Consider the following 72,089-nt stretch of genomic DNA (forward strand, 5'->3'; position numbering starts at 1 on the left):
GTTGGGACGTACAATGTGCTCATTTGAACACTATGTGAGCTATGAGCTAGCGCGTTCCGACTTTTCTTTCAATGTTATATCTCGTTTGCTTATTCTTTTTGTTTCTTTTTTTAGGAGGCCTATCTTTGCTATGTATTGTGTGCCTAAGTGAGAAGAAGTAGCGGGAATCACCCACGATGCCAACGTCTTCTACACACATATTTATTAAATACTACTACTACTACTCTAGTGCGAAACTTGCATGGTTTATTCAAAGGTAGATGAAAGAAAATGAGAAGAGTGGGAAGTGATTAAAAGTACATTACGGAGCCCTTTAAATAGGCTCTCTACAATCGTGGGCGAAATCTTGCATCCGTCGATGTCACGTGACTGGCACAGAAAGAAGGCCCCTCCTCCTCTGGTTATACCGAGCCTGCTGAAAGGAATTGTAGACGCCTGTCCGCCTCTTCTACGAGTTGCGGGTTCGTGGAAGTTCCCTGCTAGGTCCAATTCGAGGAAAGGGCCTCTCTAAACTCGCACACACACACAAAAGAGGCTGTACACTGCGGGGCTTCCGGCAGACAGGCACACTCGAAATGGTCATGGCGAATTAGAAAGTCACGCTTCATTTCGACGAGGCCTGGTAAAAGGTCCGGTGAGAGAAAGTTCTTTCTGCACGTGGATCAGGACGCCCACAATAGCTGGCGAAGTCACGCCTCATTTCGACGAGGCAGGGTGAGAGGGTCGGTTGAAATTCCTTTCGCCACGTGGTCTCAGACGCCAACCCTAACAACGGGCGCTGTAAGCGATAAAAATGCAGATGTAACGACTCGCCCAGCTAGCTACCGAACTACATGCATGATGAGCATTCAAAAACAAAGTAGAGAGAGAGAAGAGAGAGAAAAGAACATGCGTCATCACGACCCGCTTTACCACCTAGGCCAAGTTGACTTGACTCCAATGATAAGGAAGCCAGGAGTCAGGAAGCTGCGGAGAGCACGACTGTTGATTCTTGACGCATACGCGCCCTGGGAGCAATCTATCCTCTGACTCGCAATGCACAGCAAAATCATGGAACAGCAAATCAGCTCCCGATGAATTGACGGAGCAAGACCGGCAGGTTATCGTCATGCTTCAGTGCTTGGTTGACGCGCTCCTCCCATTTATATATATATATATATATATATATATATATATATATATATATATATATATATATATATATATATATATATATATATATATATATATATATGTTTTACTAAGTTACGGACACCGGCAGTTCGAGGCAGGTTACAAGTATACTGAACGTACGCTCTGCATCCAGTGCTTGCATGCCTTCTGTAGGCATAATTGCTCACTCGTGTCATGCTTTTGAACAGATGTAAGTTTTTCGACAGTATAGGGGGTTCCAGCAAGTACAGAGGCGAGCACAGGAAAAAGAAACGCACAGCTAGGACAACGCTGGACTTGTAGTTCCAGTGTTATCCTGTGCGTTTTTTTTTCTTGTGCTTTTTTTATTTCTGTGTGTATTTGGCAATAAAAACATATTTCTCTTGTAAAACTCACAGGCACCCTACAACACAGTACGCGAGGCAGTACACGTCTACTCACATAGCATCTTTCTCACGAACGTTGCCTTTCTTGATTCCACCAATGATAAAACTAATAAAAAAAAAAGAGAAATACCAGTATCTCACATACATGACAGAACTGCGTTGGAGACAGTTGCGGATTCGCAAACCGCGAAGAGTAGCTCATGTGAGAGCACCGCGACTGCTGCTTCGCGCACTGTCTATGTTGCGTGAACACCTCACCTGCTATACTGTCATCAGCATACAACACGCGCTGACGCATGCACCTTCGTAAGCGTCTCATACTCTACAAATCCCGCACAATCTGCGACGCGTCGAAGTTGCGAGATGGTTCGCACCGGCTCCCGAACGAACATTGCCAGAGTGTCGCGGTTTCTAATCCTAGTTGCGGCGACGGGAAAGGATTCCTCTTCGCCGTGCGGAGCCCATTCGCACGCACGTCCTACGCGCAGCGCTTCAGCGCGCCTACACATGAAGAAAGAGGTGGAGAGCTGCGACCTTACAGTGTGCTACGAAATACACTGACGTTCCATTTAACAGTTTCGCAAAATCGTGTGTTTGTAACAGGTACAGAGGCAACCTTAACGTGAACGCCGAGGCAGCTCTTAGCAAATTTTGGTTACGCATGTCTGGAAACTGGTGCTATACTCTTAGGATTTCTGCTAAACAGACGTGCCTTCGCTATTCCTCGGCTTCAATTTCGCAATGACAACAGGTACTTAAAAGTCACCAATGAAAAAGATAATGGGTACATTTCAGACAATTAGCGAAATTATTGCTAAAAATGTTCTTGCTGCTAACGCCCAGCTATACATGTGAGCCTATCTGCAGTAATAGCAATGGCCCAGATATGACAGTTTGATTTTTAAAAAGGTGTTCCGCCCAAGAAACGAACACAGGGTATAAAGCTAATGCATTTTTTTTCTTGTTATTTCTCTTCTTTTTATCCGGATCGAATGCGGATACGATTCAGAGATGAGGGCCAGGTTCAGGATATTGAAATTGTAAAGTCGAACTGACGCCCAGACATTCGAGCGGCGGGCATGTTCAACACTGATGACTACCAGCAGCCGCCGTTGAGGCAACTTCCAGACCTCGAGCCGTAACGCATTGCGTATTTGCGCCGCGACGCGTCTTCTCTCGCTGTACACACGGCTGGGCGTACACAGTTCCCTGTGCCATGGGGAGCGAACGCCCTGCTCTTCCATCGCGGTTGCATGCACAATTTCTGTACTGCCGAGTTGTAGGCTTCGCACACCGAGATGTCTATATGGGGTGTCGTATTTCACAGGAGATAGAGTCGCTCTATCACAGAGGGACAAAAACAGAAGGCGCATTGCTTCAGCGAAGAGCGTCACCGAGTGGCTTACCGCGGCATAATGAGACACTGGCTCTCTTCGTGTTTACGCTTTGGGCCGCGCCAAGCTGCCCGAGGTGTAAAATAGTCAGCCGCAGTACACTTAAGTCGCCGGCATGAACGTCCCTTCTGAAAGTGCTAACGCTACATAAAGGAGTTTGGCCTTGGGCACGGAGCCTTCGTTATGGGTCGTAAGAGCACATTTGTTCGAAAATATTATTCCTGTACGCCTACCCCCCCCCCCCCCCCTTTTTCTTGTCCCTCTCCCTTCGGAACGGTGCACCGAGGGGTTTACATCTTGCTCTGCTGCTGAAACTCAGATTGCGTTGCAACAAGTTTTTCTATTCCTTATTCGGGTGACTGTAAAAATGTATTTACTTGTCTCCGCACAAATGTAATCAGGCTTTCCCTTTTAGTGATCCGTTATATACGTGTGTTTTGGAATGTTAAGTACTACACGCTAAGGTTTATCACGCTCAGGGTTTGTCATTAAAAGCTGTATACGTAATTAGAGCGCTCTGTTACTCCAGGGCAATGTGCCCATAACCACAGCTATATGTCATCAGCCACAGAGTCGCAGACCTCAAAACCTTCACTGCTTAACCTTCCGTGTGGCCGATGGAACAAATGGAACGATATATAAATATCTCTACAATAGGTCGTTCCCCCCTTGTATGAACCTGCCATGTAGCCGCACTTAGCATGCGTGACGGCTGCCAGATGCCTTGTCTCGATCTCGCGCGTGTTTGTTTGAACTTGTTTTCCAACCCGGCCGTACAGCCAAAGAAGCGTGGGCGCCGTTATATTTCAAGGGCAGCCGAGAGGCAGCGTATCTCGCGTGACATCTTTGTTTGACTCGTTTCAACTCGAGAGACAGCGATGCAGATCCGGCTAGGGAAACGAATTGCTTTTTCTTTTTGCGAATATTCAAGATTTTGAATGGCTGATTGAATATTATCGATTAGAATAGCAGCCCTATCCTCGAGAATATGATAGCTATTTTTTTACACAGCCGATCTATTATGGACTATTATATAATATATTTGTGTCTGTTCTATAGAAAGTTACCACGATCAAACAGGAGTTTAGAAGATAGTCGTGGTTGCGATGGCTTCAAATGCCTAATGCTGGGCCAATTCGGAAGGCTCAGCTATTTGTTGATGCAGAGGGAATGCGGCGCCCAAGCTATCATGTGGAGTAAATAATTGGTATCTCTGTCTTTCTTGGCTACTTTTATAAATATTAATTTGAGCAATGACCAGCGAAGCTGACTTCCCTATATATGCTCCGGCACTGCCATCAGGTTGATTGTTTTGATTAATGCAGTTTGGCTGGCTTTGTGAAGCTCGCTCATGTTTGTGACACTGACGCAACTTAGGGCCGAGTGTCCAATCGAAACTTTATTTTTCGTTCCGGGTCAGAACAAGCGGTTCATTATCGGTTCGATTCCGATGCCAAAAATAGTGATTGAAACCGGCTTGAACCAGTTAGAACTAGCTTATGTTGGTTTGCATAACCTCAGGTAGCTACGGGAAGAGAAGAGGCATTTATTGTGTGCGAAAACTCGAAAGTGCTACTCAGCAGCAGCGAAATATCCCCCACCCCCCGCCCAGAAAAAAGAAAGAAAGAAAGAGAATAAGGAAGAAAGTTACGCGTGCTGTTCATCAAGTAGTTAAAAAGTCATGTTGTGGAAGTACACCCTGCAATCATTTCAGGTGAGGCTCAAGTTTAGATACCAATGTAAAAAAAAAAAAGAATGACGAGCTAGCTACGAAGCGCTTTTCTTTCTTTTTTTTTATTGCAATGATTATGTACAGGTCTTCCACCCACGTGACCCTTTATAGTTTTCCAGTTTATCCTCCTGCATACACGCAGTGTTCACTCTCTCCCTTTTTACCTTCTTCTATTCACCCTTTCTCTTACCTCCAGTGTAGGGTAGCACACCGGAAGCTCGTCTGGTTGACCTCCCTTGATTTCCACTCCCTTGCCTTCTCTCTCACTCTCTCTACAGGTGTACCACTACCGAAAAACTATTTGACGTTCAGGAATTTCAGACCCTTACGAGTGTATCATAAACATGCCCACCTCCCGACGACCCACGCTGAAAACAGAAATAATGGTGCTGCCGCTACTGAAATGACAGCAAGCCCGTATGGATATACGAACGAGATAGCACGGTTAAGCCACCAGTGCAGACCATGCTTGGTTAAAAAGCTCCAAGGCAGTCAGCCTGAGCCAGCGGAAACCATGTTTCTTTCTTTCCTGTTTGCTACCGCGTTCTGCTTAAATTGCAGTTAGCGCAAAAAAAAAATAAACTTCTGCTTTTTCCCTGTGTTCTGCTCAGCTTTAAGGTTCGACACCTCGATTGTGGCTGCTGCAGTTATACTGGTTTGATAACTGATTTGTCTCCGAGAACAATTTTTCGGCGTTGAGATTTCGACTTGGTTTAACATCACGAAGGCTTTTCGGTCTCGCGCGACTAGTACATCGGCGCAGGGAAAGAACAAGAGTGGGCATAAAAAAAAATGGGAGGGCTGTGGGATTGAATTCAGGCACGGTATGAATGCATGCTGCCCAGGCCATGCTGTCGGCCCTGGATGAAATTTCGTTATATTTCCGAAAGCGGGTTTTTCTTTTTTTGTTTCCACAGGGCATCGAACCGGTAGATGCATCGCGTTACAATCTCACGGCAGTCCAGTTCACTCGTCTCATCCTCGGGCCTCGCGAGCAATTTTCACGCCGCGCGCAGTCCATGCATGCCACGCAGCTATATAGGGTGTAACAGAAGCGCGCGTGGTAACAGGCATTTTTTTTTTGTTGTTTTCAGCGCTTGTTTGTTTCTTTTTTCTTCTGCCCTCCTCGGCGACACAGCGAAGCGCGGAGAGCCGACCTTCTTGAAGACAGCCTAGCCGTACTTTTTTTTTCTTTTTTTTCTGGCTCTTTCTCGTTAAGCTACGCCGGTAATCTGGCTGGAAGCTGGGGCAAGGGAGCCACGGCCGAAAATCGGTCGGCCTTGTTTTATGTCCCCGTTGTTTTCGAGGGCAGTTGAGCGCTTCTTTTTTTCCGGCTACCCTGAGAATGCGGCGATGCCACCGCCGCCGCCGCCGCCGCTGCTGCTGCTGCTGCGGGTTGTGGAGGAAGCGTGCTTCAAGAAAGCGATGAACCGACTTTGGCATTCCCAAACTCCGCCGAGATGTGCGCGAGGCCATCGCGACAAGCGGAGTCCCGACGGACGTTGTGTGTTCGCTTGTTTGAGAGTTTCTTTTTTTCATAATGCCTCCGTTGACTCCGTTTTCTTGCAGTTCCGCGCTTCTCGTGTCCGCTCGGCATTAGCCCCATTCGGACGTGCCACCGCTCGTCCGCAGCTGGACGAACGGCATCACGCATTATATAGTCTCGCTCCTGCCTCCACATCTGGTTCTTCGAGAACATTTTTTTTTCTATTTCCCGTTGGCTCTTACTGTACGTTGCGTGCAGTCGGACTTGTGTGTGTGGTAAGTATGCGCGTCCGCTCCTGTTATGTCTCTGCGCGCGCTCATTTGATGGTGTGCTTGACTCGCGCATGTGTTCCCGTGTCTTTGCATTTGCGCTTGCGTGCGAGTGTTAATTCGTTCATTCGTTTGTTCGTTTAGCCGGCGTCGAACGTGTACCTGTACGTTAATATTATTATTTCTTTAATAATGGGGTTTTACGTGCCAAAACCACTTTCTGATTATGAGGCACGCCGTAGTGGGGGACTCCGGAAATTTCGACCACCTGGGGTTCTTTAACGTGTACCTAAATCTAAGATACACGGGTGTTTTCGCATTTCGCCCCCATCGAAATGCAGCCGCCGGGGCCGGGATTCGATCCCGCGACCTCGGGCTCAGCAGCCCAACACCATAGCCACTGAGCAACCACGGCGAATGTACTTTTACGTTGAACGTGGATTTCGTTTATGTTCGTCTATTCGATTTCCTCCGCTCTAAATACTTGCCGGCAGCGGCGAGTCTTGAACGCTGTGCAGTGGTACTTAATTAGTGCAAGGCCACACAAAACCGCGACGTCTTTCTCACCTAGACAATTTGACCTTCGGGAATCGGCAGACTCCGTCCGAGTCTGAGCTATTTTCTGGCATTGACAAACCACCGTTACGAGGACGGGCTCTTGCAGTCATGAGGCGGGTATGTCTGGTGAAGAGGATAACAGAGGCTGCAGCTAAAATATAAGTCGCGGGAATAACGCGCTGCAGCAGCTTAAGTGGCTATGGCACTGACTTGCGGTGCACGAGGACGCGGGTTTGATACCCGGGAGCGGCGCGGCCCCATTCCGATGGAGATAGAACGAGAAAAAAAAAAAACATGCTGGCGCTTCTTGCATTGGGTGCACGTTAGAGATCGCCAGCGGTGTAAAAATCAATCTAGAGACCTTTTAATTATTCTGGTGTTCTTTGCCATCAGTTCATTAATTTCCTGTGGTACGTGGTGACTTATGCTTTTTCCGTGCCTTTTTCAATATGACAACAATGTTAAGTCCCCATCGTAATGCTGTCTGATGAGTTTACGTGGACTTTCGGAAACGATAGAAGAAACTCCATCGTGCACAAGATAGCGCAGGCACTGCAGAAAACTACGGTGCCTACCTAGAAAACTTGTTGGAGTTCAGAGTGGCGTATTAAACGTCAGCACCGCACTCCGAAGCCTGTGTGCTGTGTTTTGCTCTTTTTTTTTTCTAGACAAGTGCGACATCAGCTTTACGCTTTCAAAAGTAAGATGGTTAAACGTTCTGCATTATGTGATCAATCAATCTCTCTTCGTTAACTTTCATTCTTTGTTTATTTGTTCCTTTTTTTCCTGTGGCGCAGAAGGCCACTTTTGAAAACTGGGAACACGAAGCCACAGCCCTAACAAAAGGCTTTCAATAAGAAGTGGCGACCTTCCTATGGCAGGATGCGTTTGTTCGCTGTAATTGCAGTGGACAAGAGAGAGAGAGAGAGAAGGGAAGGAAGAAAGGCAGGGAGGTTAACCAGCTTGAGCCCAGTTAACTACCCTACATGTGGGGAATGGAATGGGGCGTGAGAGAGAGAGAGAGAGAGAAAACATGAGTCTATACCGCACTTTCACATGCACTAAGTTGAGTGCAGGAGTCGGGCACTCAAGTCTGTTGCCTTCAGGTAGTGAAAAATTGCAGTGGACAAATGCATCATATGTCAAGGCAACCTGCTTCGCGGTAATTACGGAGCGAAGCTGTTAGTTCGATTAGAAGAATTGAAAACTTTGCATGCTAGTTTTACGGCGTTCTAAAGTGAAAAAAAGAAAGAGAAAAACAATCCTAGGACTTTCACGTATGTTACATTTTGGGGAAATACTAGAAATGTTTAGGTTGTTGGCTGCAGGCGGATCTAGACTTGCTGACTTGCTGGCAATTGCTCCGCCTCAGAGCCGGCTTTCAGCCAAGTTTAAGGAACCTGTAATCTATACGTACATGATTCAGTGCACTCTCATTGAAAGCGCATGCGCAAGACGGGCAATCCTCAATAACGTGGTTCCACCGGAGCCCGACAAATGGCGACTACGCACAATCACATAGGCATCATCATCATCATCATCATCATCATCATCATCATCATCGTCGTCGTCGTCGTCGTCGTCGTCGTTGTCATCATCATCATCATCATTCCTGTCATCGTCGTCGTGGCGAATAGCTGTTGTGTTGGGCCTTTCTTTCCCCTAGTCTGATTTCTTGCACTGTTATAAATATATTAAGTCAATAACGTGTGAATTATTACTTCTACGCGTATACACTTTCAAACCACCGATGTTGAGGATGGTACAGGACCCTTTTCATGGATATCTTAGAGAAGGAAGGAAGGAAGGAAAAAGTGGAGAAGGAAGGCAGGGAGGTTAACCAGTTTCGCTTAACCGGTTTGCTACCCTACACATGGGAGCGGGATGGGGGAGATGAAAGATGGGAGAGAGAGAGAGAGAGAGAGAGCACATAACACAGCGAACAAATCGTCAGTTACAGTCCGTCACTCTTGCGCAGTACGCGATATCACTGTCACAGCCGCTTGTCCAAGCCCGTATCCTTCATAAACCGAAGTAGTCCCTTCGTCGCCTTCAGCTGCGATGTCTTCTGTCGGGATATCTTAGAGAAGTTATTCAGTGTAGAAAAGGCTTCTGCGTTAGCAGAGGCGACCACCACGACGCGCTCTATTACCTTCCCAGTCACAAGATGCTGCCACTTTGTCTTACGGTTGTCAAGTACGTTCTTTATTTCGGGAAATCTTCGGCGCACGCACTCACACGCATGCAGTCTGCGTTCCGTCCAGCCGCATCGCACGCGGCTTGCTCCGCCGATTACTTCACTCAGTTCGTTGTCGCGCGCTCCCCGCATGCCGACAGCGCGCACACGTCTTCCATGTTCTGTCCCTGCCCGCCACACACACCGTTGCCTTACGTCTCGTGCCTGCGGCTCTACGCCAGTACCCTCACATGGCTTTCATTGACATAACTGCACACGCAGGCAGTGGCACAAGGGAATGAGGTCGAGCACTATACTTGTCAGCAAAGAAAATTATGAATATATCACTAATGCTCACAAATAATTAACTAAATGTAGTATTGTGACAAAAGGTTGTTTAGAAACAACAGACAACGGACAGAACATCCCAACAAACAAAAAGAAGCCCGCAATAAAACGCCACAAACACGCAATGTGCAAAAGAAAAAAGGAATGGGATACAATTAATATCACAACTTCCAAAAAGAAAAAAATGACCAGGCTTAGCTTGATTAAGCCAAGAATGCGTTGCATATTGTGCGAGTTGGGGCCCAGCTTTTCCTCCGGCTGTCGTGACGTCACGTCACGTGGTTGCGCTAAAGGTCAATGGTGGCTGCCCGGCCGCGCCCAAGGGCTGAACTGAGTGATTGCAATATGCAACGCATAAAAATAGAAGTAACTTAATAACAAACATAGCAAACGTAAAAGAGAATAGACCCACATATGAGACGCGCAGCAATGAACAATGGCTCATACCCTCAATGGTTGCTGCCCGGCCGCGCCCAAGGGCTGAATTGAGTGATTGCAATATGCAACGCATAATAAATAATCGCGATATACAACGTTATTCTGACCGAATTAAGAGAACTGTTAGATCCTTTTCTATACTAATACTATAGTTGACAATATCTGGCGTCCAAAATCAAAATCTTTTGGAGCAACAAGTGAACGTTATTGAGGAATATTAGTTGGCCGTGGGCAAAACGTCTTTCTTATGCTCATATTTACTTTATTGAACCGATTGATCGTGCTTTGGGCGTTCTCATATAATTTGCCGCATTCGTAGGGGTTTTCAGCATGATCAATACGACATACCAACTGCATCGTGTATATAGCATACCAAGTAAAAAAGGAAACGATGCACGTTTCCACATATGTCTGTTAAGTTCTTTCAGTATATGGGATTCAATGAGGCCAATGTAAGATAGATTAGAAGTTCTAAAGTTTTCCTCTAATCCCGTTTGTATTTCATGCCCTCTTCGTTGCTCTGCGGTGTTAAAGCTCCGTGAATAAATTACTAAAACAGCTTTTATATAGCTGCCGTGCAACCGCTTATAGCCAGCGCGTAGACGGCATGGACGCGACTGCACCGGAATAGCGAATGGCCTGACATCAAACGTTATGCGGTTATGAAGCCGCAAGTCCAACTTCGTTGTTAGAGATAGCATCATCTCTTAAATGTTGACGCGTGACAACGGCAGATTATAGTGAGGCATCACTTGGTGCCGTTCTTCAGCTGTCACCGCAGTGTTATGCGACGTTTCCGGGGAATATCGCTTTTAAAGAAATGCTACGCAGCGCAAATCATTGGGCGAAGGAAGCTTGTTGCCCGAGAATGAGTACAACGCCTTTAATGATGTCGAAAGAGTCTAGACTACAGGATCCCCGGGAGCCACAAGAGGGCTAAAACAAATCAAGAAATAAACCGAATACAGGTCGGCACAAATTATTCATGCGGGTGGCAATACCCGATATTTACACCTGAATAAACGTTTATATTTGCGTACATTCGTCTGATATTGAGGGCTGAAGAAGCACGTGCTATTTTGTCAGAATAAGCGAGGAAAGTCATCGTGTACTTGAGCTAATACAGTAAATTATAAACAGAAAAGTACATGGTGGCCTCTCTGCAGGTTACACGCCGTAAATGACTACACAGTTATTGTGCAGACCTTGCCCGCTGAAGAGGATGGCAGAAATTAAGCGGGGAGCATCGAACAATGCGGAGCTCTCTCCAGTACGAGTTCAAATATTCCAGCTGTTTTAGTGCGACACGGAAATAGAACTTGCGGCTCGTAAAGTATAGCGTCCGCTGTTGTGCTGCAGCTTAAGATCACCTTTTATTATCGAAGGATACGGAAGCTGCAGCAAGTATTTCCTCTCGCTGTCTTGTCTGAAATCTGTGACGGGGTGCGGTGTCGACTTCCCAACATAGTGTTCAACCACTACGCATAACACGGTAGGTTTCGCCACGCACAAATAATACGTTACTTATCACTGCACAAATGAATTTGCGCTGGTGCCGCTCAACAGCTCGTTCTGCGGGGCATACCAACGTCCTCCGTTTTCCATTTGCAAACGGGCCGCAAGAGCACGATTCAGAGAGGTGTATAACAACATGGTGGGTGCTTGTCGACTACTAAAGTTCTGGTAAGAAAATAAAAGAGAGACTTACCGCGATATTCTACCCGTGAGCAACAGTGTAGTCGCAACACATTGCCGGGCAAGGGACACACTCGAGGAGCAGGAAAACATTGCCGAAGTAAACAAATGTGTGGGTCCGCCTTTTGGGCTACAGGAAAAAATGCTAGCACCGAGCCGGTTCTTCGAGACACAACCGCACTAGGTCACACGGGGGAGATAAGTTTACTGAAGAGCTCGTGGAAGCGGAGTGCATTAGTACAGAAAAGAAAATTTGTGCACGAATGTGGCCTCGCGAAGTTGTACCGGAAAAGCGCTTGAATTTCTTTCCGACCATTATATACTCGATGCCCAAGATGTTTTGTATCTTGATCGCGCAAGCAAAGATGTGCTGAAGGCGCTCCTGACGAGCAGGTTGTCGTGGTTGTTGTTTGTGTGACTTTGTTTTAGTTGTTGCTACGTATCCTTAGTAGCGGCTATAAGCGCCTGTCCAGCGTATACTTATTCTGCGAATGCTCTCGTTTCGGGGGTCTAAAAACACCACGCTCTACACCATATCACTTGACAAAACTCGGTGGACGTCGTCTCATGGAAGGCAGAATTCATAGACTCTGGTTCAAACCGGCGTTCTGCCGCTCCGGCTGGTCTCAAGCTGAGCTGCGTGAAAACCATGTTCTTTGAAGCAACTGCATAAAAGATTCGAACAGTTGCCATTCGCCTTGTCGTATTTGTGCAGACAGGTGCCCCCCCCCCCCTTTTTTTTTTCGTAGCTTCATCTCTTTTCCACTGCTATCCTGTTCCTTTCTGCTCAGTGAAGAGAAACGAACGCGGCAATTATTCTAACTAACCCTCTCTGCCTCACTTGTATTAGGGTTCTCCCCTAGTTCCCTTGGATCGTATTTCTTCGCTACATAGTGGGTTGGTAGATATGTAGCAACTATGCCACATACCCACGTGTCTTTTGTTCGTCGACGTGCCAATACTCCATAAATAAGTCGTATCGCAGTCCAATCGCTTGTGCAACTGTGCGTTAAACATTCGCCAGAGTTCCAGTTTTCGTCGTTTTAGTATCTGATAACATCCAAGAGCCGTTATACGCTATAACGTTCATCCACTTACGACTTTTTCAATCCTTTGGTTCTTACCAGTATAACGATCTGCTGCAAAAGATAACACATTTGCCATTGGCGTCGCCAAGAGCGCAATTTCCGAGCATGTACTGCACGATCATAAAAAAGAAAAAAATCCACGGGGCTTTACGCGCCAAAACTATGATCTTATTAAGAGGCACGGCGTAGTGAGGGGCGCCGAATTGATTTTGGCGACCTGGGATTTTTTCGTTGTTGTTGTTATTATTTTTTAACGTGCACTAAATGTGTGGTAAATTAGACGCTATTGCATTCCTCCGCCATCGGAATTCACCCGCCACGGTCGAGCGCACGACCTCGAGCTCAGCAGCGCAATGTCATATTCACTGGACTACCGCAGCGCGTGTACCTGCACGCTCTCGAACCTTGTGCCTCGTTGTTCTCGCATCGTTCAATGAAATCTTGGAGGGTGTTCTGACAACGAACCTCTTCGTCCGGCTACTGTTGTGCCATTACCACAAGCCCGGATTCCGAATCTGCAAGATGCAGAATCTATCCTGCGAGCGCCCTAATTCTCCCTTCACAAGGCAAGATGCTGAGCCGTCAGGCAGCGGGGTCCTGCGGGAGAAGCCTCGGCGAGCCGCATGTTTGGACGTGTCGGCGTGTGCCAGACAGCCCGGCGCCGCACCTCCCTTTGCCTGGAGGTCTCCGCGCGCGCGAACTTTGAACCGGGTGGCCAGCGCGGTCGCTGGTTGGACCCCTCGGACGACCGTCGTGTGCTGACTTTGTATTGGGCCGTTTGAGTGACAATGGTTCCTCGGGGATTATAAAAGACGCGACACGCCGCCTGAAAAACAGGATCCGCCGACCCACCGGGAGACAGTGTCGCTCCCGACTGGGGTGAGATGTGTCACGCGTTTTCGCCGGACGTCGTCGTGCGAGAACAGTCGCGTTTGTTGTGAGCACTCGGCCCCAGTGCCGACCCGTTCATGTCCTGTATGATAACCTGTATATAATGTATAAAGTCCCTTTTGTTATTCTCATCGACGCCAGGCTCGGAGTCTTCGCTACCAACGCTCTGTCACGAAACGGGTGACGAGCGCTACGGGACCACAAAGCCGTAATCGGGGACCAGCGGTACAAGTTCGTAACACTACGCTGTTGCCATTTGCACCGGAATACGCGTTAGCGTACGCGCCTCCGGAGCGCAGGCTTTGAGTTCTTTGTCGTGTCACAACCAGCATACGAAAAAAGAAAGAAGACAGAAGCCGAGGGATGAATCGACGTGCTATTCGCCATCTCCCGTTGAACGTAAGAAGAAAAAGAAAAAAAATTGTCCTCGGCAGGTCATCGTGACGTCACCGGCAAGCTCTCGCGAACAAGGAAAAAAAATGCGAGGGGAAAACAAATATCTACGCAAAGGCTTCGTCGTTTTCTGCACGCAACTCCCATGGAAGGGGGGGGGGGGGGAGGAGTGTAAAGCTGAACAACGTCTTCGCGTAGCGGCGATGGCGATCGCAGCGGCGAATGGCTTCCGCGCCGGGTTCCTTCCGCGTTATTGCCGCACGTTTCTCCTCGCATCGGCGAGCGCCGAGGTTTCTGCGACTTCGCAGGCAGTTACCTACGTATCTGGTTTTTTTTTCCTTCGCAACCTCTTCTGTGTCTCTTTCCGCTCTCCCGACTATTCCTCTCGCCCGTTGGCCGTGCTAAGCCGCCGGCTACGCATAGCCTTGGCTTTTCCCCGCTGTGTGTGTGTGTGTGTGTGTTTGCGTGAGTATGCGTGTACACATGCACACAAGAAGACCGCCACTGCTATAGCTACGGCGGACGCGAACCTAATAGGAAACTGTGCGTCGCGCCCGAATGCATTCATTCATAATGCGGGAAGTCGCATGGGAATACCGCAAGCGTGCGGTCATAGTAGGGCTGTCTAGACAGCCGTGCGAATGGCCAGCGCAGTTGAAACAACAACGGCGCCTCGCTGACGTAACTTCTCTACGCAACACCGCTTTTGAGAAGTATACGCGTGAATACACGTGGTGCTCTTCTCCTCAGAATTTTTTTTAATAATATGCAAATCCAGTGCACAGGTTGGAATCAATGTGGAGCGAAGCTTTCGGGAAACGGTTAATGAATTAATTCTATCAATCGCACTTCATCAGACAAATCGCTACTAATATGTGCGCTTTTGAAGGCATGTGTTCAGAGGTTTCGGAAAGGGGACAGGAGACAACGAAATACCTGAAGAAAGAAGCCTGGTTTATTTTCATGAGCAAATAGGTCATTCTAATATTATTCTGAAATGAAAAAAAGAAGAGATAATCAGCGGCATCATACAGGATAATAAGCATATGTGCACTAGATGCGTAGTATACCGGATTTTGATATTGGGAAGTTACTGCAAAAAAAAAAATTGAGACTTGAAGAAAGGGACAACACGAAGCGGTACTGACAATTCATGATTTAAAAAACGAACGCCAAAATATTACATCACGGGGTTCCACCTTCTGATCATGAGGCACGTCGTAGTGGAGGACTCCGGAAATTTGGACCAGCTAGGATTATTTAACGTGAACCTAAATCTAAGTACACGGGTGTTTTCGCCCCCATCAAAATGCGGCCTCGGTGGCCGGGATTCGAACCCCTGACCGCGTGCTCAGCAGCCCAACTCCATCACCACTGAGCAACCACGGCGGGTGAGACGAAATACAAGGTTATATAGATCAGACGCACGTGTGCAGCCTTAAAGCAACATAAAAACCAATAAAAACACAGCGTGACCTTAAGCAGGGGTGCTGAAGCTCAAGCCGACTCATCCTTTCATTTGGAGAATCTTTAGATATGTAGACGACTTTTTAATCATGCTAAATCTTTCACCAGATGACGACCTCGCAGAAGTGGCTCTCGAGATTTTGTCAGTCTTTTCCAGTTGCTCAAGCCGGTTGAACTTCACTCACGAGCTTCTCCATAATGGGTTAATCAAATTTTTAGATATAAAGTTAGATTTTTCATGCGCTGACCATGCTTGCTGGGCCTTCGAGCGCAGGTCCAAAGTACCACTGCTGCAGTTCGATTCATCTCATTCAAAGCTTATCAAGCGAGGTATAGCCTCATCATGTTTTAGATCAGCGCTTCTAATATCATGTCGCCACAAACAGCTTTCCAGTTTTCAACTTCAATTGAAACGTCTGGAAAAGGTGGATTTTCCGAGCTTTCTTTTGCCTTCAGTTGTGGAATCATTGCTTGTCAAGCTTTGAAAAAAGCACAAAGAACCATCAATTTCTAATGAGCAGGCCAGTAGGAACAATCTTACAGTACTTCCCTACATGAATAAGGTTTCCCATAGTCTTAAAAAAATTTCTGGTAAATATGGGGTTGATGTTGTCCTTTCAGCACCTTGTAAACTTTCGAGGTTGAGCAGCATGGTGGAAAGGGGAACCACGGACTTGGCCTCCTGTGAAATGAATCATACAAATTCGCATGTGCCATGTACGACACGTATCATTCATAAGGTTCCACTAAAGTGCGACAGATACCACGTTGGACAAACTGGTAGGTACATTATTATTCGCTTGCGTGAGCATGAACATTTCCTGAGGGCGACTGGACGGTCAAACTTGGCTATTTATTGCCGCATTTGCTTGGGCTGCTCACCTTTGTTTTCAAAGACTGAGATTATCAGCAGAAAAAATGGCCAGCTGGAAAGAAAGATTGTAGATACAGTGGCCATGCAACGCTTTAAGGATGATGATTGCGTTAGCTCACCGTCAGTTGCGGTTTCTCAGAAAGAACATTACGAGTGCCTCAGTAGTCTGTCAGCGTTTATGTTAGTATTTGTATCGCACCCCTGTTTAAGGTCGCTCTGTGTCACAGACGGTCGCTCAGTTCGGTTGCCTTCAGGAATCGCTGCAGTGTTCTTGCGGCCTTCTGAAGCTGCCATATGCATTCTCGATATGAATGATTAGACGGTATAAACACTGAGGAGGTAGGGTTCCCTTTACGTACTACTTGATTTTCGGAGAGGTTGGAAAGTTCCTCCTGGATGTCCGGTACCCCTCTCTACCAGATTGGTTTCAGAAAGCTCCGACGCCCTCTGGCCAGGGATGACGAAGTTTGCCGAAGGGATGTTGACTCTCGAGGGCGGAAGATTAACTGGTTGTTTGACATGTTTGCAGGAATTATGCTAGGAAGAGTTAAATACGAGAAGGAACATGAATTGCTTTCAAGACGACAGCAAAACCACCTCTGCTCCCGTCTTAATAATTTCTCAGATCCAATAACAGCGAGAAATTTCGGACATTGCCCCAGATATCATCTGCAATGCGCGAGCGTAACTGAAGGGCAGCATTATGAAAAAAATGATGTTTCAGGAGACCATCAGAATTTCAACCTTTTTCAGTTAACAACGTCGATAGGGTCAGTCCTTCTAATAACATGCGTATTTGCGGTACTTATTACTAACATTCCTGTTGCGTTATAGCAGTGTTTTAATCCTGACCAAAGCACTGCTACAAGGCAGCGAAGGCTTTACGGCCAAGCGCTAGAAATACTCATGTAAAGAGATATACCGTCTCGACGTTTCTAACTGAAAGTTGATGAAATTCCGCAGGCCTTCTGCATTATTATTATTATTATTATTATTATTATTATTATTATTATTATTATTATTATTATTATTATTATTATTATACCCATTGAATACCGCTGGTGCACTGCAGTGAAGTTCGACAGATAGCCGAAAGGGCAATGTCCGAAATTTCTGGATACGCGTTTTACGTCTTTGCAGTATCCGAAATGTTACAGAAGCATATCTGAACAGTTGGCAATGTTTAGCGGAGTAGCATTAAAGCTTCCGATTCGTAGCAACAGCAGGCGAACACGAAAAACTAGCTAGAAGGATATTCGTTTGGGCCAATTGGTGAAGTACTGATATATTTCACGTGACGTCACGAACCCGCCCTATCACCGTGCGGTGCACCAACATGGCGGCTACGATTACATCAGTGCAAGCAATCTATATCTGACAACGACGAAGTGCATCAGGGGACCAAATCATAAGAAGCCAACAAACAGTGGCACCGGGGACAACATAGGTGAAATTACTTGTGCTTAAATTAAATAACAAAACGATAAATTTATGGAGATGAAAGTGGATGAAGAAACAACTTGCCACAGGTGGGGAATGATCCCACAACCCTCGCATGGCTTCGTGAGTTTATTGATCGGTTGCCTTCACCCAGAAAGACCGCGTTCTCGTGACGGCTGCGGCAGAAAGGATGTTCCACGTCCGCCGCCAAGGTCTGCGAGTGGTGGCGCTGGATGGAGTTGCGGGCTGGCTGATACACACACATGACGCCATATATGTTCCTCACGGCTCTGTAAGCTCTCGTATATAGATTACGGCCGGTAAAAACTAAAATTGTCACGGGTTTCCTCTATTGCTGACTTGTGTTCTCCAAGCGTGAGTGTGTTGAAGTGAACACCGTGCGCGTACCGAAGCTTTCAGAAACACGAAGAATATTGGAGCAAGTCTTCAGAAATATTTCGTGGGATTGGACGGCCGAAATTTCAGACTGATGCATACGAGCCACATCATATAGTATTGGCTCCGAATAAACTTTCGAACACGGGGATATTTCTGAAGGACAACTTAAACATAGTACGTCGGTCGCCTTTTTTTATTCCTTCCCTGCCCTGCATTTCGGCCAATTTCGTATTGACTGAACCCTACTGCTCACGCATGAAAAACTTTGTCTGTTTGTTTTGTTACTTCGATTTAATATTCTGGGAGAATTGCTTGGACGGTGATTGTAATTGCAGAAATGAACGACATGCCCATTAAGTCGCCTTGCTCATTGTCACATATGCTCTCACTGAGATAAATATGCAATGTGTCCGTAAAGTCATGTTGACCTTTTGACCGGTCACAGGAAACGAACGAAACAAAAGAGAGATGTGAAATCTTCAAAAAAAAAAAAAGCTATCCAAGTTTCATAGCTCTTCTGTGCAGTTCAATGTGGCCTCCATTTGTTGCCCTACACACATCTAAATGATATTCAAGTTCTTCCCATACGCAGTTAAGGACGTCTGGTGTAACAGAGTGAATAACGTCTGTGATTCTCTGTTCGAAATGATTAATCTCGTTGAAACGTTCAATGTACATATGTTGCTTCACATAACCGTACAAATAAAAGTTTAACGGTGTCAGATCCGGGGATCGTGGTGGCCATGGCTTGACAGAAACCCTGCCTATCCACCACTGGGGGAATGTTCTATCCAGAAACTCACCAACAATGCTAGCGTAGTGTGGAGGAGCGCCGTCATGCTGAAATATTCGACCTTCTGGAAATTGTGGCATTGTATACATTTCCAACATGTCAAGGTAGCAGCGTCATCACCTGTGCACATCAACACCCTTGCAAATTACACTACGGAAACTTTGAGACTCAGTTTTCCTTTTATTCGGTGAAGATTTCACATACCTTGTTTAGTTGCTTTCCTGTGGCCGGTTCTACAAATATATATATATATATATATATATATATATATATATATATATATATATATATATATATATATATATATATATATATATATATATATATATATATATATATATATATATATAAACAGAGAAAAAGCGGCGGGTGCTTTACAGAATTTAATCTATACCATAGCTAATGGAAGACTTAACTATCAATAATAACAGAGTTGATGGACAGAGATGATGATGATGAAAAGCAGAGTTAATGGACTGGGCGAGTTGGGGCCAATCCATTGCTACGAACTGCGCTACCGAAAAACAAATAAAGTGGCGCTCGTTTGTTCACTCTCTTTATGTCTCGGCTGTCGTGCGTTTCTCAGTAGTGAATCATGGAAAATTGTGGTAACCCTGTCACTTACTGCCGCGCACAGCAACCACCTGAATGAATGTGTTGAACTGCACAGAACTGTCCCTGTTGCCTGCACGCACCAGTTCTACATTTAAATGAATTATTTGCTTCAGTATCGGTGCGTGGGCTTTCTTTTCTTTCACGCGAGAGTATTTTTTTTCTTTAAAGGGGTAACTTGAATAGCGGGAAGCGTAGTGCATCCAACCTCTCCAACTAGCAGCCCTCCCTCCCACCTTATCAAGAGTGTACTTTCATTCACGCGCTATAGACCGTTTTTTCGTAGGCGCCGCCATATTGGGAACGCAGTGGCGCCGCCTATGAGCAGCGCCATACTGGCTTGGGTGAAAGCGGTCTTTTGCATGGCAGGTATACGCTCGGTGGCAGGTTCTGGCGTTTGTTTTCGCGGTCGTGCGGTCTGTTTAGTATAACGTGCGTTTTATAAGTGGTAAATGGTTCTGTGAGACGTGCTGACGTGGTTTAATGCGTCATGGCCGGAGTTTCTGCTGGCGTTGAGGTGGGCGGAACACGCAGCGCCATGTGTGCGCGCATATTTGAGCCTACAATCAGCCTCTGAGATGAATTGTGTATTTCTGAATGTTCCAGTCACTAATGTGACCTTATTGCAGTATTATCCTCTATTACTAAGCTGCGCTTTAGGAGCCATGAAACATACGCGACGATCGTCACGGCGTGAGCGTGGGTACCGTTCTGCTACGATAGGAGCTGTGATGTTACACTTTGACAAGCGTTCAAACTGTTCGCTGCAGGTTACATTGCGTGGCTACTTGGTTCGATGAATGAGGTTTCCGCCCCTGAATAAAATAGTTTTGGCAAGTGATAGCAGCATACCTTACAGTCCGAATTACGCTTGTCCAGCAAAGGGACTGTTTACGAACCGCGCGAGCGTCTCAAGCAGTGGTAGGTGCTGGATTACATATATCTTTGTTCTATATACCGCATGGTCCAAGCATACCGCATCAGCGGTTATATATTTATAAACGTTGTGCGGCGTGACTATGCGAGGCCCTATATATTGCGGCGTTTGCCCGTTTTCTCTTGCTTTTTCGAGAAAGAGGATGATAACCGAATTTCTTTTTCGGTTGTGTTCATTCCGTTCTCAACGACGCACTCACACGCATTACGGAAATTTTGTCCTCAAAAATAGGCATCGCATTCTTTTTATGCGATCCCTCATATATTATGGCTGTATGCAGGCCATAAAGGCAATGTCGAAGCGCACAGCTTACATATGTACCGTGCTGGTTCACCAACCGCAGTGATCGCTGTGTTGAGCAGCGCCATCGGCCTCATGCAGGAAGGCTAGCGTAGACATATGGTAATTTGAAGCCTACTAGACTTGATATGCGCGAGAACAATGCCGGTGCATCACAAATATTTGATTGCGCCTGCCGCTTAGATGTTTCGTGGTTGCCTTAGGTTGGCCGTGCACGAGCATGCGCTCTTATAAGCTTTATGTTTTACTCCCTACACCAAGCGATCAGATATTGAACAGATTTACGAGTTCATGCTGCTAATACAGAGACAACGGTTGTCTTTGTCGAATTTAAACCGATATAAGCCAAATAGTTCACAACACATACACACTCCGCGACTGATAATGTGCGTTCGCCACGGTTGATAAAACGCGTCAGATTTTTGCGCCCCCCAAAAGATATTTCCGCCTACTGTAGTTACCGATGCACGGAAAAGCTCCCCTGACGAGCTCATATGAACGGACATGGCGTAAATTTCACAAAGTACCATCTAAAACATCTCGAAATCGTTCCGCAGCACGCGGCAGCAATACTTTCAAGCAGCGCCGCGCCGGATCACCCAAGCCAGAGAGGAGGAAAGGCTCTCCGCGCGCCCTATCCTCCTCGCCCGATGAAATGGTCTATAGAATGCAGTACATTCCGCGCTATTGGAAACGAATTATCTCAAACTTACGCCAAGACACTTCGACAACTGTGTTCTCCTGGCGATTCCAGGAAATTGCCGGGCTGAGCTCGCGACCAGGACCAAATTTATACTCCCACTGACTTCGACAAGCTTGTTGCCGCGCACAGAGCGCAAGGTATGGTTCGGCAACAATGCTCCATTTCTTTTCGTAGACTTGGGATACAGCCACAGTCGCGTCACCGACCCACATTTATCTCTCGATGCACAGCGAACAATGTTGCGCTCGTGTCAGCAGGTCCGCCTATATGCAGCGTCACGAACGTTTCGCACACAGCCACGTATACGAGGCTTTCCTGTGCCGAAACAAGGTCACGTTTCAGACCCCGACCCCATAATTCTGAGCTAGCTCACCCTCTCTATTTTCCCGACTGCACAGTACTCGTTCAGGAAGCCTGCAGGCGGGCGTTGTTCGCGCAGTGCAGTGCACGAGAGGAGTGTCCACCACGTGATGCGTATCTCCGTCGGGGGATCGGATCAAAAAAACCGGAGTGCGTCGCTTCCCTGTAAACATCCGCATTTGGCCGCGCCACGAGAGCAGAGAGGCTGGGCGGACCACGACGGTCACGTGCCCTTGCCGCTCTTTCAGTGCCGCGTCCGAAACAAAAATACAAACAAGGAAAAGCGGAGGCGCTAGGAGCCGGCACTTTCGCTTCCACACTTTCTTCCACACTAATAGTTCCGTGCAGTTTCCGGAACAGAGGGACCACATCTCGTCCATTAGAGAAAGAGAGGGAGAGAGGGAGAGAGAAACGGAGACCAGTTCATATGAATGTATCAACCCGCGTCGTGGCTCTTCCTCGAGTGGTACAAAGCCACCTGTTTTGTTGAACGAGTCTTCCCAAACCGTGTTCATTTGCATATTTTATTTAGGTGGCTGCGCTATATGCGTCGGAGCGGGGTGTCGCCGTTACTCGGTCTTCTTACGGCGTGACGCCGACTCGTCGAGCTTACGGTGCACCTGGTCGTGATATCCGGCTTTTTACTTGCCACTGCACGCAATTGCGCTAACGCGTAACGGGTTCCGCGTTCGCCGAGTTTCGGTTACGAGAAAGGAAAAGAGTGGGAAGTCGCCGCCGCGCCGTGGTTAGCTCGTTTGTAAAAAGCGCGGTCGTTGACACACCGGTACGCGGCGGAGAGACGAGGCCACTGTGCGCGTCGCTTCAGAATGCCAGGATTATCGTACGGCATGGGCATCCTACGCATGCGCACTAGTTTGTACGTTTTCTTTGGCTATGAGGAAAATATTTATGGCCTGCTAGAAAGCGTTAAACTAGTATACTGACTTCGATCTTGATGTAAGCCCCGGCCGGTGCCTAGAGGGATGCATTGCCCGAGTTCAGTCCATCGAGTGACAACCGCTGTTTTAGACTTGCATTTCATGCGTCAGTCGCATGTGAGGTTCCGGTAACATGCTACCACCGCCGCAGTGTAAAAAAAAAAGAAAAAAAGAAATGAACGGCTAAATACCGGCGCTTTCAAGTACTGTTAAACGCACCTTATTTCCTCGTCCGCAACCCTTCAACAACCGCTTCGAGGAAGACCTAGAGAAATCCAAAGCGCCTGGGCCTGAACACTTTGTATAGTACGTAAGCTTGTTTTACTTGCGTTAGTGAGTGATGGCAAGTTGTACCGCAAAAAGCCGAGAAAAAGTACCTTATGTATTTGCAGCATTGTGCTTGCGGACATTCCCCACGTCTCTCCTGTGAAGAACTTCAGAAGGTGACAAGCGACAGGTTCTGAAGGTGACAGGTTCTGAGCAAAGGCTTCACCCGGACGTCTTAAATTTTGAGTCAAATTAAACCCGCCATGCGTCAGCAAACATATTTATCGAATCGGCTAATACTGTGATAGTTGCGGCATTTTTCTCTTTTCCTTGGAGCCGGAAATGTTACATTAACAGGACCCCTGTTATCTGTTTTACGCTTAACATCACCCGCCCCGCTCTAATGGTTTCGTTAAAATAATGTGATAGAGAACAAATAGAGAATAAGAACCTACTTGACGTTGATACCTTCTATACACGGGAAAGCCGTTCATTCGTCTGCAGTGTCTGATGCCTTGTTTAATACAGAGCAAAAAGAAATTAAAAATCTCGTGACAACGAGTACACGAGAAGCGTCTTTCCTATGCACAGTTAACCTCGCGAAACAAAACCGAAACGGGCAATCAAAATAAAATGGTACAACAAATAACGGATGGTCTCCCACGTTTCTCGGGTCTCTCTCAATTATAAAAATTATATATGATTCTCATTATTTTAGTGAGAAGCATGAGTCACTGCTAGTCTACCCCCTTAACTCTTTCTCACATTCATAGCCGTGCAAGCCTAGAAATTTTCGACGTTACGCTGCGGCCACCTGTCGAACTTCACCGCAATGCACCGGCATAACTCCATTTGCTGCATTACGAAATATGACATTTCAGAAGGCAGCCAGAATTTCAACAACGTTGAGTTAACAGTGCCAAGAGGGTACGCTCTTCTAATGACATGCGTATTTACGGTACTTATCAGCAAGTTTCCCGCGGCATTATAGCAGTGTTTTAATCCTGACCAACATTATGCATTAACGTAGCAAGGAAGTCAGGACTAAGTTGCTAATTGAAGGCTGCAGAAATTGGGGCAGTTTTCGGACAAATAACTTTTTTAAGATGCTTCCCGTTAATTACGCTGGTAAAGTACGGTGAAGCTCGACAGATAGCGGAAGGGGTGGTGTTCAAATTTCCTGGACATGTCTGATGTAGGGAACACGCCACACAGGATGCCACCGTCACAATAACATACGAAAAAGAGAAAGAAAGAGGCGCATAGCCAAATAGGTCTTCAGTCACCACAGTTTCGAAATTGTTCATAGGCCCAATAATTTCGAATTCAGACACAATGACACTGTGGTTTAGAAGTGGTTTAGTACATATTATTGGGCCCGCAAAATAGCACTAGTTCATCGAACGCTATCGAGAAGAAAAAAAAAAGGCTGCAATTCACGCTGTGAAAGTGGCTAGCCAGCGAAGCTGTGATATCATTTGGTTCGACAGATCAATGTGACGTAGCCTTGAACTGGGTCCGGCGGAGCCTGAGCACGACGCCGTTGAGTATATTGGCGTTGCTGTTCCTTTCGTCGCTCACCGTGTTCGCGCTGCCCTTAAGGTGTCCTAACTATGCACGGCCTTTCCATGGCACTGTGAGAACACAAATGAAATCAGTTGCTAGGCGGGTTCTTCTTTTACGTATGAAAGTGTAGTTACGTCACTCCCCGCTTCGTATGCTACAGTTGTCGCTTCCCGGCAACTGCAGCTTATGCAAACGTAATATCTATCGGGAAACTTTTGCGGCGAACGCTATGGCCGAAGGCGACTTTTCTGGGTCTCTTTCTTGAACCCCGCACGGCCGGCGCCACCGCTGCCGAGGATGCGTGGAGGTTAGAGCCATCTGGTGGTGCTGCATGGAACCCAGTGGCGCACGCGACGCGCACCTCCCACTGATTGGTTGGGTTTTTGGCTACAGAAAGAAAAAAATCCCGGGAACCTATTCATATATATCTTCGCTGTAAAAAAGTCATCCTTCAAACGCACAGTAAGAAAGTAAGAAAAGCACACACGAGGCTCACAGGTTGCGCGTCACTCAGTGCCGGAATTGACACCCGGAAATGTCATGGAGTTCGAAGCGCGGCTCTGAACTCTTACGGTTAAAATCTGAGCTTTACACATGAATATGCAACTTATTCGAGCATCCTTGAAAAAAAGATCTCACGTGGGAAATAAAGGCTTTTGCGCAGAACTGAAGGAAAGTGCTTACCTGTTGTGTGTCATGCATTTCAGGCCAGGCTGAATTATACCCAAAACAGTATGTGCTTGGTGAAACCGGCATGCACACCAAACAAGAAAAAAACTCGTGCGTTGCGGTCACCCCTAGCACATACCGCCCAAAGCGAAGACCGGGGATTCTCACATTTTCACACCTGAACCTAAACAGAAGCACATTTCCACGTTTTCACCAAAGCACCTTCCGTCGCCACTTTAGGTGATGACTTAGCGAGGAAAGGTGGGTCATGGTTGCCCGGCTCAGCAACACCAGACCCACAGCGCAAGCCACCGTTGCTCCTACGTCGAATACCAGATAATCTCCACGTGCACGCAGGAAACCGTCGAAGGCCAATAACGAAAAGGCCATGTCGTCGGTTTTAAACCAGGCGCAGCCCTTGCTTGCTGATGCCTTTCACTTTTAATGGTGACAACGGGAACGGCGAATACATGCGGCGCCACAATTGAAGTTCGCCATCACCCCATGGCTGCATCCACGCTGGACATCATCGTCAACGCCACCTTTCTCGTCTTGAATGTCGAAACACCGCATCGGTAACCGCTGGCTCCACCTCATCGACCACTGCGGTTGTCTGTGCGTGCTTGCGCGTCATGGCGGAACATAAACATTCCGCCAGCCACACTCACTGCCTGACCTAATCGCCGGTTTGACCGGCACGAAAAGGCGCTTCCGGTGGAAGGGAAGCTTCTTCTTCCGGGGGGCTGGAAGAGAACGTGCGGAGGAGGAAGACGATGTGGGAGGGAAGTGGCCGACTCGGGCCTCTAGGCGGTAGAAACACTGCGCGACGACTGTCCAGTGCCGCGGTGTTATTCAACGCACGGCGTGCTGCCCTCCTGTCGCGGAGCGGGCCGACCCAGATGCTTGATACGAGGAGCCCCCCTCCTTCCTCCCGGCCCTTCTCGTCCACTTCAGACGTGGCCCACTCCTGGACCTTTGTCTGCACCGGCGTACATGCTTCGTATGTTTTTAAAGTGTATTTTTTGTTTATGCCCGGCCCCGAATTCCCTTGGCCGGAACGGCGTGCTTTCTGGCTGCTCGGTTACGCGAGCTGTTACATAATCCAGCGTCGTTGTCCGTGCGAGGGCCTTGGAGCCGGCTCACTTCCGTCAGGCGAGCTTGCCCTCTGTGCAGCGTCTTGGCCACACAGCGCACCGGAAGAAGGAAACAATGAGAATTCTATAGTCCGCCCGACGATGTCCGAAAGAGTCCAAATGAGACAGCGCTTATACCTACTCTTAGACTGCCGTTATTGCAGTGTTTACATAAAAGAAACTAAAAGGAAAACAAACAAAGAAAAGGCGTTTCTGGTACCACGTTGTTCGAAAATTGTTGGTGTTCATGATGATTATTCTTTTTTTTAGTTTAGTAACACACAAAAATTTGTTGCGTGGATTATGAGCTGATTAGGAAACAAATGGAGGAGCAGGTAAATATTTCTTTCATTGCAAATTTCAGAATATTTTTGAGCGCGGCAAAGCTCAAATGTGGCAATGCGTGCAACACTTCGTAAGACGTCCTGTCGGATACCCGGAAGTGTTGCGTACTGTTAACAATTTTGCTCAGATAACGTCCACTCCGTTATAACGTGCCACTTCGGAAATAAGCACAGAAGCTGCCAGAAACTAAATCTTAACACGTTTCATGAAAAGCACTTGCGGGAGATTTAAATTACGTGATCGGCAACGCTGCTGCGATGGTGTCGCCACTATCGAGCCGAGGACTTTCAGTGCAAGAATGTTCGGTCCCACGGTGACCGAGAGGATAACGAGCGAGCAGCGGTCGCCATCGCGCTCGCGATTATACGCCTCGACGTGCGCCTCAGATGAAACTTCGGTCCTATAACGTTACGGCTTATAGCTCGGACCTCTTGCGCTGACTGTTAGTAGCGTTAGCTAGGCAGCAAATTCAATTTTGGGGTTTTGTGTGCCAAGAATAAAATGTGATTATGATAATCCAAAATCAAAAAGGGGGCCGACAAATACAGTAGCCCAATGTGGTATACAAGTTTTGTGAGCAGGGATAAAGTGCCTCAGAAAGGCTGGCCAACGTTTCGATCTGCGGACGTATCTTTGTCAAAGGCGACCTTGTCACCCTCGGCGGATTAGTTTTAAAGGATTAGTATAGGGTGGCCTCACATGCTGTTGTTGTCGGCGGCGGTTCGCAGGCTGTAAAGGAAGAGACTGAAAGAAAATGAGCGCTGCTTTTCTAGGCATCTAGACACACTAAGGAGTATTTCTGAGACACTTTATCCCTGTTTATATAATTTCTGCACCAGATAATGTCATTATGAGACGAGCCAGGCAGCGAATACGTACACCACTAAGCCGACGCTTAGTATAGACGTGCTGCAGGTCATATCGTCATACCAAAGTCCTCATTATTAGTATTAGTATTAAAGGGCTCGGCTCGTACTGATAACTGCCTATCGTTGCCTACGTACCGTCAACCCTATTCGATTGATCCTGTGCCTTTTATCTCCTTGTTGGAAGGAATAAATTATTGCGGCCCCGAAGTGAAATAGCTGGACGAGAAACATAAAAAAAAACTTTCTTTTCTATTCTGCCGATGCGCTTGCGTAGCGACGCCACATGTTTATTGTTTACGAACATGAAGCTTGTCTATAAACGGCGTCAACCTTTTATACGGTGACGGCTGTTACATATATATATACCTTGTGATTCTTCATACAGTTATGATGCCTGAACGTAAGTAGCTCTGCATTGCTTGCTGAATAGCTCGCATGATTAATTAATTAATTGTTATTTAACTGATTGGTTAGTCGATTGATTGGTGGATTTATTTATTTATTTATTTATTTATTTATTTATTTATTTATTTATTTATTTATTTATTCACTGATTGGTTGATTACGTTTAACTTTGGACGTCCGGAGAATGCACATGGGTTACGGGCGATGGCGTAATCCATAACGTGTAAGCCAAAAACGCGTATTCACTGCGCAAGTGCCTCAACGCTACCCTACATTTGCGATCGATACTCGTTTTGTATATTGATTTGACTTGCTCCGCTACATTTTATTACGGTAACAATTATGCGGACGTTCGAGGAACGTTTGCGTCGTCACCGTTGTCATACGCATCACGGTATCGATGTGTATGCGCGCGACCCGCTCGTGGAGCTTTAGAGGGGGTCCAGAGAGAGAGAGAAGCTATTCTTGTGGGGAAGGAGGAAAGGCTAGCACTATCTTCTGCAACCCATGAGGGAGCACGGCTCAGCGCCAGCAGGGTGGGGGAGATGGGATTAAAAGAGAGAGGGTAGAAGGGAGAAACGTAGAGGGTCGTCCCAGTAGCATCAGAGGGCCGTGGGTTCCACCGGAGGAGTAGGCTAGAGGTAGACCGTATAGGAGGTGCTCCAGTACAAGCGGAAGTAGTGGCGGATCAGGAAACCCTAGGTGGTGGGATGGCCGTTAGGCTATCCGTCTTTGTAGAAATTTCCTCTAGTGTCGCCGAGAGCCCCGACGAGTCGAGGTGTGTGCGGTGACATAGAACATTACCTTATGTGCTGTACTCTGCATAACGCGGAAAGGAGTGTGTTATTCGGGTCCCTCAAGAAGACAGGAATTCCTCACAGTTCTCTTCAGGACATTCTTTTCCCGCGCGGGAACCAGTTGTGTAGGAAGGAAGTTTATCGCCTTCTTTTAAATTACCTGCAGGACATGGATTTGGCCTCCACCTGGTGACAATGTGAGCAGATTGGGTGAGGGAACAAACGCGAGTTAATTACATCTTAGTTTAAATCAAGAAAAAGAAGTGGGCATGGGCAGGCCATGTAATGAGGAGGGAAGGTAACCGATGTTCATTAATGGTTTCCAAGGGAAGGGAAGCGTGGCAGGGGGCGGCAGAAAGTTAGGTGGGTGGATGACATTAAGAAGTTTGCAGGGACGACATGGCCACAATTAGTACATGACCGGGGTTGTTGGAGAAGTATGGGAGAGGTCTTTGCCCTGCAGTGGGCGTAGCCATGATGATGATGATGATGATGATGACCTCCGGAGTGACTATTTGTAGTTGTGAGGTCTGTGTCTGATTTATATTATTTCTATATTTTAAGTGTCGCTACGGTGGAGCAACTGCCGGCAGCAACTGCAAGGCTAATCCCACCAGTAGCCTACAACCACTCAACTCAATTCAACTCGAGGTACTGGACGACACTTAGGAAGGCTGGTAGCTGATTACGACAGGGGAAGAGGATATCTTCCTGCCGTGAACATGGGAGCCCCAGGTGGTGGAACTCCTGCAGAAGTCGGCCGCGATGCTGCAGGTGAGCAGGGCAGGCCAGCAGGAGGTGCTCCAGAGAGATGTACTCCACGTTTGACTGCAAAGCCGACGAAACCAAGAGGACGCACCGCCACGTTTCTCTCAGTCGATTCTGTCGGAGCCAGGGCAGCGTCATGGCTCCCACTGCCGGCGCACGAGTTCACGCCGAGCAGCCCTGTGTCCATACCACAGCCGGGTATACACGTACTGGTCCCAGCAGAACGGACAGTCAGCATGAAGCTGAATAACCTTTCATTCGGCGCTCACGAATGTCGACAGTTTTCCTTCGATCTACTTATTTCTCTTAACACTTATGTGCGCATTGTATCGAGCGTATTGTCGCGCCACTACATTGCTCATTGAATGCTCATTGTGGCATGTGTGTGTGTTATGTGCTTTGACCTACTTATTTTCTTTATAATTTCAGCATTTTCGTTCGACAAAGAAATCTTGTGAGAAAGCATACGACGAGAATTGCCAAAATTTTCAATATAATCAAATCAATCAATAAATCAATCAACCAATCGATCGATCACTGTGGAGAGCTGTCGGACACGCTTGGACTGCTTGGGCGTCTTCGACGTTTCAAAGCGAGTAGCTTTCTAGGGCTCCCTCGGCCGTTTTTTTGGTTGGTCAATTGTCTTACTGGGCGTGGAAAACGTTCGTTCGTGCTTTTCGCCCGCATTGAAAGTCGTCGTCAATGGTTTCTGCACAATTTTTCTTGGCCTTTCTCTGCAGACGCCAGTGGAACGCGGTAACCGCGACAGCTAATCAGAAGCGCTTAATCGCATGTAGTATCGGAAAGCTTGAGCTGTTGACGCACCACGGGGTGTCTCTAAAATGAAATAGTAGCCTAAAATCACTCAATCAAACAATTAAGCAACCAAACAAGCAAGGCAGAAAATGAACAACTAAACAAGCCAAAAATAATCAACGAGAAAGCTGGACACCGAAGATAACAGAAGAAACAAAATATCTCGCGTGCCCGAACGCACGAATCCTTTTGACGATGTCGACAATCTGGGAAGTTCAAGTAGGCGTGACAACAGAAAAACAAAGAAGTAGATAATTATTCACTCTGGCGGAAGCTCATTATCCGTCGTACGTAGTATTTCCCTCATGAGCGCGATTACAATCGCTGCGCTTCAGCGATAATCGCTCCTCCTCTGTATCTTTTTATGGGTAATACATGGAAAGAAGCTAAAGACGCGTCCGTAAAATGCTAGACAGCGGCCAGTCACTTTCTGTTACATTGGGAACTAACTACAATTTTATTGTGACTGTCCAACCACTCTCGTGGGCCGACCCTGAAGATTGTGCAGTCTGAGACAGTGGTAAAACCCACACAGTGGTACGGTACCACCGAACTGCACCGCATGCCAGACCCCCACAGTGACATGGTGGTAAGAGTAGCCGTCTCACATTCTTCTCTCGCGACAGCTAGCATTTTGAGCCGCTGTCGTTGAGACGCTGCACCTCTGGTAGCAGACGACGCATGCATGGGGTTCTGAAATGGCCCTTGAAGAAGTGGCGCTTGAAGTACCGGTAGCGTCTTGCGATGGTGGTAAGGGGAATGCCACCCATAGATAGCGCAACACAGGGAACTATGAGAACAACATAGGGAACAACATAGGGAATAACCATCTTCCAAAGCGTACTAAATGCATCCGTGAATGGCAACCAAGGTTTTTTTTTCAATAATTCTTTTTGAAGCTTCTCTGAACTTCTTGCCTACTTATATAATACCCGTGAAGTGTTTCCTGTCCTAACTGCCCGTAAATATACAAGCTCAAGAAAATTGTAGTTTTGTTAAAGTTGTATGTTGTAACTGTTATAAATACAATTACCATCCTGGAGTCTTGTGCAGAATTGCAGAGCATGGCTGCAACCGTTTAATAACAAGCCATTTTCCCATGAACGTAATATAGCGCATCCGACGTGGCGCATCTAACATGGTGTGCTGACACGCTTAAATGATCTCCCACTTGATAAAGAACTGGGGGGTCGCATATACTCGCAACACGTTTTATTATAGGCTTCATTGACCTTAGTACGTCAGCTCACTGCAAAGCCAGTAAAACTAAGTGAAAAACGTAGTCAATACGGAGGACTTTCTCTTGGCTACGTACAAGTGTTTATAATTTTTGCCTTACCGAAATGGGCTAGCCATATATAGAAGACTCAGTCATCCACTATGGTTAGATACTGAAACGCCATATATTGTGGCGCTGAGAAATAGAAGGTCGCCTACCAAAACTGATGGCAGTATCGCTGGAAAATGCGTCTTCAGTTATAGAATACACATGTGCGTCTTCATTTGAGCTCACTGCATGAAAAATGTATAAACTTCTGACTTCCGTATGGATTCAACAGTCGCGCATGCCTCATTCATGCCGCCTTGGCGTCCGAGGCCACCTTCAAAAAGGCAAGATTCAGGTCGGTTTGGTGAGCTCATTTACCGGCGACTCCGTCTTAAGAGGTGAAGAGCCTGTCCTTTCCACATTATATTACGCAGTCCTAAGGTGTAAGGATAGATTTTGTATTACGTAACATTATGCGTGAGGGAAATAACTTCTGCTTATCCTTAAGCGTTCCGAAACACCCCTGGCGTGCTTCTACTAATTTCATGGGCTCATTTAAGCTGTACTGTAAAATCACAATACACAAGCGCCCGTCGAGTATTGAGCTCATTAAAAGCGCCCGCTTTTCAAAAAAAGCTTCGCCGGCTTTCAGAAAAGTAGCTAGAAATTGGCAGTAAGGACGAGGGACAAGTCGACACAGGACATGAATAACCAGCATGCTCAAACCTATTCCCTTTGATTGGTAAGTTAACTAGCCTGACCAATTCCTTTGGCCAATATCTTCATTTGGAATGCCTGAAATCACGCCATTGCATCATTAAGTAGTTGAACAAAATTCTGTATTGTCTTTTCTATGTCATTCTTCTTTTTTTTTTGCAAATGAAGAAACCATTTAGGAGAAAGTCAGTAATGTGGTTTAACTTCGTGCTGACATTTGGCGTATTCATGGAAATGATATATTCGCGGAATTTGACGTCCCAAAATGGTGACTGAGGCTATAATATACATGAAAGTTGAGGGCTCTGGAATAATTTTGGATAACATGAGCTCCTGATCTAAGTATCGGGGGGTTTCTGCATAGAGTTTCTCTAGAAATCCTACCATCGCAGCCAAGAAACAAAGGCGGAATTTCGTGCTCAATAGCAGAACGTTAGAGTCACTGAGCAAGTGAGCCCCCTACGAAAATGGCCATTGCCATTATGTGTCCTTTATGTTCCCTTCTCGTGCCCTGTTTGACCTTTATGCTTCCTTGTCTTTATTATTCTCGTAGGATGTGTCCGTTATGTGTACGGCAGGATGTCGCCTGCACGTACACTCTGTGTTACCTGCGAGTGCACTTGAGCGCACACGTAGGTAACTCAGAGTGCATACAGTGCCTGCCCGTTCACAAATTACAGACAGATGCATAAGGTAACTTGTGCCAAACGTTAAAAATATGCGAATGCGACGTAGCTTGACCGAACCAAAGTAATGTTGTTTGCCGTCGCTTGGAGATACTCAGATAATGTGTAACATGCAGTCAAATTGCATAATTGTTACTATGGAAGTACGCAGTTATTTACATAAGGGCTAATTAAATAACTGAATAATTAATTAGTAATTAAGTATTAATTAATTAATTAATTAATTAATTTATTTATTTATTTATTACTCATTTAATCTTTATTTGAACAATTATTTCGTTCGTTAACTACTCATGTATTGTAATTAAATACTAGGTGTCAATGAGGAATTTGCAGAGAAACATGAAAAAATCCCGATACAGAGTTCTGTTGCTCAATACGTGCTATATTGATCGATGTGTCTTTCCAAGCGTGAAATAAGCTTGCGAATACACGCCAAGTACCTTGAGCGGCCAGTCGCGCGGCAATTTTTTGTGTATTCGCGGGCTTCTTTTACGCTCGGAAAAAACACGTATTGAGCAACATAAAGCTGTATCGGGAGTTTCTAATGTCGCTGTACAATTTTCTCATTGACACAAAAATATATCAATTAATTAAAACTAATGATGTAATTAGATGGAATTCAAAAATTAATCTGAGTATCTACAAGCGACGGCCAACATTACCCTGGTTCTGTCTAACCACGTAGCATTTCCATAAGTTTAAACTTTGGTTCAGGCTGAGTGAAGCACCCTGTATATGTATACTGCGTGTTAGCCACATGTAAATTCAAGGTAAAGTCGTACGCGTAGGCGGGTAGCAAGAATGCAGACGCTGCTAAAGACATGTTTCTTCTTTACCCAGTTTCTGACTGGACTTGGCCCGCTGCCTTGACGTAACAACCCGCTATCGTGGTGCATCAGATTAATGCTATCGCCCGCACCATGCTGTTGACGGCGGCAGATGACTATCCAGTTTTCGTTTCCATGTTCCGCTTAGAAAGAGCACCAGTGCTCCGTCTGCCCTGGTCAACCACATCACTGATGGCATCACCGGACGTGCTGTATTTAACAGACCGATCATCGACGCGCCTTTCAGTGGGCACATGCGGGCAGAAAGAATGCGGACGCCGCTAAAGACACGTTTCTTCTTTACCCAGGTTAGTGCTTCACATTTCCTTGCATTCTACACGCTCGAGTAATCACCGTTTGCTGCTCGTCCCACGCCCACAAGTTTCGTTACTTTTGGTTGCGGATTGATTTCATGTATTGAAGATGCCACTATTATCCGGTGACGTGAAGCAAAACCCTGGTCCTCCTCACGATGTAGTAAAGAAAGGCAATGCTGACGTACTAGCTGTCATAAAAGCTTTCGCGAGTACGATGGAAGCGCGTCACGCTGAAGTGATGTTTTCACTTGAAGTAAAAGCTAGTCACAAACTGCTGGAAGCACGAGTGTCTGGCGTCACTACGAGGTTAACAACTGTCGAAGGGAAAGTAAGGGCTCTGGAAAGCCCTCCGAATGTGCATGCGACCGATGCTCACCACGTTGATGCAGATATAATGCGAAGTGAAAATGCTGCACTGCAAGCACGGCTTCACGACTCTGAGGATCGCTCGCGCCGTGAAAACTTCATTCTGTACGATCTGAAAGACAATTCTTCGAAAAACCTGGGCTCAGACTGAAGAAGCCATGCGCTCCGTTCTTGCGGATTATCTATCTTTGTAACTTCCTGCGGACGCTGTTTCACTAGCGTGTAGACTTGGCTCTTGTGTCACCGACACAAAATCACCCTTTAGTTGTGAAGTTTGCTTCGTTTAAAACATAGACTTTCGCTTAAACCCCTTTTAGCACACTGATCTAAAAAATCGAATAAACAGGAGCCGTTCTACAGGAGGACATTTGTAAAGCAACGAGGCAGTTACGTAAAAAGCTTAGATTTCGCCAAGGCTACCACTCAGCCCTGCAGCCTAACGTATAATCGATTATATATAAATAAAAATGCTACGTCTGCTAAACAAAAAAAAAACAGATAAAATTCGATAATGTCTGTGAAGTAGATTCCCCTAGCCACATTTGCCTCTGGTAATCGCGTATCTTCAGATTCGCAAGGCATTGCTGTTTCTCCTAGGGCACATGTCTCCGATAATGCTACAACTTCTACAGAATCGCACCCTCATAGCACGCAGACTTGGGAATCAGCGGTCGTTCAGGCGAGGCATATCGGTGACTGTTGATTCCTTCTTGCGAACATCAGAAGCATATTAAACAAGCGTGATACCGCATCATGTTTAATGGACACGTGCGTAGCAGATATCGTTGTTTTAAGCGAGATTCACTCGTCAAGTAAAGTCAAGCAATGTGGGCCATTTCCTTGAGAAAATAAATATACTGTGTAGAGACATTATCGAAGTGACCGATCAGGGGGCGGTATTTTGACTGCCGTTTCGTAGGGCATAAATTCTTACGCTGTCCCGATCCAATCAGTGCTTGAATTTCCTTGTACACGCATTGCCTTAAACCATCACGATGTCATTGCTTGTGCATGTTATCGGCCTCCGCTTTCTTCCACCACGTTCTGTGATTAACTCTACAATTGTCTGAAAAAAAGTTGTCTAGACACCCAAAAGAGCCAATTTTTCTTATGGGTGATTTCAATTTTCCACGTATTCAGTGGAATGATTCCAACGCCGTCGTAATTGCTAATTCATCCGAGTGCTTAGCTTTCATTGACCTCTGTTCTACATTGAACCTTTCTCAGCTCGTAAATGAATCAACTCGCGTTACCCCCTCATGTGTAAATGGGCTAGACCTTGTGCTCACGAACTATCCCGATACTTTCTCTTCCCTAACCCTACTGCCAGGTCTAAGTGATCACCTTACAATCCAAATTACTGTGCCGTCACGCTCGCGCCGCCCTTCGGAACAATCAAAAATAATCCGTGATTACGGAAGAGCAGACTTTCAAGCCATTATTGCTGCATTTCAAAAGTTTGTTGAGTTCTTTCCGCAGTTGTGGGAATGCACAATGTATCAGAAGTGGCGGTTCTTTCAAACGCAAGTTAAAGCGCTCATCGATAAGCACATTCCTCTGCGACGAATATCTAGCAAAGGACGCCCTGGCTCAACCTATTCTAAAAACTCCTACCAAATAAGAAACGCATGTTCCGCCGCTGCAAGAAATTTAATACTGACAAAGCAAGGTTGGCTTATCAGCCTACCGCTGCGTAGTATAAATGTGCCCTCATCCGTGCCAAACACAATTGTTTTCACGCAGTCCCTCCTTCTTTACTTACTTAAAATCCACGCAAGTTTTGGAATATTGCAGTAAAACACGTTGTGGGGCTAGTTGGTGCATAACTTTCAAATAACTTCAAGGAATGAACAAAGACAGGACAATATTATCACAGGACATATCATCGGCATGCGCGAATCCGATAAAGTTCGCTTGAAGAACGATCGAGGGTTCTTTGTCCCAAATAAACAGTGCTGTATCCTATTCAATAACACATTTTCATCATGTTTTATGGCGCAGCTGTTTATGGCTAGCCGATTCGTTCGTCTGTCGCCTGTACGCCGAAAACGCCGCCGGCCAAACCCCATGCGCATGTGCGAAAAACAAGATGGAAAGAGAGGCGCGCGATTAGGCAGCACCACCTAGATAGCATAAGGCATGTTTACTCTAATCCACGACGTTACGGTATACCTGGCCCGAAATTTCCATTGGCAAGGCCTGCGTTATGAAAGAGGTGACGTCAAAATCACTGTTGTCTACTTGGGAGCATCCCCATTAGATTCTATGGCAGTCGTGCTAGGTAAGATGACGTCATGGATCGGAGTGAAAAGGCCTTGTGGTATCTAGGTGGTGTTGGACTAGCTGCGCCAGTAGTGACGTCGTGTCTCTCCGTCACAGCCGAGCGCGCGCGCGGTAGTTTCTCTCCGACTGCGAAATGGATAGGCTACGAGTCATATGGACCCCTGAGGGGCAGGTGGTTTTCGATCAGCAACGCCGCAAGTAGAACCGACAACGAGCTTGTCTACGCCGTGCCGATGCTGCAGCCCGTGCACAAGAACAGGCTCTTGCCGCCGAGCGCAAGCAGCAACTGCATGCTGAGGATGTGGCAGCCTATAGACCAAGCCATAGTTTACTGAACCATCGGGATTAACCCCGTGATAAACACCGGGGTCACACGTTTCAGCTTCGCTGGTTAACTTTCTGTACGGAGTGATTGAGCGGTGATTTTTTTTCACATGTTACACCAATAACCTTTCCTATTTCTTCACCTGACTTCTTACAAATGGACGAAATAGACGTTGCCGAAGAATTTTCCTCAAGACTTGCCAGCTCGCAGCCTCAACGCGCCCTTACACCATGTGCCACTCCTGTGCCACGGGACTCCCGCATGGATGTAATGTTTTCGGTGGAGGAGCTTGAAGCGGCACTAGCGACTTGCAGGCGCTCTTCGTCACCTGGGCCGGACGGCGTTACCTATGCGGCGCTCGCCAATCTTGGGCAGAATGCATGCCTCATGCTGCTAAACCTTTACAACGAGTCTTGGCGCAACGGTTTGGTTCCACGTGAATGGAAATGCAGCCGCTTGGTTCCACTTCTCAAACCTGGTAAATCACCGTTAAACTTGTCATCGTACCGCCCCATCGCTCTGGCCAGCTGCATAGGGAAAATAATGGAACGAATGATTTTGACGCGCCTGGAATGGTACCTGGAAAATTACAACGTGTACCCAGATGCTATGGCTGGCTTCCGGCGTGGGCGCTCATCCATAGATAATGGTCATCGATTTGGTCGCGTATGTTCAACATCAAAAACGGATGAAACGACTCACTGCGGCATTATTCCTTGACATAAAAGGCGCCTATGACAATGTAGCACATTATGCCATTATAGAGGCTCTGATTAAAGCAGGAATCGGTGGCCGCACTTTTCAGTGGGTGTGCAGTTATTTGACTGACAGGCATTTCTTCGTGATGACCGAGGAAGGCGCCACCACTCAACACCAAACTTTCTATGGAGTACCGCAAGGCGGAGTGTTGAGCCCGACGCTATTCAACCTAGTGCTCGTTGGCCTAGTCAGCTGCTTGCCCAACACAGTTCAAGTATCAATCTATGCCGACGACATCTGCATTTGGGCGTCTGCTGTAACACGACTGCAGGTACGAGCACGGCTACGAAAGGCAGCTACCTTAACATCACTGTACTTGCGAAAATAGAACTTGGAGCTGTCTTCAGAGAAATGCTGCCTTGTTACTTTCACTCGGAAGGCAATGAAGCGTTATTCTGTAAGTGTCAATGGACAAGCAGTTGCAAATGCACGTAAACACCGCTTTTTAGGGGTAATTATCGACCGCGACCTATCATGGAGCCCGCACGTTTCGTACCTAAAGAGGAGGTTGCTGACAATAATACATCTCCTCAAGTTTCTCGGCGGAAAGTCATGGGGCACATCGGTGCGATCAATGCTACAGCTTTATAACGCCTTGTTCCTCGGCTTCGCAAGATACAGCCTCCCTGTGCTTGGTAACGCCTGCAAAACAAACCTGCGTGTACTCCAGGGACTACAAGCTCAAGCCCTAAGGACGTGTCTCGGTCTTCCGAGGTGTGCGTCTACAGCGGCAACGATTGTCATAGCTCGAGATCACCCAATAACAACGTACTTTGTAACCGACGCTCTCAGAGCGCATATTCGCCACGTTGCCCGACTACCTTCTCACCACCTTGCCGCTCTACCCGCAGAAAGGCCACACGCAGCTATCAGTCGTATGATTGTTGCCAAGCGCACCTCATTGCCACTGAACTACATGCCTGCAGCAAGACCATCCACACCTTTATGGTGCCTGCATAGACCTGAAGTACGCCTCATCATCCCAGGAATCACTAAAAAGGCTAAAATGCCGTCGTTTGCCCTGAAGCAGGCCACATTACAACTTATACATGAGGTGCACAGCGGCCGCGTACACGTTTACATCGATGGCTCGGTCACATCTACAAGTTCAGCTGCTGCTGTGGTGATACCAACAAGATCCATCGAAATACAGCTAAAAACGTCGCATGTATCACCAACGACAGCTGCTGAACTGGTAGCCTTGCGTGCGGCTCTCCATTTCATTCAGGAGGAACCACCGCATGCATGGTCAGTCTTCTGTGATTCCAAGGCAGCCCTACAGAGTGTACTCTCAGCACTGCGCCATGGATCACATGAACAGCTCGTCGCAGAGATCAGAGAAGTACACCATCGCATAGTTGACGAAAGACACGATATCATATATCAGTGGTTGCCTAGTCACTGTGGCATACACGGCAATGATCGAGCAGACGCAGCTGCCCGATCTGCCCATGACGGCGTCAGGTGCGTTGCCATTCCTCTTTCGAGAGCCGACGCAGCGAAAAAACTTGCCGTACTGGCAAACGACCTGACATTAGCTCAGTGGAATTCATCCGATTTCACAAGTGCACGACTTCATACCCTGGACCCTACTTTACAACTCCGTATTCCGCCCGAGCTTCCACGACGCGACTGTACCCTTTTAGTTCGTCTATGGCTTGGAGTAGCATTTTCAAATGCGTACTCCTTTCTTATCGGAATGTCCACCAACCCACTTTGTGACTTCTGCGGGTGCAATGAAACAATCACGCACCTTCTTTGTGAGTGCTCTCGTTTCAACCAGCAAAGAGCAGTCCTCTCAGCCACCCTAGACAAACTGGACAAGCGCCCACTGTCAGAAAACAAGATCCTTGGACACTGGCCTACGCGAACATCAGCGCGATCGGCTATGAAGGCGCTGCTGCGGTACTTAAAAGACACTGGACTTTCTGACAGATTGTGACTTCACTGTGTGACTCAGGATTGTACGGTGCACTGCATCACAGTAGGAACGCCTTTGCGGGCTGCGTGACAGTGCCCACAGAAACAGTTTGTGTGTACGTGCGTGTGTGTAGTTTTTTTTTAATCCTTCTCCCTCTCACCAATCGCATCCCCTTTCCCCTCCCCCAGTACAGGGTAGCCAACCGGAGATAATCTCTGGTTAACCTCCCTGTCTTTCCTTTGCCTTTCTCTCTCTCTCTCTCTCTCTCTACAAATGGACGGTTTTCTTGTCGACCGGGTAGGCATTTCTAAACTCATTCAAGTTGCGAAAATTTCATCGTCAGCTGGTACCGACGGTATTAATCACAAGTTTCTGAAAAGCAACCGGAGTTATTCATCCATTACACTGTTGTATATCTATTCGCAGCCATAGCAGAGTGCACGTTCCCGGATGACTGGAGGGTGAAAAAGGCGGTTCCGGTGCACAAGTCTGGTGACATTCATAGCCCCCACAACTACAGACCTATTTCATTGTTGTCAGTTCCATGCAAGTTGCTTGAACACATAATATATTCTAGCCTAATGTCTGACCTCGAAGTGAACTGTTTCTTCACACCTAATCGGCGTGGTTTTCGCAAATACCACTCATGTGAAACTCAACTGCTCACTTTTACTAACGATTTGTTTTCCATTTTGGATTGCTCATGCTTTGTGGATTGCATTGTGTTTTTAGATTTCGCGAAGGCATTTGATGCTGTCACATCGATTACTACTTTTAAAGCTTAGTAAACTGAATCTTGGTACTAATCTGATGAGGTAGATCGAGGGATTTTTGCAAGGCTGTACCCAGTACGTTACAATTAATGACTGACTCACCTGTACGCCTCGTAACATCCAGACCCAAGGCTCCGTACTTGGTCCTCTGCTTTTCCTAATTTATATTGACGACCTTCCTTATTCCACTGACTCGCAAATTAGACTCTACGCTGGTGATTGTGTATTATACAGACAAATATCTGAACCTTCTGCTGAAGTCACTCTTTAATCTGACATGGATAACATCTGCACTTGGTGTCAAACCTGGTTTATGAAACTAAATATTGCTAAGTGCAAAGTAATGAGAATAACGCGTGCGCCTAACCAGCCTTGATGCACCTACTTCCTTAATAAGTTCCCTTTAGCTTCTGTCTCTTATTATAACTATCTTGGCGCATACCTTACCGCCAACTTATCATGGAAAACGCACGTTGAATATATCACTAATAATGCTAATTGAACATCTGGTTTCTTTCGCTGTAATTTTCCCCTGGCTCCTGTGCCCCTAAAACTATACTTCTATATAAGACTCTTGTGCGCCCGAAAGCAGAGTATGCCTATTCCGTTTGTGATCCCTACACCAAATCGCTCTTACAATTTTTCGAACCAATCCAAAATCTTTGTTTGTTTTACACTTCCTAATTATTCTCGTTCAATCACTGTAACGCTTATGAAGAAAACATTGGATCTACCTGACCTTTCCTTACGCCATCGTATTTTTCGTTTATGCATCTTTCACAACATATATTTCAGCAATAAAGCTCTCAAGTCATCACTTTTTATTACTCCTCCTTACTTTTCATCCCGCATAGACCACCGGTTCAAGTTGGCGTGCCAAGCTGCAGGACAAGGCTTTGTTTTGGTTCGTTTGTTCAGAAGACCAGCGTGGACTGGAACCACTCTCCCGCCTCCGTCGTGTCCATCACAGTACCCGAAGCCTTCAAGTCTGCTGTATATTATCATCTTCATTAATCTGCCTTCCACACATGTATTCTTGACCATTAACCATGCAACGCCGAACGGCCTTGAGAGCAAATAAATGGAATTAAATGAAACTATGTGTACCCCATTTTTACTAATTCTTTCATGCGCCTCGCGGGCACAACCTTTCTTATTCCTCTAGGATGTGACCTTTAGGTTTTCGGCAGGATGTCACCTGGATGTGAACTTCGTGCTACTGTGACCTTTAGGTTTTCGGCAGGATGTCACCTGGAGGTGAACTTTGTGGTACATCTGTGTGAACTTGAGTGCTAACGTATATAATACAGAGTGCCTACAGTAACTGTTTACATAGTGCATGCAGATATATCCGTACTATGCGTTAGCCACTGGTAAATTCAAGGAAGTCCCTATGTGTACCACATCTTTACTCATTCTTTCGCATGCCTAAGAAAACAACCTTCATTAAAATTCTTGTAGGATGCCTCCTTTGTGCTTACGGCACGGTGTTACTTGGAGTGAACACAGTAACTTCGTGTTGCACATCGCACTAACGGATATATCTGTACTGTCTTAGCCACAGGCGGAATCAGAGAAAACTCACTGACTTGTAGTAGGCGTCTTTCATGTTCATCGCAGGATGTTACCTTCATGCATGCTGCGTTTGGCATACAGCTTAAGAAATAATCTTCTTCCTTAATTGGCACATTTTACTTATACAAAAGTGCAAATACCAGGGTCCTTGCCATTGGATGAGTGCAAGTTTGTGCTGCACTTGCTGGGCAGAATAGGAGGACTTCTATATCGGTGCTTTTGTTCCCTAAAACGTTGCATATGTTGCGGTATCCTGCTTCTACAAATGAATATTGTTTTTTAAAGGTCCTGCTATGACAGCAAGTTATTATTACAATAATCACTTTACGTTTTCATAGTATATTTTCTTTCTTACTGTTGTAACCGTGGGCCCACTGCTGGCGCAATGGAGCCGTGTGTTTATTACTCGTGTCAGTGTGACGGAGATTCATGAGACAATGCTGTTAGGTTTGAACCCGTGTACTGCAAATGAGTGACATTGTTTTGTACACGGTCAGGAAGGTTAAATACGATGGTTAGCGGGTCGGGGGAGTATTATGAAGATGGCCATGCTCCAGCTGATATCAAAATTTTAATTATATGCAATGTTTTGTTTCCTTAAATGTAAACATCAAGTTTTACCTGAAACAGCCTAAGAATCTCACTGCGTTTCCTACGATGTTATGTGTAGGTCCCAGCTGACCTTTAGTACGTAGAATATTTTTTCTCGTGTCCTTTATACAGGCAGCAGCTGAAATTAATACTTTCGTTTCGTAGTGAAAAACTATCGGCTTCGTTTTTGATATTTTACCTCAAATTGACGCTTCGTGTTCGTGATTTAGTCTTCGGTGTGATGTTTTGTTTTCCAGTATGGTGTGGTTTGCTCATCATATAGATGGAATTGGTGCGTCTTCAATTGTCTTTGTAACATCTGTAACATTCAGCCTGGATTTAATTATTATTTCTAGTCAGTACCTAATTAGTGTTCGTTTTCCAGTTACGACTCCCTCTTCTTGGACATCTGAAAAGTTGGGTGTGCGTGTGCGATTAATCACATGAAGCCGAACATAGAATTTCTGATACGCTGAGGTTGATACTTCAAAATTCTGATTTAGGCATGGGAAACTTAACGCCAAGCCTGTAGGAACTTACATGGTATGCTGTTAATTTCTATTGTTGATAATTAAGAAAAAACTATTAATAAATATCTTACCATACTGATCATTTTAAACTCAAGTAACACTTCTTGTAGAAATTGTAGTTTTGTTTGATATGGAATGATAGACGGACTTTGTGGCGTTACGGCATACTTTTGACAGGGTTTTGAACTCATTTGTTTATTCAGCCACCTGGCACAATAGTGGACGATGCTTCTACTAATTACTATTTTAATTGCCTGCTACAATATTTGCTATAAAACGCTCCTGGTTATTCGTACCACCGTATACTTATAAATGCTAATAAGCTATATAGTCATTTTGCAAGTTTGTATGAATTCCTGTTGGCAAGTAGCACTCTTTAGCTGCATCATACAAGCACAAGCAGTCGCCAAATTTATGGGCCACATAAAGGGTGCAAAAGGTGGTACACGAAAAGGAAACATAACAGTGACCAAATTTTGATATGTAGGACACTTAACCAGCGGCAGCATAGAGGATACGTAAAGGAAGGACACATAAAGGAAACCTAAATCAGTAGCAAAATTTCAACATCTAGAGCACTTAAAGGATGTTTCCTCGAGCGACCTCTGGGAAACATTCAGTAAACAGGATCCAGGACATAAAAAATTCTCATAAGAAAGGAGTGCGCATTTTTAGAGCTCAGCTTCGGGCGCCCGTTCCTGCGTTTAGTGTCGGCGTCCCTCGGCGTTGGCCTTCGGCGTAACCGAGTGAACGAGCAACACGAAGGATGAAAGAGCGATCGCGGAGCGCAGCGAGGGATGAAAGCCGGCGATAGCGAAGAGAGCGTGAGGCGGAAAGCGGAGGAGGAGGGTACGGCGAAAACGTGAGAAGGAAAGCATAGTGCTGCGCAAGACGGGCCCTGCGGCGAAGGCCGCTACGAGATCTGAGTAGCGCACGTAGCATCGTCTGTTCACCGATGGTGTGCGGCGAGTGCGCCCACGGGTACAATATACGGAAACAAAGCGCTGCATGAGTGGATGTCTGTCTGCGGCGGCTGCAGTGAATCGTTCCCACGCGTCACCCATGCACTGTTTCTCGCTATCTCCCGATTAGCGAGGCAATCGTGCTACACTTCGCTGCATTTGCAATGTGCCACTTCACTCAATTTTCAATTTCCACTCCAGCCAACATTCAGGAAATGAAAACACGCATAGAGATGCACTCAAATTTCTATTTAGGGAGTACAGTAATCGTTGGTGAGTTTTTTGGAACGGTCGCAATATTATCCATGCAGCAACTCTTTACCGCTTAATGCAGAAGGCCTTTTCAGTGAGTTCATGGCGGACTTCGTCCTACAGAAGATACAACTATTTCCGCTTCCTCTAGTTTTGCTCATGCTGGTCTTATTAATTTCTTTTGTTAAGCGTTAACAATACGTAGCGTATCATATATAAGATTGTAACATGTTTAGCCCCGAGTGAGTTCGAAAGAGTAAAGGTATAGAAAGTGGCAGCATGCCTTTAGAAAGCTAGATCTGCCGTTAGTTAACGTCCTCCTCCTCCTCCTCCTCCTCCTATTCATAAATCTTAACGTAGAGCAGATGAGCAACATAAACGAGTAACTTGTAAGAAGGTTGCTTTCAGCGATGCTTTGGTTAGCCACACTGTTCAGTTAGGTTCAACAGACAGCACAGCATGACGACACAAGGTAGGTTGAGAAAATGTCGGTGGCGCTTTCCAAGGAAGTGGTATATTTTCACGCAATGTCCCACTACATCAAAAAATTCTGCGGGCAGCGTTGTTGAGCGATACACGCTTATTGGGAATGTCTACGTGCCCTCACCAATTTCTATGTTATCACGCGCCCCAATACACTCCCATTTATGTCATCTCGTCGGATTGTGGCGCAACACCAGGTGATCTGCTTCACACCCCGTGACTGCTACTGGTGAGCCTGCCACGTCTGTCACATCCAGAGCATGGTGGCATCCGTCACCAGTACACCATCTGGGAGCACCAGCTGCACAAACGACGATGTCTCGGACTAGCAGCGTCGTTGAATTAAGTTTTCTTCTTCTGCTTCATCCTTCAGTGGATGACTTTGGCGTCTCACTATAGGAGCTGACACCTGAACTACAATTGTAGCAAAATGAAAGTCGTCATCATCCCAGTTTTCGCACTTTGTTTCCGTCCCAAGGAATGAGCTCAATGCTACATACGTTCGGTGATCTGACTAGAACGTGTGCACATGACAGTCCAGATAGCCAGGCCTTGAAACTCTTTCGATGGTATATCAACCGTGAAGCGCGTGGAACGTATGAACGCCTGCATTGTTGTGTATGGTCACGTAATGTGTACTACTACTGCTACTACTACTACTATTACTACTGATGCTGTATTCAGTGTTATGTCAGCGTACCCTTATAATGGTTCTTCAATAAACAACAAGCACACAGCAACCTGACTGCAGCCCGACCCTGGCGGTCTGTCTTCATGGGATTGAAAGTCTTGCCTCTGTTTCATCTTGTTGACTCCATCTTTTTCTTTGGAAGTATCTGGCAACGTGGACGCCAAATTCACCATGAGCTTTAAGGCATTCACGAATCTCCAAGCTGGCACAACTTCGCGCTGCTATGGTTTAAATTGTTCTAGAATTTTCAGGTGACACATTCCCGGAATAACTTTGAACTTGTAACTTCCACATTGTCACGCACCGTGACGGACCATGGGCCATTTGTCTTAGCATTCTCGCGGGACAAACAGCACCTGGTTAAATTCAAATTTGTAGCTTCCACATTACCACGGGTAGTGACAGACCCACAAGTGCGGTCGGATCTACCACTGCCGTTTTGAAGCATCAGAATGTTCGAGTCTCATACTGGCTTTTTATGATCGAGCTTTCAATACTTCCGCGACAAATTCGTAACGGCGTTGTAAGACGGAATGTAAATGCATGATGCTTGTAGCAGTCCTGCACGAACTTTGCCTGACGTACACGGCTTTGTTTTCTGTGGTAGTGCTCAAGCACATCGGGTGTGGTGCTTTAAGCATGATTAGTCTACACAAAGCCAGAGACGTCATCGCAGCGCTCCCAATCTCTTCTGACACGACGTTGCCTCTGCTAAATGAATTCGCGCAAGTACTCATGGAAGCCGCAAAGTCTCGTCTAGTATCTCGACGCTCTAGATCTGGAGTGTTCTGTTACTAATATTCAATGCAAGCACGCTTACAGGTATAAGAGAAGCCCTTCGAAAAGTTGTTTGCATGCAAACTTAGAACCGTTCGTCGTTACGGAAGCAGGGCGAGCAAAAGATGCCGCCAGAAAGTTTTCCCCGTATAGTCAATGCTTAACCGAGATCCCTTTAGCTGGCCGCATAGCGGAACCATCGGACACCCCTCACTTCCTGGCTCCACCTCTGTGTATCGGCGAGACCGAGGAAACTGAGACCTGGAACTCATTCGCTGCCGCCGCTTCCCCTTGCGATAATTCCGAACCACGCGCATGCACCGTTCGAGTGCGTACTCGCCTCGGGACAGGAATCCGGGAAAGAGACGGAGTCTTCGCTGGCCGCCCCTCCGTTGGCTTCTCTTTTCTTCTCTATGATGTCCGCCGCCGTCACTGTCTCCGTTGTCCGCTGCCTTTTACGCGGCCTGCCTTCATCACGCAACGGATTCATTCGAGGCGTCGACAGCCCTGTGATGATGCGATACGTCAGCAAAAATATTTGAGACGCTTCTGAGACGTAATAACAGGGTTTCAACCGAAACAAGGCACGGGCGCGTCTCACCTACACAGCAGGCCTTAATTACCACCGATCGTAGCTGTTCGAAAACGATGTCTAAACGCACATCTCGTGCGCTGCAGGGTCGCTGGCATCTTATACTGAAGCGCTCATTGCCTTATCTGCTGAGTGGACGTCGGGATGTGCACCCGCATGATTGAAAGCCTGAACATCAAGGAAGCTTTTTAAGCGACAGGCCTGTTGCGCATGTACGTGGCAAAGAGCTCTGGCGTAGCGGTTATTACCGAAATCTGCCAAGGAGTTTGCTTAACATTGTACATAGTAATCCCTATAATAATTTTCACGATGTATATCTTGTGCGTTGCATAGCACGCAGACCGTCTAACTTACTACTGATGCTGCCACTTGTAACTTTCATTGCAGTCCAGCTACCATAAAAAGCAGCCTGTCGTATAATGTGTTTTTCAATAAGACCTGTCATGGCAAATGGCGCTGACAGAAAGGTACGTTCTGGCCATTCTATCCTTTCCTAGGAGTGATGCAAGCAAAGGCTCCTCCTTTCTTGCGGATACGCCTGTGCCGCGAGAAAGCGAGGTGAACTATGAAATGACGCAGCAGCAGCAGCAGCGATGGTGGTTGCGGCGGCGGCAGCAGCAGCAAGCAGCAGCAGCATGACGCTTTGAGAAAATAGTGACAATGCAATCGCGAACACACATTCGACCACAGAAAACTCGTTGGTTTGATTTCCGCCATCTTTAGAAGAGGATTAGATTCGCCTTTCACGGGGATTGTTATCCAACCAAAGGGGCCACAGCATGCGCACCTTGCACGAGCCCGAGCAGGCGCTGTTATTTACGCCCGTGTTGTTAGTACCGCTTTCGCGCGTGCTTCCTCAATGCACACGTTCTGCATTGTTACACGGAAAATATGAAATCATCCGCTACGTGATTAGGGGCCGCACACTCGTCCCGCACTGTCTACAGTGCCTCAATCCAGGTGTGCGAATTGTACAAACGAGGCCACATCAAGCTCACATATTCGTGCAGCTTGTCTGACCGGGCCAGCTTCGCGGCAAACGACGAAGGGCGTGTCAAGCGCTGTCTAGACACGCGTGATATAATGACGTGTGTGCCGGGAAATTACACGAGGAACGGCGTCGCTTGGTAGAATGATGCCCTGTTCGAAGAGCCGTCGACTATCTCGTGGCAGCATCTTCTGACGCTGCCGCCTCCGTCGCATTGCACGGAACGGGGCGCGAAAAACAGCTTCGAAGCGGAGGCAGTGGCATGACTAAACCGAAGCGCTTGATTCCTTTTCCACAGAAGGAACGGTGAGATCGCGAACGGGAGTTGTTCTCAACGCGCGGCTCCGTGCGTGAATACACGAGGAAAGCCATGACACAAGCCCGCAAACTGAGCCGCTGTGTCAAGCAGCGAGTGTGGGGAACGCGCGCGCAATAGACCTCCTTGTACCGAGAGTCGGTACAAGGATCGGCCTCACGGGGAGGTGGCCGCTATCTGGCCCTGAACTCGGGCGTCGCCTTAGCGCGCTCGCAAAGAGACGGCCAGGCGGGAGCAATTGTGCGCCGTCACAGTTGTGTGGCTTCTATCATTTCGAAGGCGACGCATTTTCACCTTTCGCATGTCGAGAACGAGTAGACGAGCACCAGCAGCACCTAATTTGCAAGCGAACGAGGAGAGGGGCTCTTTATAGATGTTGGTATTGGACAACGATATTGGACAGCGATGAGGCCAGCTGGAGCTCACATTAAATATGCACTTTTCATACAGGTAGCACAGATTCTAGAAAGGCGAGGCATACGTGACGTAAAAAAAAAACTACTTATCTGGCGAACTTCTGCCAGCAAAACATATAAAGAATTTGTCTCACCGAAAAGTACAAGGAAGTTCGCTTGTTTTGATGAGTCCAACTGCGTCGTTTGCATGATGCTGATGTGAAGCTGTGATTCAGTGATATATATATATATATATAGCGAAAACGGGAGAACATGTTGCGATGACACGTGAAGAAACGGCGTTACGTTCCAATATATGAAAGCGTACCTGTAACATGGCAATAATTACCGCCAATATAATAAATCAGTTAACCATTTAGTCAGATCAACCACCGAGTAACCGAGTGAGCGGGAAAGTAGCCCGAACACATTTATGTTAAGACATCACAAATTCAACTTATAGCGATACAGCATTAGACACTACCACGGCTGATTTCAGCTGCTAACAGTGGTAGCAAGTCGAGCATCAATTCGGTTATTGTATGCCGACTTGTTCCCTTTTGTACAAAAAAAAAACGACATAGCGTCGGTCCACGCAGCTATTCATGTGTTCTCTCTCTCGTTACACACTTTGCAGTTTAAAGTTTCTCATGGCTAGAGCCCTCAACATACCATCAGGGATGACAGGTACAGACACGCAACTTAAGTGCATAAGTACATTCAAGTGCATAAGTGCATTCAAGTACAGAGCATAAGTGTCCAGGGGAAACACGGGGAATGCGGGAGATGGAAATTCAAGACGATGAGCAAAACGTGAACAAGGTGAAAGCAGGAGCCAACGTTTCGACAAGTGGACTTGTCTTCTTGAAGAAAGCCTTGAAGGCCTTGAAAGAAGGCCTTGAAGAAGACAAGTCCACTTTTCGAAACGTTGGCTCCTGCTTTCACCTTGTTCACGTTTTGCTCATAGAGCATAAGTGTGCCACTTCACCCATAAATCTACAGCACCACTGATCGCAAACACTAATGTTACCCTGTATCTACTAAATAGCCTTTTGAAGAATATGTGCACCTTTTGCTGCCGTTGGCTCGCTGTCCACTCTCCAGTTAATTTTTGTATTATAAAGAGCTGCTTTACTTAATATTTCTAGTTTGTTTTTTAATGTTCTTCATTCTATAGGGGACGGGTGAGACGCATTTCGCGAACTCAGAAAGGGCTTGGTAAATGGGATACATTTGATGGGCAGAGCAGCACTCAGGAGAAGGGAAATGGTGCATCCTGTAGAGAAAACTTGCGTGTGCCACCTACAGGCCGAATCCTGTAAATTGATGTTTCTGGGAAACATGGGCGAACTCCTACTATACCTTATTAAGCAGGTGAATCAATTTCATACTACAACAAATGATTCGTGCTATATCGCCGTAATATCATTTATCCGCAGGACAATGGGAAGATTTCTTGTGTTATAATATTGAGGATATCTAACTTCGACATCCAAGGTCACGCAATGATTTCCTCCATTGTAATTTCCCATGAAATTACACCCTCCGATGTAATTTATATGCTGAAATGTTCCTTCTGCAAGAAACAATATATCAGTGAAACGGGACAGTCAACGAACGTCAGGTTAAACGGAGATTGCGGGAACACAGCTAAAGAGCTTCCCGAAGCCATCGCAGAGCATATTAAACTCTACATCTTACAGTCAAATTTCCTTTACGTGCGAGAGAAAATACAGAGAACCATACCTCAACCAAAAGTTTAAAACATTGCAGCGAACGAAAATCGCGGCTGTATCTGGAATCGCTGGAGATACAAAACGAATGGCTGTGGCTTAGCTAAGGTTAAGCCCAGGATGCGAAGCATACTAGCCTTTATTTTAGTTGTTGAACCACTGTTTAGCCTGGTGAACTGCTGTTGCTTGGCTATATTTGGTTCGGCTAGACGAAGAAACAACTCATGCATTACTCTGCTTCGCCTTCAAGAGTGGAACGCGACAGCGTTCCCATCGACCCGCCAAGGGGTGTAAGACAATGGGCTACGGCGCAGCGACTACGCGCCCCGCATTGAACGCGGTGAGCGTCGAGCAACGCAGCGTTCGGCGCGGCAACGAAATGTGCGCCTGAGCAAGCGACGCACGCCTGAGCCTTAGAAACAGCTCGTTTCTAAGGCAACACCGCATTCACTAGAGGCGCTTTTGTACCGCTTTGAAGCATCGTACTCGTGGCTCAGTGGTAGCGTCTCCGTCTCACACTCCGGAGACCCTGGTTCGATTCCCACCCAGCCCATCTTGCAAGAGTTGAGCCAAAGCCGCCTAGAAAATCAGTCTCTGCAGCACGCCGCAACCTTCGCTTCTCATTCCAACGAGCAGCTCTGTCTCCAGGAGGCATCTCGCCTCGTGAGTGTCTAGCAGAGGCAAGCGCAGCTGCTTATATACCGCCGCGACGCCGCGAGCGACGGCGCGAGTTGGAGCCCCATCACGGTGTCACGTGGTATTGAAGGCGACACCGCCGCGCCTGATGAGCTGGGTTGAGCTCTCGTAATATGCTTCGCATAAAAACACGTCACATGCTCAATCGAAATGAAGGAACCCTCCCCCCGTCATACACGCGCTGCTTATACGTCACGTTCTGCAGTATACATAAGCTTCCGTGAACTTTCCTTCATCCCATTGTGAGCAAGACTTCCGTAGGGAAGCCGAAACGTCTTTTAGGTATAATCACGTCTAATAATTTTTTAGTACTTCTTTTGGTCGGTGTCCGTCGTTTTATTGCGTCATTGCAACGAATAGGCATAAGCGTTTCAAAGGGAACTGTAGAATCTATTCGCTGAGCTAAAGTTAAACCTATAGGCAAGACCACTTAGGTATCTTCAACTGGGTTCCTTACAGTATTGTTTTTCTACCTTTCTTTTGTTTTCTTATTTATGCATTTATTCCACATTTTTTTTTCAGGAGCACCATTTTCTGCCACTTCTTTTATTTTCTCTTGCAGAGAGACGATAGTTCACAGACCTCCAGCGCAGCCGACAATACCCTCCTCGCCCTCTCCTTCGTCCAGACCCCTTCCACGAAAAGGGGAACCCGCAGTGACACGTCTACCGGCTGACACACGGCGCTACCTAACATTTCTCCCCTGACGTTGCACGCCTATCTTTTCAATTGTACAGCCTCGCTACTAACACATCCTCGGTCGTTGCCTCGCCCACCCACTTTACCCCCTCTCCCCTTTTGATGAAGCCTACCTATATATAGTGTGCCGAGGAAGGCATGTACCGCCTTGAAAAAGACAAGTCAACTTGTTGAAACGTTGGCTACTGCTCTTATCTTGTTCTCGTCTTGCTCATCAGCTTAAATTTCCGTCATCATCATCAATTCCATCATCAATTTCCTCATCACCTTGCCCGCGTTTTCCTCCGTTGGAAGTATTTTTGGCAACTCCATCGGCCTGCTCATTGCCTTATAATTAGCTGTGACTGGACACCCACTGGAATACCATATTATGCCCCGGCGCTGGAGCCTCTTCAGCGGCTTCTGCAACGTCGTGATGCTATGTGTCTCAACTTGTTCATGTTTTACCTCTTCAATAGGGCTCACAGCGCTGGAAGACACGGACAAGAGCGAGACAAGGATGAGTGCTAATGCGTCTTAGCACTTGTCCTTGTTGTATCGCTCTTGGCCATGTCTTCCAGCGCTATCTATGACCCCCATTGCTCTATCTAACTAACTAACCCAAAAAACCATTTTTCTAAATTTACATCTTCGTTGCCTTTTATACGGTATGTTATAGCTTACCACTAAATATAAAAGTTGGCCGGCACTTTTCGTTACTACCGACGTTTCGTTACATCACAGGCAAACAATAAAAAAAAGAACATAACGAATTTTTTTCTCTAGTGTTTCGTATTTTACTTGGTTCTTAATGGAGATTTGAGCTCTGTTCTATAATCATTTACTTAACCGCAATCCGCCTCTGAAAAATAAATACGACGAGGCTTCGTAATGCTCAGAACGTGCAAAGTTGTTACGAACTGCCAGTGACTCACACCTCTCGTCGAGGCTGGTTTTCATGAGGAGCGCACGCTCTGCATTTGTCGGCCGTCTTCTTCGTAGTTAAGGTTCTTGCTTAACTATTTCTTCCACGGGGGAAAAAATACACACGCAAACTGTGGTTAGCGTTAGATCTGTATCAATGTGCGTCCAGCAAAAGCCAATAAATTTTTGTTTTCGGATCTGTAAAATGTTTATTTCATAAGATACAGAATGTCCACTACAGCGGGCAACATGCACGCCAGCTCCAGTGAGCGTACGTGCCGACAGTTTTCTCTTGCTCCAACAGGCAAAGCTCCTGCCACCGCATTAACACATTCAGGCTCGAATACAAAAGTTAAGATGCGGCGCAAGTTGCTGTGCATTATGGAATAGGAAAAAACAGCCACGCTTGGCGGTAATGCGCAAGTCTACCTTGCAGTCACGTAGCCAGGAATTTGTTTTCGTGGAAGAGGGGAAGGGGACCCACTTGACCGGGGAGGACATGGTTTGGCAGGTGAGTGTTGCCACACGTCAATTTAGGCCGCACACCCTGATTCGCAAAAAGAAAATAAGAAAGAAGGAAAATTGGGGATGGGGAGGAGAGGGATGCACGTACCTAATCTGCCAGCTCCCCCCCTCGCCTTTACCCCCTTGCCTGGTGTGTGCCGAAAATCTGTACTGCAGAAAGAACTTGGCTTCACTCTGCCACAATATTTACAGCTCTTGCCTCCCATTGGCTTTTTCTTGTAGACAACTATATATATGGAAGCGCAATGTCGTGAGACTTGTAAGTAAATGTGTGGGGGCACGCGCGACACACCTGCAGGAACAACCGAACGCTATTTGTGAAGCAGAGTTGGGGAAAAACAGTGCGTGGTGGCACCTTCTAGGGCTGCTATGCAAAACATTTGTTGTTCACTAAAGTTGACACGATGCACAAGAGGTTCTTGGGGGCACTAAACTTGCTCTAAAAAACACCGAAATTTGTCCGTTGTAGTGTACAGCATGCAACAAAAGGTTAAATGAGTTTAATTTTCAAAATGTTTCCAGCAGCACAGTTTCTTACAAACAATCTCGACCCCCCCTCCCCTCCCCCTAGAGGATAAAGAAAGAAGGAGGAACGAAGTACATTTTTACATGTTGCTGTTGTACCCACACCATTACATATTTGGCTGCAAGACTGCGTTACTTCGCAGAAAATAATTGCAGACTAATTACCCCACCGTTTCCGGTGGCCTCAAGTGTATAGTATGAGTATGAAAAAGGTTTAATTACGCTTGACCCCCTCTTGTACTTATCCTGACTCGTTCAAGCCCGCACATAGTATGGTGGGAGGTTTCCTCGTCACAAGGGCGGAGAGGGGGGGGGGGGAACAGTCTATTGTAGGCAAGCACACGCTGTCGACATTGAAAGCTCAAGATCGAATTTCCTTTCCCGAGGGAACTCGACAAGTGAACCGTGGTATGGGCGTACAGGGCTGTTTGGCGAGCGTGTGAACAAAGCGCGCGCGCACTTCCTCCAAGAGTCTCGCGAGAAACCTGGTTGGCAGCTGGGTTCTCAGATTCAGGTTACAACACGTGCGCTCCATGAGCAAACCAACCGTCTTACGTAACAAAAACCAACGGCATTTCAATACATGACGTCAGACAAGTGCGAAAGGAAACAGCACAGAAACAGGACGACAAGAAACAGAATGTATTGTCTCACGTGAAAGGAGAGTGAGCTGCTATGAAAGTCATTTCGCAATAAAGCGCCAAGGTCATTTTTAATCCGACGCATACTTGGCGATTATGTGGCGATTATCTGGCCGTTTGCGTGGGCCGATCCCGAAGATTGTGCAGTCTAAATATGTGGGCCGATCCCGAAGGGAACTGGGTGTTTACCCCTGCGTATGCGCCGCCCTTCAATGAACCTATTTGACATCGACACGGCTCACTGGGTAATGCGGGCCATTCACGAGAGTATACAAATGCCACTGGGTGTGTTGACGGAGGAGTTAACGGCTACCTGCCCAGAGATATCGCAATGTAAGCCGTTCCCGTGGGTATGTGCCCATGGGTATGCGTCGCTCTCCGATGAACCTCTTTGACGTCATCTTCTAGTGTGGCGTCATAGGCTGCGAATCGAGTATGCGCAACTTCCGCCGTTTCACGCGTAGTCCTCCTCGCCACGTAGCGCCCTCGGCGAACATTTGTGTGTTACTGGTGGCTGGGAAAGAGCGGAAGAGGGCGCGCACACTTGGCTGCTCGGTCTGCTCAAACCGGAGACTGGCCCGGTATTCGGCGTGTTGCTTCGAAGCAGCGCGGTAGTCTATACGGTGTGCTACCGCCACGAGTGTTGCAGTTCCTCAGAGGGACCACATGCTGTCAGCGAGGCCCACCATCCGTCGCTCTATGTAATGTGCTGCCCGAAGAGAGTGCAGTTAAAAAAAAAAGAACAGTCCATCCTGTGAAGCTGGATGACCAGCGAAGCTGTTTAGCGCACAACACAGAGGTGACCCAGAATACTGAACAAAGTTACGAACATATTTATTTTCCTAATATGTGGTCACCGTGGCGATATAGGTACACACACACATTCACGTATCACTTCTGCTATTAAATGTGTCCGTCACGTAAGACAATGGCTCATACCCCCTTAAGCTATGGCACATACCCCCGTAAACGCGGCATCCCCGTTACGACGACAGATGAAAAGTGAAATTCTATGCTAAAAATACGCCGGACTCAAATCTTATTGATTTGAAAATAAACTTTAGGCTATGCTGGAATGATGAGTGGCTTGCTTGCTTGCTCCTCACTTGTGGCGCTTGCCCACTACGCCGGATTGCCAAGAAGCCGGCGCTAAACGGTTAAAGGTTGAAGGGAAGGGGAGAGAGAAAACTCTAAATGGAAAATTAAATTAGTGAAGTAAAACGTTCATGCTAATCAAGAAATATGTTTACGTGGCAGATAAATAAATAAAAAATATTTGTAATTATGCATAAACAGCAAATTTTGTGTTGTTGTTTGGGTGGTATACGAATAATTTCGAAGGCACAATCAGTGATTTAATAATCCATTCAATTTTCATCTCGAAAATTAACATGGTAGCCTTCTTGTGTCACGCAGATAGTCGCAAATGGCCAGCAGATGTCCCTGCAGCTAAAGCCAAATGAAACCCGGAAGGAGAGGATATTTTGATTGGTTAAAGCAATGCCCAATTTTCGGAATGAAAATTCCAATTTCTTCCTCTGATTTCTAAAGCAGCGGCAACGGAGTCAACTGTGGAGCCACTGCAGATGATGATAGTTTTTTTTTCACTACGGAGCCATCTGTGGAAGGCCACGACCACTACGACGACGACGAACGCGCGAGCAGTGGCACTAGCGCATTTGCGCGGTTGGCGTCGAGATAATTCTAACAATCCTTTTCGAAAAAAAAAATTGTACAAGACATTTTTTTTTTCAGGAAGGGTTCTTGTTACCCTTGTGCCTGGGACCTCTTTGGGTCCCACGTGTCACAAGGGTCGTTTAAGGGCGCGTTACAGGTCCTCGAGCCCATAGCGGTATGTGCCACTGAGCTTGGACTCTTTCTGCTCTATCACCAGGATCGGACCACATGATGATTTGTTTTTGTCACTATCTTATATGGGGGAGGGGGGGGGAGGACACAGTTTTTTCCAGATGCTAGCCATAGACAGCTTCGCTGTAAAAATGTAAGCAGATTCCGAAGGGCACTGGTTTATGTGCACATGGTTCCATTTGTGTGTGTACCACTATGTGTGTGCTCCAGAGGCCACTGGATATGAGCCACTGGGTATAAGGGTGCATGCCTCTCTTCGATTAACCTTTTTGACGCCATCTGGGGTCAACAGGTATCGCAACAACAGCAAAAAAAAAGCACCATGCATGCACTCCACATCTGTTCGCAAAACGTAACAAAAGCATTGCCCGTTCGCTGCAGAGCAGTTATATGAGTCATAAGAGCCATCCCCTACTAACTCGTGAATGCTTTGCATTGCGTAGATGTTACGTGGAATTCGGATGGCTTTTCGGGCGTTTTTCTGGTAATTAAGAATTTTCTTTTTTTTTAAAGGAAAGGGTGCGAAACCTCGACGCAAGTGCTGTTAACAAACAGCTCGATTCTGTAATGTACGAGCAAATTAGCTTAATTGTGAATGCTACACCATTATTCGATTACACCGATCAAACGCATAAGCGTACAACCAAAAAAAGGACGCTCCCAATGAGGCAAAATGACTCTTGTCACGTTCAAGCTTTTTTCAGGCCGCATAGTTGTCAATGTGTATGTTCGTCCAAATTCAAGTGACGTGACAGCTGTGCATATTCGGGCCTTCTTACTAGCAACAGCTACTCACACATATATGAGCCATAGAGCACTCTTGTGGGTCATTTATTCATAATAAAACATAAACTGTGCTAAGTGACTACGTACATAAGACTCATATATACGACGGAAATTAGCTCTATATAGTAGACGTTGCAAAAATGGAATAATATCCTTCTTCTAAAAGCATTATACCATGCGCTATTTGTGGCACTGACTCTTCTGTAGCATTGTCCCCTTGCGTCCTCTAAGAGCAAAGCGTTGGTTCGGGCTAGTTGGTCATCCATACCTAATACTGTTTAAGCGCAGAATTTACAAAAAACCACAAAGGGACACGAACGGGACAGGCGCTACTGCTTATATATAAGAGCTCGGCCACTAAAAGCTCGGCCACTAGGTTTTTTACACCGAGACATGGCAATCAACGCGCCGATTGAGCCAAGTGCTGGCGTGCCAAAGCCCCGCTTCAGTGTTGCTTAAGAAGCGCACAAGAGCAACAGCAAGAGCCCCGACAGTTTCGTACCGTCGCCATACTGTTGCAAGATACAAGACCAATCACGTGGCCCAGATAATAGAGGGCAAGAAGCTGAAGCCATGAAGTGGGGGCGAAAGGCGCGGGCAGGAAAACCCCGCTTGGTCGAGAGCAAGAAAGCAATGGTCAACAAACATTGTGACACATGCATTCACGCCCAGCGTTTTGCTCAACGCATGGAAATATCTTGAGGAATTTCTCTACATGGTCGGATGAAACATGCGATAACGAAGCCTGCACTCAGCGAATTCTTTAGGAGGCCTGGCGAAGAACTTCGTGGTTTTGCAACGTCAACTACGTCAGCTACGTCAACTGTTTAGGGTTCATTCCTCGCACTTCTGCGCGCACTTAAAAAAAGGTCATTATATTTACTGTTCTGTTGTTTCCTTATTTACGATATCGGCATATCGGTTGGTAACGGTAGAGTTAGCAACATTGCGGAGTAAACAAGTGTCACGCTGTAGGTACATTCACCGTAGCAGGTTCTTGAAACTGTTAATTATAACGAACAGAATTGAGAAAAAGAAGACGGGGTGTACATTCCCTGTTGAACACACTGGCACACATTTAGAGGTCTCCAAAAACATAATGGATTAGTAAAACATAAAGCAGAAACACTAAACTATAAAGTGCTAACTTCTCAAACTATATGAATAAAATTCGAATGTTCAATCATCATCACCATCATCACCACACGTGATTGCGTTGGGGGAAGTTCCATGGCCGGAGGGATGCAGGCATCGATTGTGTGTTATGGCGGAGGTATCGCAGCCGCAGACGGTTGGCCAGTCGATGTGGCAGGACGAGTCACTTGCGAGGGGACACCAGAAACGCAGGCCAAGCGCAGCAAGCATGTGTTCGATGCTCCGCTGGGCGCCCCGATGGCTTCAAATGCTGAACTACACGTCCAGGAGCACCAGGCATGGGCAGGAGTCCGGACCCATCGTCCATCGGGCTGCTTCTTCCGCCGCTGCGGCCTTTTCTTCTCGGCTTCCCCTTTCACAATGCCGCCGCTTCCCTGAGCGATAGGCACCTCGAATGCACTGCGTAGCGTCGTTGACCAACAAGAACGCATGTCGCGGTCATCGTTTAGTTCGATATTGTGGGCATCCCTTGATCTCCGTTTTAGAAAGGACATTACTTTTTGACGGAGCACAGGAAGACAGATTTCATTTCATTTTTAACGGATTGTACTGGGACCTGCAAGTTGCATCACTAATCCTATACAGTAGGGCTACGTGCGAAAATACGTTAAACATATCTGTAAGACTAGTTTTGAACCACTGAACTGAAAAACAAAAGACTAAGTAAGACAGACCAGGACGTCGCTCTGACAACGACGTCTTTGTCTGTCATCTTTAGACCTTTGTTTTTCGGTTTACCTGTTCAAAACTAGTCTTATCTGTGAACAAGCTCGCTCAGTCAAATACTATTCTAGCTTTAATCGGGTCTCAGTCACTCCTTTATGTGTGAATGGTCGTTTCGCAGGTGACGATGACACGCCCACATTTTGTCGTCGAAATATTTGACACGAAAGCGTACAACAACCGAGGGAGAGGTTGCTAATCAGTGTGGTGTCTATACGCCATGCGCAGCAAATATGGATGGATGGATGGCATGAGCGTCCCCTTCTGAACGGGGCGGCCGGTTGCTATTATACTGCCTAATGTCCTACCTAGGTTAAAGAAAAGAAGAAGCCACGATGAATCCACATTACCAAATTTTCTGACCCCCTATTGCGAACTTTGTTTTGTACGTCTCCGTTTTTTGTCGTTTCCATAGTTTTCTTCCACCAGTCTTCCAATCGCATCTTACTAATCTCTAGTGCGGACATGTTTACTTTCCCCCTGCTCTCGCTGAACCGAAGGACTTCAAGGAGGCCAGAGCTGTCTGAATCGACCACTGGGCAGATATCTTCACATTCTGATAAAACGTGCTCCAACGTTTCCCTAGCTTTACCGCAGCAAGCACATTCATCTTCTTCCTTCTTATATCTCGCTTTATAGGTGCGTGTTCTAAGGCATACTGATCTCGCCTATAGGGACGCCACTATAGGGGGCCATTGGAACCGCAGGCAGGCCTCGTGCTGGAGGCGCCTGCTGGACGCCTGAAGTGCGTGCGTGAGATTTGCCGCTTGTGTGCGTCACAGATAGTTACTCCTGCGGTGACAATGTGCCCACGGTAATCGCACTGTATAATGGTGGGCATGTGTCCTGCGGCACGGCTGTCTGAGACGACATTGTCTCCATACGCGCCAAGTGTTTGCCGCTGTGATGGAGCTCATCGAAGTGGAGCTCATCGTACGTAAGTATGCCGCTTTCATTATAACACAGCGGCCGCTAATGGCTGCGTTTGCTTCGTTCACATGCCGTGTATTTTTATAGTAGGTTGAGGCAGCGCCGTCGCCCCTGAGAATGGTTCGTACAGGTGCGGCCACGTGAAAAGCCAGCGAGAGTAAAGCTTTCTAACCAGCACCATTAGCTTCAGAAAAACATAACGTAGGGGACTCCGGTAATAATTAAGGGTTGATCGTTTTTATGCTAGCGTTTCACCACTGTCTGCACTGCATGGATTTCACGTGTTTCATCGTTAAACAAGCGGAGCGTTTCAATAATTTGAGCAAGCCAGTAAGTTATCGGAAGAGGCCATAATTGAAAATTTGCCTTATTGGTTAGCCGAAAGCATACTGCTGGTATATTTTATGTTATTTTTAGTATCACTACCATTTTTACTAGTATCCCCCTCCCACCCAAATGGAGAACTAACGCGCATGTTGAATAGCAAATGAATTAAGTTAGTTAGTTAAAAGAGTACATTGACGCAATATTAAAAGCTTGAAAGCAGCAAATGCAAATAATGGTAATAAATATTGCTTGTAAACGACGCACTACATTGAAATAATTTTCAAAACATAGACAAAACTACAATGAAGCAAAATGAAGATATATTCACCCATTTCATTCACAAGAATAAAAGCGAACAAGTACTCGCTAGAACCACTAGCAAAAAAAAAAGAGAAAAGCACAAAAACATTAAGGCTTCAGAATCGACCACAACGTCTGTCACAGGCGTTGTGAATAATGTGAATGTTCATTAGTTGCAGACATCAGGGCTTCGAAGCTCAGGCGTTTCCCATTACCGCGAAGTCATGTTAATAGGCATTCAAAACGAGGTTGAATGCCCTGTCAAAAGCCTTCAGTGCTCACAGATGCCAGGTTGTACACTCAGCATGCATAGCTGAGGCGAGCGTACACCGACCATTCTATGCCGCAGGTCTCATTTCAGTGCCATCGATATTTAAGCAACAGCCTACTCCGTGCAAGGTATGGGTAATTGCGTCACGCTTTTCTGAAGGCGCCGTCACTTGCTTCTTAATGCGAAGCCCTTTGTCCAAAGCAACTAAACGCAATGAGCTCTTCGCAGCTTCGCTCCACATTCTTTGGCTTAGCGTTTCGCATCATTTGTTTTTCAAAGTGGGGCATCGCGTCTCATCAGTAATAACAACCTAATGTGTATTGTATCTTTTGTACTGTAGACCAGAGGAGGCCAAGTCTAAACATGGAAGCATTCACTGAAGGCGCAGTGACACAAAGTAAAAAAAATAAAAACGCAGTAATCGCTCCAACACTGCAGTAAACAAAGCGCGATTGCTTAACCTTTTGCGTCGAACAGCCGTTCGATCTTGCTCGGGATCCACCGATCCACCGCGATCCACCGCCGCCGTCGCTCTCGCTCGTGAAGCAGCACCGGAAACTGATAGAAGTGTGTTCCTGCGGAGTTTTTGTTCGTGTTAGAGCAGCCAGCCACGCAGCAGTTGTTTCTAGACATCGCTGAAGGATGACAGAAACGTTAAATCACTATGAAGAACTCGAACATGACAGCACGCGCATAGAAGCTGACGGGAACAGTGCTCGCTCGATATCGCCAACGTTTCGCAGCCTTGGCGACAGGTGGCGTTGTCGGCGTTTTGCGCAAGGCATACAGCTGTGCTCATAGAGTTTCACAAGAAACTCTATGGCTGCGCTTATACGAATGCGGTACTAGCGCACGGCGTTTTCTCGCGCAAAATTACAACGCTATGCAGCAGCGCTTGTGCGCAGCGCATGAACCCTTGTGCGACAGCGTCCGAAACGAGATAGCGCCTGTTTTTAGCGAATGCGTCTGCCATATGAGTGGAGGTAAAGAAACACCATGCGACTCACTCTCGCCCTCTTCTCATTGATGAGACGCCCTAGGCGTTCGTCGGAGGCGACATCAGCTTTCCACGCTATCTCCATCAGGCGTAGTAAGGCAATGCGTCTTCCTAGCTCTCATGCTCACAATTTTGCCCAACATGAGACGGATCTTGAATTCCGCCGTGAATACACCGAATGGAAATGTAAGCTGGTTTCATCATCTTGAAATCAGACCGTTTTATTATCGTAACGTAAGGTATTTTTAGTGCAGCGGTGGCGTAGAGGTAAACCATCCTCATCGCGTGCACGAGGGCCGTGGTTCGAATCCCGGTGCCGCGCAATGCCACGTGTTGATAAAATTGCATAAACAGACCTGGAATGTGGCCTAATCCCAGTGACCAGAACCGGTAACGCACTTCCTCACCAGAGCCGGATTGGTAACCTTGGGGCAGTACTTGGCCACAACCTCGTATATGTATACAACAATGAAACCCCGGCCCTCAGTCCCCAGCAGCTGCGAAGTAACTGATCACGGCAGCGGTCAGACCTGTGACGCAACAGAGGGTACTAAGATTCCCTGGATCCGGACAGGCCGCCATTGGAATCTGAACCTGGCAATGTTTAACGCTAGAACGTTATTTAGTGAGGCGAGTCTAGCAGTGCTATTGGAGGAATTAGAGGGATAATAGGCTCAGTGAATTTATGAGGACAAATGAAGCATATACAGGGCTAAAAAGCGGGCACGTCCTGTGCTTCCGGGGCTTAGCGGAGAGACGAAAACTAGGAGTCGGATTCCTGATTAATAAGGATATAGCTGGTAACATACAGGAATTCTATAGCATTAACGAGAGGGTGGCAGGTCTTGTTGTGAAACTTAATAACAGGTACAAATTGAAGATCGTACAGGTCCACACCTCTACATCCAGTCATCAGTGTGTAAACGAGCCGTATGTAAAAATACTGAAAAATATCTATAGCGGCTCCACAGCCACCGTAGTCCTCCATAAAGAAAGCAACAAAATCCCAATAAAGAAAGGCGTCAGGCAGGGAGATACGATCTCTCCAATGCCATTCACAGCGTGTTTACAGGAGGTATTCAGAGACCTGGATTGGGAAGAATTGGGGATAAGAGTTCATGGAGAATACCTTAGTAACTTGCGATTCGCTGATGATAGTAAGCCTTGATAGCCTTGCTTAGTAACTCAGGGGACGAACTGCAATGCATGCTCACCGACCTGGAGAGGCAAAGCAGAAGGGTGGGTCTAAAAATTAATCTGCAGAAAACTAAAGTAATGTTTAACAGTCTCGGAAGAGAACAGCAGTTTACAATAGGTAGCGAGGCACTGGAAGTGGTAACGGAATACATCTACTTAGGACAGGTAGTGACCGCGTATCCGGATCATGAGACGGAAATAATGAGAAGAATAAGAATGGGCTGGGGTGCATTTGGCAGGCATTCTGAGATCATGAACAGCAGGTTGCCATTATCCCTCAAGAGAAAAGTGTATAACAGCTGTGTCTTGCCAGTACTCACGTATGGGGCAGAAACCTGGAGGCTTACGAAAAGGGTTCTACTTAAATTGAGGACGACGCAACGAGCTATGGAAAGAAGAATGATATGTGTAACGTTAAGGGATAAGAAAAGAGCAGATTGGGTGAGGGAGCAAACACGAGTTAATGACATCTTAGTTGAAATCAAGAAATAGAAATGGGCATGGGCAGGACATGTAATGAGGAGGGAAGATAAGGGTTACGGTTTGGATTCCAATAGAAGGGAAGCGTAGCAGGGGGCGGCATAAAGTTAGGTGGGCGGATGAGATTAAGAAGTTTGCAGGGATAACATGGCCACAATTAGTACACGACCGGAGTAGTTGGAGAAGTATGGGAGAGGCCTTTGGCTTGCAGTGGGCGTAACCAGGATGATGATGATGATGATGATGATGATGATGATGATGAAGGTAATTTTTAGCCAGGCATTGCACGGTAGTCAATGTCCACATTAGACCATGGCCACATTAGTCAATCTGGAGGGCAAATAATAGTTTGTTTGTTTGGAGAACAACCACAAAAGTAACGTCCAAAGCCTACATGTCTTACAAAACTTGACTTGTGTCGCATTTCACTTCGTGTGCGCACTTCAGTCCAGCCCGAACAGTGATAAAGTCTGATGAATCTTCAGAAAGCTGAAAGGGAAAGAAATAATTCGCATTGGCCATAAGCTTGACATTTCCACAAGATAACATACTGATTAAATATATGCAGGCACGTGCACATAGTCCAATTAAGAGATAATCAAGTGCTCTCAGGCTTCTTTTTTCCCTTCTCGGAAGATGATGTTTGTCCTCGTTTTAGCGAAGTAATAGTTATAATCTTAGTATGTTGCCTGTCCACACTGGCTTCGTTTTCGTTACCTCCGTAATTAGTGCTCTTTCTCTCTCTTTTCTATCGGGTTCCCGCATTGAAGGAAGGAAAGTAGACAAAGGTGTGCAGGGCCCGTTTCACGCTGACAATTGCAAGGGTGACTTGCAAACTACGCCGTCTATATGAACGATCGCACGTAGTTGTCAAACTGGTGAGTTCAAAAGCTTACAGTCCCGAGCATCCTCTCCAGATATTTAATTATCACAGAGCTCGTCCAAAGCAGGTGACAGGCATCCGACTTCGGAGAACCCTTCGAATTTCGAACATTGCACGTAGCCTTTCGACGGTGAATCTAAATCCAAGTGACCTAAGGTGTTGGTGCCGTCTCAGTCCGAAGCCTCTCTAAGGGGACTTCATTCCGCGAAGAAAGGTGGTCGGGAAGAGGGCAGACGGCCGCACCGACGCGTAAGGAACAATGCGTTCCGTGCAACACACCTCTATGTGTTTTTTTTTTCAACCCTGCTTCATCCTCAATACGTAAATGCGGATATATTTTTATTAAGGGAGCATAGCTGCTTGCTTACCATAAAATCATAATCTGGGTGGCTTTTGCTGGAACCCTATTGATCTGTGTATGCACGAGCAATACGAGCCTGTTGCGTCACCGGCCCCTAATCTAAATATCTTAGAAGCGCGACGGACTGGGCTAGTTTATGACAATCTATATGGTGCATGCGAACGCACATGAAAGACACATGACAAAAATAGACGCTACGAGAACAAGCGTCGATCGCCAACTGGTGTACCTTATTGCGAATGGGAGGTTTGTATAGCCCACAATAAATTTATAATTGTGTTTGCGTTGTACCTAAGTACCATGCGATTTTTTTTTTATTTTTTAGCTGCGAGAATATATTGGGTTTCAGAAGGTAAAAAAAGAAATAAAGAGAGGGGGAGTTAGGCTCAGCCCTCGCTAAGAACACACACGCAAAGGAAGATGCTGCAACTTACTCAAATGCCGCATTTAAAGTACTTCCTTGATTTTTACCAACTGCAATCCCTTGTCGGTTTGCAGTATGACACTCTGATAGATCGTGTGACAGTATTCGCACAGGTATATAGTGTGCGATAAATCATTCTATTCTTTCCTTTCCCTTTTCCTTTCTTTTATCTCATTTTTTCCATCCCTTTTTTCTTTCCACAGTACAGGATCGCCGATGGAAGATTTTCTTTGGTTAATATCCCTGCCTTTCCTTGCATTTTCTCTCTTAGGATTTGTTGTGATGACTTAAGTTTTCTGAGGAATATAATCTTATAGTCTAAAACAATATTTTGAGTTGCTCTACGTAGCACAACTTAATTGATAACATACGTTTATACGTGAAGCATTCGATCGTGTCAACAGTAGCGTTACTTTCTGTGCTCGAAGCGTGAGTTATGAACAAACTGCAGCAACTCTTGGACTTGCTGTGTGCGTAAGCACACAGGAAGTCCAAGGAAATGTTGAAGCTTGCGCTCCAGAACACAATGCGAGCATCAGGTATCTTCTCAGGCAACCTGTTCGAAAGCTTTCTAGTAGCTTGCTGATTTTCCCGTTGTTAGTCGCGCAGCCTTCAACACTCTTGCGAGGGAGCGGAGAAAATACACTGAACCCTTCAAGCACGACCAATTCGTTTCGCTAGGCAATTACTTCCTGAGCTGCGAACTCAAAGGCGTCAGTCGCCGAGAGGCACCGAAGGCCATACCTTGGAAAGTGGCAGCGTAAACACAAAGGGTTCGCTCAGTCCCAATGTACGCCTGCCTCGAACTTCGGGCCTTCGTGTTATAGGTACAAGGCGACGCAGGTATTGACTGCAAATAAGCTCTCACAGTTGAAATATGCTACTAGAAAGTAATGCCGGGAGGAGGCGACGCTGGCGCAAAGGAAAAGTCCTGTTGTGGAGCGGCGTTCCTGTGTCCGTGGATGACATAAGGCTATAGCTAGCGGACTCTGCGCATGGTAGCCGAGCCACGGAGAGGAATGTGAGTTGCGTCAAAAAAAGAAAAAAAAAAGAATAGGGTTAAATGTGTCAAAGGAGAACTCGATCTACAGCTATTAACGCGATATCGTCAAGGGCCCCGTGTTTAGAAAAAGTTTATTTCAACAAGAGATGATGTGCACACTGAGTCACAATCACGGCACAAATCTACCAGGACGATAACATATACAAAGTACGAAGCATTGTATACGCAGCACGTTTTCAAAGTAGTGTCCGAGTCCTCACTCACTAACGTATGACTTCACAGACCCACGGAAACGCGCACTTACACATAAACTAACTGTCACATGCTTAATATGATGTTCGATATATACAGTGCACACAGTGGTTATGTAAAATGATGATGTGACAGAGACATTTTACATAATTTGGTACTCATGCTATAAGATGTGTATACCCGAAAATGATCATGCATACGAGAGCACGCACACATAGAAATCACGGGCGCCTACATTCTATGCACATTCAATGAATACTTTTGATGGCTTGGCTGCAAGAACCAGGCTGGTCGAAAGTTAAGCCGCACGCGTGTATCAGCCAGCGACAGGAAACGGCATGACCACCGTCGAAGGATCTCCTCATCCCCAAGGAAGAACAACTGCTCTGACAGAAATTACAGTAGCTCAGAGTAAAGCCTCTGCAGAAGTGGAAACTGGCCCGGCGACGATGTCCCGCGGCAACTTCCTCGCACCGGTTACGCCATAGACAAAAGGCCCTCGCAGCAATTGAAAATCACTCGAAGCGACCACGTGAGCAGCGACCAGATGTAATAAAGCGGTTAACTCCAAGGCCACGGAAACCAGAATGCACAGCTCTCGAAAAGGCAACTACGCATTGCAGCAGAACATGTTGATTGGATTCTTGAAGGGGGCAATTGAGGCACAGCGAAGATGGGTCTATGTCCCACCGATCTAGCCTGTCCAGCGTTGGAAGCACTTGCCACCCTAGACGACACATGGAGTCGCGTAGGTGGCCAGGCAGAAATGGCGCCGTTATCGCACCCCACGACACATTGTTGGAACGTGCGCGGCGCGCAGGGGAAACTAGAGGAAATAGTAAGGCTGACATTGTATCTACAACACGGCTTTCGAGAACGTCTGCATAAGGACATACGTATTGTACATGGCGATAAAATGCCACGGCCGCAGTTTAAAACGCAGGTGCGTTTAACACTTGTGGTCCGCGAGTGAAGTGCACACCCGGTAGCATGTAACCAATTTTTGTGCCAAGGAAATAGCAGGCGAGTTCACGCTCAGGACACTGATCACGCTGTAACAGGAAGAGCAGAAATCGCAGAGCAAGCAGCCTGCAACGGACAGACACGGATGGGAACGCGAACCCACCGCGAGAGCGTGGTTACCCAAGCGCCGCGCGACAGACCAGTTCGGTACTGCCTGACCAGAAGAAGGAACCAAGCAGGGACTGCAAGCACCTAGTAACCCGTAATGGTGGCTGTAAAACGCAACAAAAGTACCCCACTCATCCGCAAAATACAGAATGTGCTATTTTTTTTTATAAGTACCTCCTTTCTATTAGGGGTGCCGTGTCAGGTGGGACTTGGCACCCGGAGATGCCGCTTCCCAGAGCTTACATGTACTCATCAACCCAACATCATTCGGTACATTGACCCCGGCACTCTCCCTCTACCGGGGTTGACTGGGCGGGGGGCTTAGGTTCGGGACAATGGTCCGTCCCGGACATGGGGGCTACTGCGGTGCAGCGCGACTGAGCTGCTGCATTCAACACACAAACAGCCATGTGGGTCTTACAGGACAAGAATCTGACAGACCCTCGGATTGCCTTATCTATTAAAGGTACGTGTCGCAAAAAATCCGATGTCGGCGTCAGACGTCGCTTGGCGAAAGAATCATTCCGAACCACAACCACGTAGGCCCTCCACGTGGCGCGGACGCGCTACAGGACTTAATGAGTTCCTCAAAGTAAAATACGTCAGAAAAAATCGTAAAATACGACCAAAACACAACCCACAGACATGATAGCGTCGGAGCTTAATTTGAATATTGCAGAAAACGTAATTTATGTCACGCAGAAACTCAAACACAAACCCCCTTTCCGAGTGGCGCGGCCCGCTCGGTTCCTCGCAACAACATCATCGTGCTCGGCTCCGCGCATGCGTAAGAAAGCTGCGATTGCCGGGAAGTGCGACAAGCAGTCAGGGATTTTCGAAATCTATCGCGTTCCACTCTTAAAGGCGAAACTTAAGCGCCCTCAACATTTTTTGTATGACGATCACGTCCTGTCGCGCGGACGCTTCATATTTATCAGTGTACAGTGCATGCGCCCGTTATAGAACCTTTCGCTGTTTACAAACGTAGGCCCTGGACGGCTTCCTGTTTTGCTTATTGGAGGGGGCCCAAACTCTGGAGGGGGCCCAAGCCCCCTCCAGAGTTTCTTGGGGGTGGGGGCGGCGGCGACGCCAAAGCCTACCATCCCCCACCCCCCACCTAACCTGTCATTGTCAAAGTTTTGTCAGCCACATCATTTGAGATTTCTTTTGACTTGCCTCAGCCTTGTCACTTAAAATTTTTTGCGTCTAATAGCTTACTGCATCATCTTTGGCGCGGGTTTTACTTCATACTTTGCTTTATTTCTGCGAATCCTGACAATAGGAGAAAAGGCGCATTAGAAGTACAAGTGGTGGCTGCCTCATTCGTATTTTCTCACTTCAACATTGTTTTAAAGCTCCACTGTAAACACCATGCACACGCTGTAATATATTATGTATACACAATATATTTAAATATATACTCAGGTCAAAGTTTATTATATTTCTAAAGAGAAGGAGGTATACAGACAATTAACAATGATTTCTAAAGGTGTGCATAGCTTATGCCTAGAGAATGAATGTTTCTGAATGTTCAACTCGCTTCAAAACGCTTTGCGTGCTCTTCTGACCCTTAAAAAGAAAAAAAAAAAACCCTGTAGACTTTAGTGACCCCTTCGGCAGAGTCTTTTATCAACGGCGTGCGAAATGCACATGAATGGTATGTGTCTCAGTATCGCTTCTCTTTCCAGTAAGCAAAGCTAACGACTCATTAAAAATACTTCGAATAATTTACAACATTTATTAGGGATAGAAACTTTGTCACTTAGATGCAGACGTCCTAAATATATACCGAGTGTCCCAATTAACTATCATGCACCAAGATTAAAAAAAAAGAGCAATTGCATTACTCGGAGAAAACCTAGTGCATATTCTTTCCAGTACAGTGGAGTAGCTGCCAGTAATTTTTTCATTGCTGAGATTTAATTAGGTCATTGTAATTAATGATCTAACTTGAGACGTACTATCATAATTATCAAAGTGTCAATGAGGCATTTGTAGGCACAGCCAAGGGACATCTAACTGCAGTATTTTCAGCGACGTACTAACTGCTTACTATTTTCTTCTGACGGATAAATAAACACTGTGAAATATGGCGAATACCACGTGACTGCACTCCCAGCCGCATCATAAAGCAGCGCCCTCGAACAGGCTTCTTCTGTGTTAGCCAGAACGAAATGATAAAAATATAGAAAGAAAATTACCGCCTAAGCACTCATTACAGATTGTTAAACAGCGAAGCTGAAACGTGTGGCTCCGGTGTTTATCCCTTAATTAATTCCGGCGGTTCATTAAACGACGGCTTGGTAGGCGGCCGGATCCTCAGTAAACAGTTGCTGCTAGCGCTCGGCTGCACGAGCCTGTTCTTGTGCCCGGGCTGCAGCATCGGGATGGCGTAAACGAGCTCATTCCCGGTTCTGCTCGCGGCGTTGCTGATCGAAAGCTGCCTGCTCCTCACAAGTACGTATGATGCGTGGCCTACCCATTTCGAAGCCGGAGAGGAACTGCTGCGCGCCCGCTTGGCTGGGACGGAGAACAATGACGTCACTACTGGCGTAGCCAATCGCGAGCTTCTCTTTCTCTCTTTTTTTTTAGTGCGTTCCCATGAGGTTGCGCCGGAGGAGTTTTCGGCGCACAGGTGACAGACGGACGGATGGACGAATCAGCTATATATAGCCATATACGGCTTCGCTGTAAAACATTGTGATTATCTGCCGTTCCTCGGCCGACGTAACACGTCGCGTTGGGTGCTAGTTGGAAAAAAGCTGTGATCGCTGTTGTCTTAGCTTAGATTAAGTGCACGGATAGTTCTTACTTTTTTGGCACAAAACCTATCACCACAAAAACGAATTGACAATATCAGTGAAAATGTTTAAAGGTGCGTTTTGTATCGTCCCAGTCGCGATGTCTTTCTCTAACAAGCAGAAGGTACAAATGATCTGTGCCTTGGGAGCTGCAAATAACAAGACGAAGACCGCAAATATATATCAGTCGTGGAAGTGTAGCGGTACACCAAACGCGTCGACTATCGTCAGAAATTATGAAAACCTGAGGCAAACGGGCAGCTTCAAGAAACAGCGGCGTAGGACTCCATCTTTAAGTCCTAGCCTACGCACGGATCTTCTACCATTTATGGCCTCAAACCATCATACTATAGCGTGCGGGACGTGGCCGCCCAGGTGCCAATTTCCAAGACATCAGTTTGGAGGATTCTAAACGACGGCCTTTCACCGGACCACCTTAGCCAGCACCAACGCTTGAAAGATACGGAGCTGTAGAATCGTCTAGATGTGTCGGATTGGGTTCTCACAAAAGCTGATAAGCTATTGGACGTTTTGGGCAACGTCACGTGTACAGATGAACCCAATTTTCACAGAAACGCCCAAGTAAACTTGCATAATTCACACTATTGGGGTGACTACAATTCACACTGGTTAAAGCGCAATCAGCACCAGTAACAGTGGTCGTTCAATGTGGGATACAGAATTTATGCCCGCGCTATAATCAGTCCCATCTTGTTCGATCGCACACTGATTGAGCCATGTTACGTGGACGAAATCCTTGGAGTGATGGATGAGTTTCTCAGCGAAGTCCTGCTGTCACGTCTTCCACTTCTGTGGTATCGGAAAGATGGGGCGCCAGCACACAGCAGCATCTAGGCACGAAACTGGCTTGATGCGACTTTTCATGCGCGATAGATTGGAAGGCACGGGCCCGTAAATTGGCCGGCTACGTCAACTGACCTCCCTCCACTGGATTTCTTTCTTTGGGGCTATGTGAAAGATTGTCCTTATATGATCGAGATGGACGTCAAATTAGCTCAAGACAAGGATAACGGATGTCTGCCATAGGATTCGAGCGTCGGTCATCAAGAAAGCCACTGAATATGTGACAAAGCGGACCCATTACTGCGTAGCCATATACAGAAGGAGACCTATTCGACCACGTCCTCTAGGCAGCAGCTGGTGTTCAATGGCGCTTACGAATTCATAGATAATAAGTGCGCGCTGAAATCTGATGTACTTATTTGTTTGTTTTTCGTGCAGGCGTCCCGATTAGCAATTCGGCTCATTTAGAAGTGGTTATTTACTTTCTTGAACGGATCGGTTTTCCTTTCCTCAACACGGGGGTTGAGAAAAGATATAAACAAATAAACATAGCATCGGCTTTCCTTTCCTCAACACGTGGGTTGAGAAAAGACATAAACAAATAAACATAACATCGGCTTTCCTTTCCTCAACACGTGGGTTGAGAAAAAACATAAACAAATAAGCATAAACAGAAATGAACAGACCGGAAAATCCCGGTTTGTTTATTTCACTTTTATTTGATGCCACGAACCTGTTTTTGCAGCACGTATGCACTCTGATGAAAATTAAAACCGTCACTTCGATCTGGCTTTGCTCCGAAGCAAGTCGATG

At 46.6% G+C, this 72,089-nt stretch overlaps 1 long non-coding RNA gene across 1 annotated transcript; it reads left to right on the top strand.

The window, feature by feature from the left end:
• Nucleotides 1–34,135: 34,135 nt before the first annotated feature.
• Nucleotides 34,136–41,805, top strand: LOC135898843 (uncharacterized). The gene is made up of 2 exons (XR_010563421.1): nucleotides 34,136–34,272; nucleotides 41,563–41,805. It is a non-coding gene; the product is annotated as an uncharacterized lncRNA (long non-coding RNA).
• The last annotated feature ends 30,284 nt before the right edge of the window (nucleotides 41,806–72,089 follow it).

The sequence above is a fragment of the Dermacentor albipictus genome, unplaced genomic scaffold (genome assembly GCF_038994185.2).
Source record: "Dermacentor albipictus isolate Rhodes 1998 colony unplaced genomic scaffold, USDA_Dalb.pri_finalv2 scaffold_23, whole genome shotgun sequence".
NCBI classification, from domain to species: Eukaryota; Metazoa; Arthropoda; class Arachnida; order Ixodida; family Ixodidae; genus Dermacentor; species Dermacentor albipictus.